The 72,089-nt window shown below is 38.3% G+C and overlaps 2 protein-coding genes and 2 long non-coding RNA genes across 4 annotated transcripts; 2 read left to right on the top strand and 2 right to left on the bottom strand.

The window, feature by feature from the left end:
• Positions 1 to 1,054: 1,054 nt before the first annotated feature.
• PDHX (pyruvate dehydrogenase complex component X) lies at positions 1,055 to 34,267 on the bottom strand. Its single transcript, XM_068193801.1, has 11 exons — positions 34,120 to 34,267; positions 27,831 to 27,914; positions 23,053 to 23,153; positions 18,070 to 18,275; positions 16,734 to 16,832; positions 11,972 to 12,143; positions 10,419 to 10,566; positions 8,496 to 8,554; positions 5,665 to 5,823; positions 3,462 to 3,526; positions 1,055 to 2,234 (listed from the first exon to the last, which is right to left on the bottom strand). Exons 1-11 carry the CDS (start codon positions 34,259 to 34,261, stop codon positions 1,970 to 1,972), a joined length of 1,500 nt encoding a protein of 499 aa, XP_068049902.1. The 5' UTR covers positions 34,262 to 34,267; the 3' UTR covers positions 1,055 to 1,969.
• Positions 34,268 to 34,507: 240 nt separating this feature from the next.
• On the top strand, positions 34,508 to 47,399 carry APIP (APAF1 interacting protein). Its single transcript, XM_068193781.1, has 8 exons — positions 34,508 to 34,667; positions 36,870 to 36,970; positions 39,820 to 39,868; positions 41,200 to 41,317; positions 42,374 to 42,509; positions 45,065 to 45,232; positions 45,760 to 45,882; positions 47,037 to 47,399. The coding sequence occupies exons 1-7, from the start codon at positions 34,563 to 34,565 to the stop codon at positions 45,857 to 45,859; spliced, it is 777 nt and encodes a 258-aa protein (XP_068049882.1). The 5' UTR covers positions 34,508 to 34,562; the 3' UTR covers positions 45,860 to 45,882; positions 47,037 to 47,399.
• Positions 45,074 to 45,862, bottom strand: LOC137475913 (uncharacterized). Its single transcript, XR_011000123.1, has 2 exons — positions 45,733 to 45,862; positions 45,074 to 45,618 (listed from the first exon to the last, which is right to left on the bottom strand). It is a non-coding gene; the product is annotated as an uncharacterized lncRNA (long non-coding RNA).
• Positions 47,400 to 63,872: 16,473 nt separating the features above from the next.
• Positions 63,873 to 69,803, top strand: LOC137476665 (uncharacterized). Its single transcript, XR_011000511.1, has 3 exons — positions 63,873 to 63,964; positions 67,818 to 67,865; positions 68,803 to 69,803. It is a non-coding gene; the product is annotated as an uncharacterized lncRNA (long non-coding RNA).
• Positions 69,804 to 72,089: the final 2,286 nt, after the last annotated feature.

A 72,089-nucleotide genomic window follows, 5' to 3' on the forward strand; every position in this document is an offset into this window, starting at 1 on the left:
GTTCCTATCCCAAACCATCAAGATACTGAACATTTAATCTGTATGGGCAGGTATTTGTTCTCACTTCTGTTGAGGTGCTAGAGGTTGCCAAAGGCTACATTTCCTCTGAATTAAGGAGATCTGACTGCTATCACACATCTGAACTCCACACATTTCCTTCAGAGGCCGACAACTGAAAGATTATATCTGCTTCAAATAACAATGCTGGCAAAGCAGGCAGGTGTCAAGAAACTGCAATTCAACCTTGTGTTAGCCTTGCTCAGTTCCGAAGCTCCAAAGGTTTATTTAACCTGGAGAAGCTGCCTTGCCTGCTGGGACAGCACAAAAGATGTGAGCACCCACACGGGTGAGACGGGACACAGATCCCATCCCATCCTTACATACAACAGCGCCTTCCAGTGGCTCCGAGGGCGCAGGAAAAGCATTGGCTCGCAAGAGGATCGCAGCGCATGCAGAACTGCAGCGACACAGAGCAGCCATGCAGCCCTCACCTGCGGGAGCACCACCTAGGGGTGCCGGGGAACACCACTGCAGCAACTCGTGCACAAGTGAAAAGCAGCAAATCAGATTTATAATTGGCCTGAAAAATCTCCTGGGCAGAGCAGATTCAGCAATGAGATCTTCTTGTACATTAAGGACAATATAGAAATTGGTCTTTTTTTTTTTTTTTTTTGCACAGTAATACAAAGTTAACAAACAGCTTTGGAAAAATTGGAAGTCAATTGTTTCAAATTGCAAATTAATCCTCAGGAACTAATCTTTAACATGATTTATCAGTAAAAAACTCTTGGAAATACAGAATGGCTATGTCCATTCCTGCACAGCAAACTATATCTGGTAATCAAAAATCTCTCCAGTCAAACTAATAGTTTGTTAAATTTATGAGAGAAGAAGCTAAAGAAGCAAACTCATTTAGCAAAAACTCTTACCTCAGTGTTAAGTAAAGGTTATCCTGCAAGTAGCTGTTTACTTGTTAAGCTGCTGCCATAATTAATTCCTACAAATCATTAGGAAAAAGCAGATGCACAAACCAGAATAAAGCAAACTCCCATAATTCTATTGACAATTTATATTCTCATGAGGTCCTGTAAACAGTTATTTCATAACATTTACATGCAATATGTGGTTCCATAATAATATGTAAGAAAGATACCAGTCTAATTCTGTTACAGTTCAGGCCACTGCACTTGAGCCTCTGAGTTATATTTCAATATACACTGAAGATGAAACTCTTTCTACTTACATCTACATTCCATACATGCAAAGAACAGCATCAATTGGCAACTATTCAGTGTGCAAAATTTGACCTTTCATTCTGGGACCTCTATGAGAACACTGCTTGCACAATTAAGTTCTGTTTTTTTCAATACTTAAAGGAGGCTTTTAAGAAAGACTGGAACAAATTTTTAGCAAGGCCTGTTGCAATAGGAGAAGGGGTGGTAGCTTTAAACTGAAAGCAGGTAGATTCAAACTAGATACAAGGAAGTTTTTTACAGGGAGAGTGGTAACAGAACAGGTTGCCCAGAGAGGCAGAAGATCCCCCATCTCTGGAAACATTCAAGGTCAGGGTGGGTGGGGCTCAGAAGACATCCCTGGTCATTGCAGGAGAAGCTGGACTAGATGACCTTTAAAAGTTCCTTTCAACCCAAATTATTCTATTATTTCCTTTTATATTTCATGAAGTTTATTGAGGTTTTTTAACAAATGAGATTGACTTTCCTATGCAAACTTGTGCCATTGGCACTATGTGTTTAAAGAAATGTGGTATGTTAACTTCAAAGTCTTTTAGCTTTACAGTACAAAACCTGGTTATTACAGAAGACTAAAATCATGACTGTTTCACATTAATTCATAAATTAAATATTTTTAACTGTCCGTCTTCAGCTATTTACTCCTCTATACAGAATAACAATCCTAAGTATCTAATCGTTATCTTTGTTGCCAAAACAGGAAGCAATCTTCTCTGAGTTTAATTTAAGGCCAGTCGCATTGGATTCTCTATATTGGCTTTCAAGGTCTCCAGAAACTTTGAAGCCAGTTCATCATCCACCACTCGACCATCACTCGAGAGAGTCACTGTCATGAGTTGATGCTGTTCAAGTTTCTCATTCCCTTCTTCATCTTCCACAATCTTGAGCTCTGGTCTTGCTCGGCCCACAGCAAGGATGCAGGCCTGAGGAGGGTTTATGACTGCTGTGAAATCACTGATGCCAAACATGCCCAGATTGGAGATACTGAATAAAACAGAAAAGAGTTTCTGTAACATCAGAAATTACATATTCCCTCCAAGAAATATTCTATATACAAGAACTGCTATGTTTTAAATTCCCTCCAAGGCAAAACCCATTAAGTTAAAAATAGATCTGAACTGTTTTCAGTTAAGCACATTCAGACTCTCAAGGGCTTGAAATTTTTGCAATTAAAAATTATGCACCTTTTTAAAAGTCCCATTTCTTTACAGCAAGATATTCTTGCACTGCACACAATGAAGCCAGAAAGTAAGTCAGCAAAGCAATGTCTTTAAATATATTTTGCCTGTCCCTGTTCCAAGCCAAATGTCTTTTAGACTGAAACTTACAATGGCTGCTGGTATCCACTAAGGAATAAAATTTGGGCATCTAGGTATCACTCAGGCACATGAAAGCATTTCTGTCCATGTCACCACCTGTGAAGTGGTATATTAGGAAAGGCTTGGATTCTTCTGTGACAAGTTGTCTATGGAGAAAGCTGGCCCACCATCTCCTCCTTTCTGGTTATAGTTACAGCAAAGAGTGGAAAAAGGATTAGACAGTACAGTCCAACCATGGCACCACTGCCATGTTCACCATACACCAAGTCCTTAAGTGTCACATCCACCTGCTTTTTTAACACTTCCAGGGATGGTGACTCAACCACTTCCCTGGACAACCTGTTTCTATGCTTGACAATCCATTTAAATGAAGAATTTTTTCTTAATACCCAATCTTAACTTCTCCTGCTGCAACTTGAGGCCATTTCCTCTCCTCCTGTTACTACCTGGGAGAAGAGACCAACCCACACCTCAATACAACTACGCTCCTTTCAGGAAGAAAGAGTGAAGAGTTATATGGTCCCTCCCAGTTCCCCTAGCTGTTCCTCACAAGACTTGTGCTCCAGACCCTTCACCAGCTCCACTGTCCTTCTCTGGACACACTCCAGGACCTCAATGTCTTTCTTGTGGGGATGGAACCAAAACTGAACACAGGACTCAAGGTGTGGCCTCACCAGTGCCAAGTACAGATGAAATGAACCTGTAGCAGGGCAATTGTTTCCCCCCCGATACAAGACACTCAGTCTAGGTTTGACCCTCAGAATCATCACAAGGAGTTTCATCCTAAACAGAGCAAGATTTTAAAAGTAATGCATTAAAAGACAGTGGAATAGCTGAGGATAAAACAGTTCTGAACCCATGCTGCATGTATTAAATGCTGCTAGAGTTTTACCTAAAAGATCCTCCCTGGTACTCTTCTGGTAACAGTTTTCCATCTCTGGCCTTCTTTGCTAAAGCCTAAAGAAAATTAAAGAAAACAGGCAGAGGAAAAAAAAGAATTTATTGTTTTGTAATAGACTGTTTTTTTTTTCAGTAAGACATTTTAAGTATCATACAGATATTAAGTAACCAAAAGTCACTTGGTTTGGATTTAGTGAAGCACCTCAGCAACACTGTTGGTGTATCTGCAATGATTTGGCAAAGAGACTAGGACACCATCTTCACTTTCCCACCAATACTGGCTGTTCAATAAAAGCTGTTCTCTCACCTTACAAATATTGTTCCAGTTTTTACAATGGAACCACCATTCTCCCTGGAGATTTTAGATTATCTAGCAAAATACTGATGAGATAAATTCAGTATTCCTAACATATTTGTTTAAAGAAACCAACATATACCATTTCAGAACGTTCTACCAGATTGAATGAATATATTTCTCTCAGCTAAACTACCATTTGAAGGTTGCCTTTAAGGCCTCTCCTTCTGTGATCTCCATTTCATTTGTGAGACTTTAAAATTCAACAGAAGAAATTTTCAAATACAGCCCAAGAAGTTCATACTATGTTCCAAGATAAGATCACAGAGCTGTAAAAATTTTTAAAGTTCATAATAAGCTTGTCAAAACTACAAGGATACACTAAGCTTTAGTTTAAGCTTTTTCTCATCTCTGAATAATTAGTGAAGACAATAGCCATGGGAACAGCATTCACACAACAGGATCAATATAAGCGTGATGTGTTTGTGCAATTGCATTATTTGAATGATGAAAATCCAGTGCCAGGAGGCACATGACCTGGAAAGAAATCCAAATTACCATGCAGCAGAAGGGGATATATAAGCAATTACACAAAGAAAGCGCCTGCCAAACTACCGGGAGACTGACAGAGAAGCATCTGCAGTTCCAGTGAGTGCACATCAGGTACGTGTTTATTTCAGTAATTCAGTGAAGAAGTTGAAAAGCAAAACGGTGTTGGTGTGGACACCTATGTCACACACATTCCACTTGAAAGGCAAGGGGAATGCTCACTATCATGGCCCCACTGAATGTAACACAAGATGCATTTCCATCACGGGAACTGCAGGACATTGATTTGTGGTAAGAGGTTTGCAATACCACACACTATTACAGGTATTGGGGATGATAATGAAAGCACAACATTGAACAATGCTTCTCTTCTTGTCATTCCATCACTAACCCCACAACAATCTCAACTGAACTTCCTCCTCAACTGGCTACTAGTGTAAGGAAGAGTTTTCACAACACATTCAGCATAAAGTAAGCAAACTGGAAAAAATCTTAAAAACACCCATTTATGAATGTTTTGTGGTATGACCCATCTTTTTCTGCTACAGCTTTTTGGCTGTTCGCCTCCATCAACACAGACTATTATGATTTCTGTAGTTTTACACAAAAGGCAAGAATTTACAAAGTGCAGTGGTGTCTAGTTTGGGGATATTTTTATGCCCTAGGATCTCCTTCCATTGCATTCCTCAGATGCTGTAAGGCCTTTGACAAGCACTCGTTAAGTGACAAAAAAAGGCCTGTCTTGGGACATTTCATCATTCATTCTATTTTTGCCTGCCAAAAACCACTCTTTTATCTGGCAACAACCACCACATATCACTCTGACTGGCACCTGGTCTATGCAAAATACTGCTCATTAGTCTGAGGAGTTTAATGTTACATCCTTAATTGAACTGCATATTGAAAAAAATGCAGACAGAAATATGTTCCATAATATAACTGCAAAGACAGTAAAAAAAGCAGACATAAGAAATTTCCTGGGAAAGGCAAAAAACACAAAAAAACCCCAAAATCTCAAACCCCAAGACTGGAAATACTAATGAAACTAGCATTAAGCAGCATTCTCTTGAGAACTGAAGAATTACAATTATATTAAATTGCAGAAGTCTGTAAAGCTTTATTTTTCGAGCAGTCTAGCCACCATTCAACTAAATAAGATGATCTTATTGTTGATGAAAAATGAAGAGAGTTGCAAAATTAATAAGAATTTTGAAGTGTAAGTAATGCTGAAACTGCTTTAGTTCCACTGCCTTTGTTATTACTGATGTGTATCTGGGTCATGCTACATTTTCTGCTACAGAAAACCATACAGCTGCTCTATTCCTCAGCCTGCTGCACATTTCAGACCCACCTTTGCAGAGGCAGCAATTTCCTGTATTCCCTTGGCAGCAACATCTTTTATGATTGGCGTAATGAGCCCTCGGTCCGTTGCCACGGCAATGGAGATGTCAATGGACTGCAGCCGCCTGCAGACTTCCCCATCCCACGTTACATTCACATCTGGCATTTGCTAGAACACAGACAGACAATAAAAAAAAGACAGCTGTTAGAAGAATAACACTGCAATCAGTTATTAAGAAAAAGGAAATTCCTTTAAGACATATAGCTACCTACAGGCATCCACCAAGTGAATTAGCTTGCACTGATTTTATCTGTATTTGCTTTATCAAAAAGCAAGAAATGTATGCACCAGAAACTAAAAATGGCAGGACAGACAGAAGTTTGTTTGGTGTTGCTAGGAAAAAACCATCAAATTACTACAAATTTCACTGATACCACCTTATAATGGGTCAGCATGTAAAGCCTCAAAGCAGTGCAACTTCTCCCACAAAATAAATCACAGGATGCTGGATTTTAAAGCATGGAAATGGACATCCTACTATACCCGCATGTTGTTTTTCACTGGTGTCTCAAGCGTGATTCTCAACAAATAAAATATGCTGCAGGTACACTCACTGTTATTCAAATGTTCTCCTAAAATGCATGTTGTTTTTTTTTTTTCTGTGGGTGGACTAAGTTAAAATTGAGATGTACACTGATAATTTCATTTAGTTTTTTGAGTTTAATGAAATGAAGAAGGTATTCCAGAAAAATTATGGGAGGGACGCAATATCCAAAGTGTCTCTACTGTCTATCTAAAGTAACTGCACTCCTAGGAAGAAGTGATATGACAGTACTCTGAGTCCCTATTCTTCAACACCAGAATGTATAGTGAAAAAAAAAATAGAAGGAAAGAGAAAAGAAGAAAAAAGTATGCAGTATTCTTTGCAAGCTAAATAGACTTCTAGAAGTCCCACGGTTTACACAGTTGTAAGATGCCCTCAAGTGGGTGCTCTGTAACTCAAACTCTTTATATAAAGGTATTCAAAAGAGATGGTAGGGACAAAATTTGTCACTTCAACAATTAAAGATTTATTTTTAAAAGACAGCTGCTATAGGTGGCTACAAAGTCCAATCACTTGAGGATATCAGCCTGGAAGTTTTACTTTCTTCCTCCAACCTTCTCCCTCCTTGCTCCAGAAAGAAGAATGGTTCTACTGGGCTGTCACCTGCTGAGTCCACTGGCACATTTGCAAAATCTTGGCTGTCAAATGGCAAGACCAAGCTGAAACACAGATCCCATAACTGGACTTGTGATATCCTAAGTGAAGGACAAATTTAGCATGTTCAAGAACCAATACAAGCAGTATCTTGAGGTGTGCCGTAAAATGTCAAACCAGTTGCAGTCAGCTCATTAAAGCTAGAAGAACATATTTTTCATTGCTCAGAAACAAAATAGTAACAAAATATTCTCTGAAGAGTATCCAGAAAAGAGACAATGAAACTGCCTTGAATTTAAACTTGATATATTCACACTACCCAATTTCAGGGGGGGAGGTACAGGCGGAAGTGGGTTTTCTTTTTTTAAAGCAGTTGCCCACAACTTTTCCTGAAATGCTGACAGAAAGAAGATAAGATGTGAACTTGATCATGAATTTGATATACTGATATACTGAGTTAAATGTGTTGGGGTTTTTTAATGTATTATTTTAATAGTCAAACAAATGCTAGCATAGATTTCTAACAAAGCAATAGAATAGAAGAATTTTATTGATTACTTCCATATCAACACATTATTATCAGCTCAAAAACTAACAGCCCCCTCAGAAGACAAAACACAAAATCTCTTCCTCTGTCTCCTGTTCCTTTTACTTGCTCTCTGGTGCAGAGATAGATTATCCAACACTCACAGCAGTTCATGGTAAACTTGGGGTGTCACTATTTCCTCACAAAAGGTTTCATTAGGCCACTAAAAAAAGCTTCTTGTTATGTATATATCTAACAAAAGCACAGCACACATATTTAGCTCTTCCTTTTGGTTTTGGTATTAACTTGTAGAGTTTTTTCCCAGTCTAAATAAGGCTTCAAATTTCTCTCAGGGAATTTGCTTATGAAATTGCCTAGAATCCTGTCTATTTTCTGTCCAAATTATACATTCAGCTATACCTAAGCCATACCTCTTGAAATTATACATTAATATTTAGTACATGTTCAGCTAGAAATCTGTTAAGTCTTTTCCAGTCCAGTGCTCTCTCAAATCCATACATCCATAGGAATACCTCCCCAACTTAAACAAATTCCTCTTTCGACTTCTAAATAGTTCAAATTATCCTCACAAATGAGAAAACCAGCCCTCACACCCTTTCCAATGTTTTTATATTATTGTGAGGTAATCCAGGCAATGAGAATTCCTAGCAATGAGCAGAGTGGCTGCCAGAAGAATTTTTATTTCAAAGCAGGTATCACTCAATGTGCCATCAGAATACACCTGAGGTAATAACAAGGTTTGTGTAAGACTTAGATAAATGTTTGCTTGTAACTAAAAGAAATAAGATGTAACTAAGATAAAATGAACGATTTTGGCAATGGCTTTAGTCTGCTGACAAAGCAACTACAGTGATTTGCAGATGTTAACTGCAGTAAGTTGGCCTTTACTAAGAAGTTCTCACTTTTATAGTTCATAGCATAGACAGTGAAGAGAATTTTACCTGGAAACCTAAAAAAACCTGACAGTAAGTAATACAGAATCAGCAGCTTTACTGTGATCCCACTCACATCTCCACATAGACTCACAAAATTCTTTTCTTGTCTCCTTGGCAGTTTACTGCTAAAATATATTCTTAAAATCAATTATTTGCTTACCTTCAGAGTAACTGCTGTTGCCTTGATAATAAAATCATTTACAGATACTTTAATGTCATCTGCAAAGGGAAACAGAAAAATTAAAAAAAAAGGGTAACAACCATTGTTCCTAAGATTTGCTTTATCAGCATTTGTGTGATGACAGAATTCTAGTGATTCAGCAGATTTATTTCTTTGAAGCATTAACAGAAAGTCACTTATCTTCAAACTCCAATAATAAAATGAAGAATACTTTTCCCTCCCTTGGGAGAAAAGACATATCCATCAAGAAAAATCTCATGCAAAGACACTCAGGAGAGTTTCAGGGGATTGAAACTGGTAACTAAAATCAGGAGTGGCATAGAAGCAGGGATAATATATACAAGGCCAATTAGGCCATAAAATTACACTGAAATGCATGAAATTTACACAGTATTAAACTCATCATTCTCAAAATTAAAAAAAACCTACATTACCCTTTCACCATCATCACTACTGTCAGCAAAACTGATTAAACAGCACAACTGCCTAATTTTCAAATCTGGTTTATACATACGTAACTTTAGAAATATTTTTGCAAGGGAAAATAATTTATAGATGATTATATCAAGAGAAACATTCTTAAGTCATCACAAATTCAGAGGAGTGAACCAAGTATCCACTTACCACATACTTGGCCTGCAACATTTGCCACGATTAGTAATCTATGTATAAGAGACACAGCATTCCAACAGAACACAATGGAACTTTCAATTACCATGCTGCACTGACAGAATTTCACATCAAACAAACCTGTACCTTGATCATCAAATATACACTGGTTTCTGTTTGCATACTATATTCCTAACCCTTGGCAAAAATGTCAGTGTCCAGTAGAAGAGCAGGAATACAGTTAAATGATCCACATCTGGTAATATTTTACCCTGCATCACTGATGTTTATTATAGTAGAAAACCCCACAATTTCCATCAGAGGAAACATAAAAATCTACCAGGACAAGCTCAGCTATTCAATTTCATGCAAAGACATATGGCTTTTCCACCTCTGCATTTAAAGGAAATATTCATTAAGAATTAACAACAGCAGGAGAGGTGTGAAAAAATTCAAGTGAGTATTCCTAGGATGCTTTTTTGGTTCATTCCTTATGAACTGCTGCTATTTAAAGAAAATATCAGCTTCAGAAAATGTCTTTGGCATTCATTTGTGAATAAGATACCATTAGGAAAAATAACAGGTAGAAAAATGACCTGGGTACTGTTGCATTAAAAATTAGTCACACAAAACTCCAGTGGAAGGACAAGCAGCTCCTGTATCATCATCTAAGAAATCTGAATATACCTGTCAAATTTAATTTTAGACCATACAAACAGATAAACAAGCATGGGCTAGTCGCTAGTACAGAACAGTTGGCCTCAGTTTCTCAATCAGTACAACAATAAAAATGCAAATTAAAATTATTCTGCCGTGTTATTCTGAATGCAGAGCTCACATGGCTTAGGAAAGCTACCATTTGAACTTATAAGCTTTCAAACCATGACAGTAATCATGAAGCTTTAGATCAAAACTTGAAGTGTCTTAGACGTAAAATTATTTTACCCAAGTCACAGACTTAGTACCAGTCTAGGAGGTGCATGTCTCCATCAAACAGAGCATCACTACTTGCTCATGCAGCCTGGTTATTGTGGAAAATAAGACTTCAGAATGATGTGTGAGTTGGCAAAGTAACACCTCTGTCTTTCTGTACTCTGACAAGTTGTCCAATTCAGTAATTGCCAGGAACTACAGCTTGAGTCCAACATACTGAAAAAAACCTTATTTGAAGGCATAATGGTCTACCTGTACAAAATCGACACCTCCTGGGGACGTTTATGTAAACAGAAAAAATTAAATATTAGTATAACCACATTAGTATTACCACATGTTAAAGTAAATCAGACTACTAACCTTTGGCCAATTCTTTTCTTAATTTCAAAACAGCATCAATGGCACAGTCAGCAGCAGCATATGCATGAGGTATGGTGGTTTTAGACTCTGTTAATCTCTTAGCAATAACTCTTCGGATGTTGCTAGCTGGGATTTCTGTGAATGTGCCCTGAAATAAATCACATGCTGTTTATTAAATATCAGGACAGCAAACAGTTCCCCTTTGCTGAAAGTACTCCAGTATTTATGCATTATCATCAGTGACTCCTGCCCACGTCAACTATCCCCTAGGTATCCAAAAGTGATACATTCCAACTACTGAAATTAGTATGACAAAAACCATTGAGTGTTCTAGTCTATTCCCCTGTTAACTGGGATCAACTCAACAGGTTTCACAGAACAATTCCATTTTACAGTATACAATTAACCTTGTTTAAAAAAAATAATCCAAGTATTGAGGCATTTCTTTTCAGCCAGAGTATGTAAGTACTATTCCATCTTCCAGGCTTGGCATATTGCTCAGATTATGCTTTGCTCCATTTAAATTACAAAAAGAACACTTCCTCAGTAAACTACTGCTTTTTCAATTCCCTGTGTAGCTCCTTAAGACAGGCTTTACTGCATCTTTTCTGTTATGTTTCTCTCTCCTTCCAGATAAATCCAATAATGTTTCAATGGCCATCTTCTTCCTAGAAGCAGGGCAACTCACAAGAAATCTCTTAAAATATTAGTGACTACAGAAAGCAAGAAGATAAATGATTCTGTAAGACATTTTGTATACTTAATCCTTAGCACATATCCCTTGAACATATAAGGATTCATAGAATCCTTAGTACATATTCAATAGTACTCAATACACAATAAATTGCAATATGTATGTTCTGGTGCAACCATAGAAGTATTTTGTTCTGTAATGGATCTAAGTCTGAGATTTTGAGTTGTTTGGCTCTTTGTATAGGGAAAAAAAAAAGAGGCAGCATTTCCTGAATATTATTAATTGTAGCTACCTTGTAAACTTCAGATTAAAAAAATACATCAAATTTAGTTCTAGAGCCAGAAAATGTTTTTCATAAAAACTTTTCAATTTCTAGTACTTCAGCAAGGGCTTTTATTCTGTAAAAAAATATTTTCTAGTATTTCTAACATTTCAATTTAACTTAGGTTCTAGAGTTTACACAATTACTCTCCAAGGCAACCACCAAGATGCCTTTTCCTTCCTCAGGTCTTGGCAGCTCATTAATGGACACACACTTCGCAGGACAGCAAACAAATCAAGTACAGTAAAAATAAATCATCATTCTAGTTTCTCCAAGGCCTGCAATATAAATTTTTCCATCACTTCAATTTGCAAGCTACACAAAATAATATGCAGACCCATCATTTCAAGGATTTCACAGTTTCAATTACATTGCCTTAGAATCACTGAAACATACTAAAAACTGCGCATCACTGAGCTTGACATCTGGGTGGCCTTAGTTTCCTTCCTCTCTCTAGATCTAGAAATCTGAGAGCTACTGAAGCAGTTTTTGCACTATACAGCTGTAGCAATGCTGAAATCTTAGCAGAAGTGTTACCAGTGCAGCAGGTTGTCCTGGTGTGGAAACTGGTGGAATTGCTGGCCTTGGATAGGAAGTCACGGCTGTTGCTTGTGAAGGAGAAGGCACTGCAGCAGGAGCTGGAGAAACCACAGGTTTCGATTCACTGGGTTTACCTTTCTGCTTCTCTTGCAGAAGTTTGAGAGCATCCCTGGTGATTAAACACAGTGAAATACTGACTGCAAAGGAAACTATTTAACAATTACCTAAGTATTACTATTCCATTGCTTATTCTATTTCATTAGCCACTTCTGTACATTTAAATTTCTGTTGTCAAACCAAACATTAAGAAGGTGATTATTATTAAATTATATTAATTTTGTATTGCCTTTGTGGTATCTTTTTAGTAACTCCTCATTAACTTCCATGAATAAAAGGGCCTGAATATGCAGTAACAGAAAACATTTGTGTTAGAGGAGCATAACAATCATCATTCCTAACTGTAAGCATGTAAAGTAATTTTTGAATTGCACTAACAATTCTTCTAAATGAAAAGGTACATTTATTCAGGCTTTAAAGGCTAAAGTAAAAGCTGTTTCATCTGTTATATTTGTAATAATCTGAATTGAATGTAATTACTGAATGCTAAGTGAAAACTGGTAAGTACATTTATCACTCATTTCTCTGCACCTTTCTGATATAAATTTGCAGAGCCAGGCACAGATGTTATACAGGCCCAAACTTCCTAACACCACACTGGAGAAACAAAGCCAAAGTGTTCTCCAAGGACTTTTTACTGATACAGCTACCACCACAAAATTTTCCTGTTATGGGCACAGTATGACAGAGAGGAGAGACTCCATCTCTAAGCCATGACACTGTGTCTGCTCCAGAGGCACTGCATCCATAAAGCAACAAGGTAAAGACCAGCACCTACGAGGCTGAACAGAAATAACTGCATTTCCACCACCACTGCCAACTGCAAGGCAAGTCAGTTGTAGATCTCCTCTCTTTATTCTCCAGATCTGCTAACAAAAACCTGTATAATATACCCTAGATAAATCTCTATCACTTCACCAAGAACACAAAAGTTCAATTCCACAAATTGGCAGAGGAAATTAAAATAAATTAAAAATCAGACTCCTTACAACACTTCCAAGGTTTTGAAACACAAGCCATAAATACTAAACAAAGCTGTCTAATTTCAGTAGATTACTGCTTGAGAGACTATTCTTGAGTGACAGCCAAGAGTTTGTTATTAAATCTTTATAGAAAGAAAAAAAATCTCAGAACATTATGCATTCTTAGTTCTTCCTAAAAGGGAGCACTCCAGAAACAAGAACTAAAAATTGAAAACCTCTACATGATACCTTTTACCATTGCTGATTTGCTTCAATTTATTCTTACCTTCAGTACATACTTCAACAAACAATATTGAAAACAAAAGAGCAGATTAGCTCAAGATAAATTTTTTCCTAATTAAAAGTTGTTACTTGTCTTCCCAAATTAACATGCTGGCCAAGATTTGTTTTAAAATTAAATGCTGATTATTCGACACAACTACTGTATCAGGGGAAAAAATTAGATTTCAAAGAATGAAAATCATTCCCTACCATTATAATTTGAGACATATAAAGTAACTGCATGACATAATACAAGCTTTTTGGTTAACATTTAGAAGCTACCAAAAATTTGTTAAGGGCTCTCACTTGGCAATCATAGGAGAGACGATCTGGTTTTGGTGGTTTTTATTGCATTAATTGGAAAATGTATTGGCAAAATTGAGCTTATTTTTAGGTTAAAAGATTCACTCAAGACTTCTGAAACTGACTTGTATTGTACAAAAACACATATAAAAAAATCTAAGTTCACATGTATTTGCTATACACACATATGAATAGAGATCCCCCCATCAATTCCAAATGATTTAACTGGTTAAGAAAAACAGGTACATCAGTGTTACGACTGTCATTGTTGCAACACTGCAAGCCTGAATATAAGCAGAGTTAGAAGAGGCATCAAAGCAAATAAAATTAAACAGGTTTAAGTAAAAGTCAGGTAAATAGATATTTTATTAGAACTGGAAAAAGAAGGGTTGGTCACATCTTTTCAACAACTCTATAAAATTCTATCAACATGGGTCAGTAACAGAGAAAGAGATGTAATAAACATGAAAGAGCAGTCTGCTTTGCAGAAAAGATATGTATCTGTTTAGCAAAGATATGTAAATGTTTAGTAAACATTTATTAAACAAAAATATGCCTTACCAAACTGTTATTATTAGAAATATGCAGATTCTGGCAACTCTGTTACACTTCAGTTTACCACTGCTACAGAAGGGTGTAGTCTTTTCACTTCATGTTAACCAGAACTCAAAGAATGGTGAAAGCAAACTGAGTATTTTGCGTTCAAAATACACTTTTCTTGATACAAGTTAGGTTAAACAGACACCTAAGAATCACTGAGGATCCAAGGGTGCAACAAGAGATGCATGGATTGACACAAGCTTCCTGTGGTGGCAGTTACTGTTACTAAATTGTACCCAACACCTTTCATATGTTTCACATTCTCTTTTCGCATGTTTACACCTGTTTACTCAATTCATAGATTTCCTTCAAGAAGGCAAATGGTTAGCAGAGATGCAGAGCACATCAGAAACTTACAGGTATCAGATTTACTGCACTATCATTATAGAAGGAGCTCATTCCTCCCACACAGCAGCTAACAAATTGCACACAGCAGAGATGCCAGGGTCAGTTCATACTCAATGCATGCACATGATTTTAATCTCCAGAAAAACAGCACTCCATGGGTGTGCTCTGCGTTCTTTGCAAGCTGAAAATGCCTGAGCAGCTCAGAGATCCCAAGACACACTGACTTAACAACAGCTGGGAGCAACAGGGCCTCAGAAAAACACAGTTCTCAATAACCAGCCTTTCATGGCTGCACTTATAAATCCCTAGACCACTATGAAAGGGAATGGGAAAGGGCAGTAGTAGCTGAAACAATCAATTTTAATATAGCCCTCCCAAACAGTCTCTGAGCTGATGAGTAGAAACATGGTACAATCTTTGACAGAATTTGTGAGTTACTTTGTACTGGCACACCAATTTTCTAGGACATTTCTAGGACACTTTTGAAGAAAATTATATTAAGTGATATATGAGGATATTACTTCAAAATGACAAATTAAAAACCCCTGCCACTCCATAAAAAAAAATCACCCACAAAACCAACAACAAAACAGGCAGGAAAAAAACAACAGTAATTAAACATTGAACAGACACATAAGAGAAGCATAAATAAATAGAAGTATACAGATAAATAAAATATTGGCCCACTAAGCAAGAGGGTCATGACAGAGAACACCAGTAGAGTGGAAGTTACAACTGCTGTTGCCATTTTTACAGTGAATTGAATTTAAAGATAGAAAGTTGGGGGAAAGAATCTAAAAATCTGCACATTTAATTTCAAACTGAATATAAGTCTGTAGACATCTGAAAGATTAACCCAATTTCAAAAGAATGGTTAAAAAACCCCAGACATTCTTCATCTTAAACTGACATTTCATAGTCAAATCTTTTGTATGAAAAACACAGTTTTAAAAAGAAATTATTTGCTAGATAATTCTCATAACTACAGAAAAATCTTTGCTATATCTCCATGACAACTAGGAAGTGTTAATTCGTTAGCTCTAAATCCTAGAGGGTTTCCACCTGCCATAGCCTCATTACACACCATAAATTACCATTATACTTACATAATTAAGAAAGAACTCTCTCTGATGATTTGCTGTTACATAGCATATTCTATCTATTCAATTCCTTATTACATCTCAACTCAGCCAAAGGTCATAAAAAAAAAAAAAAAAGCTTTGAAAAACTGCCACTTTTCTGGCTCCAGTTCCAAGTTACACTGACCTGGTCCTGGTTGTCTCTGAATGGAACTAAAATAACAGTAGCCAGCAAAGTCTGTGTAAGTGAATTATGGTACTTGTCAAAAGAAATAATTTTACTGAGAACAAAAATATTTATTTCTGCCAAAATCCTCACTTCCAATAACATACTTGTGTGAAGAGAACTCATCATTTCAAGGCTAAAGGCACTGGATCTACCACATTTTTTTACACCTAAATTTCTCATTCAAAGGCTTGAGTGCCAATCATTACACTGAAATACTCAAAAAGGTACAAAAAACTACTAAATCATAAAAAACCACAGTTTGGTAAACAAACATTTTTTTAAATCATAGAGAGGAGAAAGCAAAATGGGAGAAAAACAGAATTCTAGAATTTATTGTCATTACACTTCATTGCTCTCCCAGCCTAATAAAAATGGGAAAAGATGAAATCCTGACAGATTTCAGAACAGAACTGCAGCAAAAAAAGAAAAATATCTGAACTCCCTGAAGAAAAGGAGTTGAAGAAAACAGGCCACTGGTATTTTATTTTGGCTCTGTATGCATCTTGGGAAGTAAAATTCTTGAGATCCACCGTGGTAGCTAACAGTGGTGCTTAGGAGGCAATAGCCACCATTAGGCTGAGCTGCAGGAAATGTGACAGCTGTACTACACAGCTAAGATGGGACTTAAAAAATACAAATATGTTTTGTTTTTTTTAATTAAGGGCTTCTTCAAATACTTCCTAACCCATTCTCCCTATCTTTTCAACAGATTTTTCAAATTTAACTAAACCCATCCATAGCAAACAATGGAACAAAGAGCTTTTTAAATAAGCAAACTTTAATCTAATGGAGGTTACTCTAATATCAAAAGTTGCAGGTTTACCAAATTATCTACGTACTCTTTAGTGAAGATTCCTCGAGGCCCAGTAGGTGTAACATTGCTTGGATCTAGTCCATGTGTCTCCAGAATGTTACGAGCTGCAGGACTTAAGCGAACCCTGAAGAAATGAGGGGGAAAAATTTAAATTACTTAAATAGTAAGATTAACTTATTTCATTAATGTACATCACTAGAAACTCCATTTCTCTCTGGTCAACTACAAAGTACAGCACACTGGTACAGAGTACCCAGTGCATCTTAATATGATTAGCTTTCTAAAATGAGGAGAAAAGCCAACATCTAGAGAAAATGTTTTAGAATTCTTAGATACAAAGCAACAACACACTCATAAAAGAAAAAATACTTGGTTTCAAGTCTTTCCACAAAAATCTCCTATTCATTATTTCCCAAAGAAGACTATATTTGCACGTCATTGAATTTTAAGAATGGTCCATTAAGCCCTTGCCAAAAACACCCCATGTCATAAATGATCATTTGGTTCCAAACATGCTGATACATCTCTAACGGTTGCAGTGAAACAGCACTTCTGATGTTCTTTGGTACTAAAATGAAACACATAATCCTTTCAAGGATCCTTTCCTGGATCATCCTCCTACTACAGGTAATGCCTGGGCAATGACCTCAGCTGTCGTTCACTTGCATGAGGAAAATCTAAATGCTGGCAGCATTTAGAACACAGCAAACCAGACAGAACAGGCAATGAGGTTTGGGGGGAAAAAAATAAGAACAAATAAGGAGTGATAACTGGAAACAGGATATATCCTGGGATAGAAAGTAATTATGGATTGTTGCTACCTGACTAACATTCTGGAGCTGGCCCCTGCTCCAAGATGTTTGCAGTGCTTAGAATACCAACAGACCCAAAGCAAACTAACAAAGAGCACATAAACTGACTGATTTTTCATACCCCACTGTTATGAAAATATTAAAATATTTCTTTTTTGACTTTGGAGTGGGCCATTTCTTTTTTTTTTTTTCTCCTCAAATAAATAGAAAACAAGTCATAGGTACACCTAGCATCTGATGCATAAGCACTATTGTCCATCCTGCATTAGCACAACTTCTTTCCAACTGTAAGCTTAGAATCCTTCATAATTTAATTTCAGGTCAGAATACAAGTACATTTAATTCTAATAACATTATGTTGTTTGAATTGACTAACTGGGCTTATGAGCAAAGAAATACTCTAGGCCTGCAAGGTTTATCACCTCACTCATACTGAAACATTCTCAAAGCAACAGCCTACTACTAGGTAAAAAGGGACAAAAATATTTCTTGGTTCAGTTCTACTGATTTAATGAAGAGTTCCATTTGATAACAAACATAGAAACTTACTGCAATTTTCCAGGTTGATGTTGCAGTTTAGGAGGGGCTGAAACTGAAGGAGCTGCAGGAGCTGAGGCAGGTGCAGGTGCTGGTGGAGCCACAGAAGATGGACCATCAGCATCAGCTGGTATTTCAACTTGCTTCCAGTCCTGGCCTTCCTCTACCAGCAGACCAATTAGTGAGCCCAAGCGAACATTTTTGCTTCCTTCTTCCACCTAAATTAAGAACATTAAGTTACAGATTACACGGTCTACTCTAATATGACTAAAACCAGTAGATGTTGAAGTTTCAGGCATATTAACGACAATTCATCAGTAAGATATATCCCATTTTATTGCTACTATTAGATATTTCAAGACTGAAATTAATTATAATTGCTACTATAAGGAGAGGAACATTAAATTATGCCCCAAATTCCATACACCTAAAGTTAGCACTCAGAAATCAAAGTAACTTTTTATACACACAGCCTTTGCAGCTCAGAACTAGAATAGGAAAAAGTATTACAATTCTGCTTAACTTTTCATCTCCTGGATTTTTGAGTCACTGCTACATTTTCATTACTCACAATAAAAAACCTCTGCATAAACCTCAACGAACCCTAGAATCTCAGATATAGAAAGAGCTGAAATAAATAGAAGGACTTTAGGGTGCTGGGATGAGAGGCTGGACACAAGACAACAGTGTGGATTTGCAGCCCAGAAAGGCAAATGCAGGAGTGTGGCCAGCAGGGCGAGGCAGATGATTCTGCCCCTCTACTCCACTTCTGTGAGACCCCACCTGGAGTGCATTTTCCAGGTCTGGGGTCCTCAACAAGACATGGACCTGTTCAGAGTGGGTCCAGAGGGAGGCCACAAAGATGACCAGAGGGCTGAAGCACCTCTCCTACAAAGACAGGCTGAGACAGCTGGGGTTGCTGAGCCTGGAGAAGAGAAGGCTTTAGAGAGACATTACAGCAACATTCCAGTGCTTAAAGAGAGTCTTATAAAAGGGAGGGAGAGGGCCTTTTAACACAGGCAGGACAAGGGGCAATGGTTTTACAATCAAAGAGGGTAGGTTTAGATTAGAAAGAAATGCTTTACTCAAAGGTGGTAAAGCACTGGAACAGGTTGCCTGTAGGGGTTGTGGATGCCCTATTCCTGGAAGCGTTCAGGGTCAGGTTGGATGGGGCCCTGTGCAACCTGATATAGTGATTAGCATCCCTGGTACAAGATGATCTTTAAGGGCCCTTACAAACCAAAACATTCAATGATTCTATGCAGCCAAAAAGAGTAAAAAATATCCCAGCTTTGGTAACAAACCAACAAAGCACAGGTGACCATGACAGGGAGAAAAAATTGGAGATAAAGTGAACGGAGAAGTAAAATTCCCTTGGGGGTTTTGCCACTGCAGCATAGTGCTTTAGCCACTAACAAATATATACTGAAGTAAATGTTTATTTCCTCCACTGGGAAGAAAAAGAGAAAGAACTTATGGTGGCTCATTCTGCAGTGGAATTTTTATACAAAGTAGTTTCGATACCAATTCTCATTTAGGTCATGAATGAGAAGATGGTAATGGATGTTAGGGAAGCTTTCCTGTCTGCCTGTCCAGGAGCCACTCTGGCAGTCACAGCCCCACCATGTGAATGGAGACCAAAGCCCCTTTAAAGTAGGAGGCTCCAGTAACCCCATGGATGCCTCACCTGGCTCCCTGCTCACCCTGCCTGACATTCAGATAGGTCTTCTTTACCAGATGACCCTGGGTTTCCCATAGCAGAATCTCAGACATCTGAATCCCTAAAGCAATTTTAATTGTGGCCCAGTAACACAAAACCAGCTTGAGCTGGTGCCTCTGAGGAAGGACCACAAAGAAAGGAATTCCTGTGCTTTCATTCCCTCAGTCTGTGCTGCCAATAGTCTGGAGTCTTCCTGCTGTGTCCCAGTGCCTGGTCACCTGGCCAATGCCACAGGTCGCTGTGCACTCTGCTGTGCAAAGGATCAGCACCAGGTCAAGGCCCCTTTAATGGTGCTCTCACCACATGCTCCACCCAGGGCAAAACTTGCAGCTCCCACTGCAGCTGCACATCCAGTACCTGCTCTAAGTCTATTCCTCAACAATTAATTACAGTTCTTAAACAATCATTCATCATCTGTTTTGTTCCAAATTGAACCATAAAGTATTTTAGGGAAAAAAAAACAGTGTTCATTTAAGAAGCAACTCTACTGAAAGAATAATCATAATTCTGAAATTACCCATCTAATATTTCATTCAGCTATTTAATCTTTTACTGCATTTTAAACTGAATCAGATGTGATCATTAAAAGACCTATTCAGACAGAGAAGAAATATATATGCATGAGTTTCTATCTTACTGTTAGCCTGCTCTTCCTAAACCATACACGGATTATACAGTCAAGAAAAACCAAGAAGGGTTACAGAAGTTGAATTAATTTAACCTAATGAACCTCCTATCTTTAAATGCAAAGCCCAAAGCATTAAGCAGACAGTGCGCTCATTTGACTCAAGTTTTCCATAGTGAACTCTGTCAAGATGGTGCAGAATTGCAGCTGGCATCAAAAGGCACACATTCTTGTCACATTTCTTTTAGGAAGTGAGTGAAATTCAGCCAGATGCTAGCTCAGAGGCACAAAACATTTTTAAATTCCCATCAGCTACATCACATGTGAAACTTCTGAGTGGCCCTTGGAAGGACAATCTTTTCAATAAGTAATCATCACCCCATCCACAAACCTGACACAGCTCATTTTATAAGCCTTACACAAACATCTACTGAACATCTAATACAGAGCAGAAATATCCACCAGACAATGCAGAAAGACAACCAAGGATCACATCTGAGCTAGGGAAAAAAAAAATCAGAAAATTTCTGATCTTATTCTCTTGTTATTTTAGTTTCTGAAACATCAGGGGTTTTCTGCACTTCTTAGGAGACTGGAATAAAAGCCCATTTATTCTGTACTCTAACTCTTAGGCCTACCATTTCTAGATTCCAAGGATTAAAAGAATCCATTAAAAATTGGGTTTGCATAATGATCTGTTCATGTTACTCCAACAAAGCTGCCTCACTTCCCTTATTCTGAAAGATGTTATAGTTATTTTCTACCTCCTGGCATCTCCTTCTCAGGTTCAACTCTTGGCATTGGATTGTTACTGGATGATATGGATATAACTAAGGCTTAATGTCACTGCTCCATGACACTGATATTATGTAGCTGCTGGAAAGCCTGGCTTTCATTTATCAAAAAATGTGCCACAAGAGCAATACACACAGAGAGATTTTGAAATTTGCAATGCATTTGAAATACAAGATAGGAAATTTAAAAACCCACAGCTTCTGAAATACTAATGTTATTTGTAGCCATCATGAATTACTATTAAAGAAACTAAGCAAATTTCTATTTAATCTCTCTAGGATTAATTCTTTAATACTTTTGACAGAGAGAATCCCCGTATCTCCCCCTCACATTATCTAACAAAGCAGTGTCTGCAAATGCAGAATAGGTTGCACAAGATTTTATCAAGGTTATCAGAGGCAAACTGATTTTCAGAAACATTCAAAACTGGAGGAGAGATTTAAAAATAGTGAAAGCATTGCCCAGCAATTATTTAAATAACTACACGGAGACTAAACATGGATTAAAAAATACGCCTGATGTGAGACTTCCTCCTGGCATGGCAGAATAGATCCTCTGAAACCTATTAAATGTGTTGTTCCATAGTTGAACACAAATTTAGCAACACGATCAAAAGAAGGAAAAATATTTTAAAAACTCTTGTCTATGTACACTAGTGCTTAAATGCAAGTTATCCTGTAGAAATGGAAGACTAACGACAGTTTTTGTAAGCCCTGACAGAGTTAATTTACAGCTGAGTTCCATCTTACATCCCCTCTCCTCCCTACCCCAGCCCCCCACCTACCTCGAGTTTTGCACTTTTGCAAAGGATGTTGCCTTTGCTTATACAAAAAAGGAAGATGCCAAACAGAACATTGCTTCTCAAATGCTGCCACACAGGAAACTACTCTCCCTTTTCTGTTTTTGCAAAGAATAACTGCAAATACATGCTGATGTAAGAAAACGCAGCTGTAGCAGAGAGAGGAAGTCTAATATACCAATCCAAAACACTTTTGTAACAGCAGCACAAACACATGTCTCACTGTGCATAGGGTAGGATTTTCTCACAGCTCCAGGAACCAGTTTGTACCTATGCCCATTCTGCTGTTTCCGAAGTAGCTGGATTGCAATTAATACCAGTATGCCTAATTTGTATGATTATGTGATCCACAACTCATGGGTAGATGTTCCCTAGATGAGACCTCCCTAACCAAATAATGTAATATTTACTGAAAGTACACAGCTCTCCAATTTTTATTCATTTTTTCCAAATTCTTGCAATTCACCCTGTTTAATTATTGTGGAGGGAGAGAAGAAACAGCTGCAATATACCACCAGCTGAGACTGCTTCAGAAAATTTCCTACTCATCCCAGTTCTTGTTCTTTCTATTAAGTTTAATCAATCTAATTTTGATAGAGGAAATTATTAACTCCAAGAACTGTTCTTCGGGTCAGCCCATGTTGTATAACATTCTACCTTGAATGACTAGCACAAGACAATCTAGCAGAGAGATGACGCATCCTGGGTAAAGTACCACCCAAAATTCCATATTCCGACTGATTGTTAACTGTTTTCCTGTAACTCAGAGTAAGAGGTGTCATAAACTACAATATTTCATGGACATAATTCACCAGGTGTAAAACATACAAAACAACAGGTGAAGTGAAAATCCATTAAAATATATACAGAATCATGTACCAATAGTCTGGTACACACTCGGCACAAACAGAGCAATTATTTCTCCCCAGGAAAACAAGCAAGTGCATGTTTCTGAATACTGAGCAGAAATTTAGCTATCTAAACTAGTTTTTGAGGCAATATGCTAAACAGCAGTCTGAAGTTATAATACCCTGCTGAGAAATGTAGGATTCCTACCAGTATTTTAGCCAATATGCCATCATCACTTGATTCCATGGTAACCACTGCCTTGTCCGTTTCAATTTCACACAATGCATCTCCAGCACTCACTGTGTCACCTGCAAAATACAACAGAACTTAAGAATACTTACCCTACACTTCCTTTTAGATTTGTTTAACCACGGAAGACAGATATTCACCATATAATACAGTTATTTATAGCTTAATACATGTTATAGCTAGTTGATCCCCCATCATTACTTATCATAATGGATCTTTCCTTTCCAAATAAAATCACCAAGATTCAAGAACCACAAACTGCTGTGGCAGAACACTGACACATTCCCAGTACTGATGTTTTCAGCAGGCTTTCCAAGAGGAACTACACACACAATAAAATTAATTTCCAGAACCCCATACTCAGTAGCATTGCTATGAATAAAATACTGAGCCTTCCATATTCACTGCCAGCCACCAGTCAGAGCAAGCTATCTAAAACTGCTTAGGACAATGGTATCATAGCTCTGTAACTGGCATCTACAGTATTAAAGAAATTCAAATAAAAACCTCAGGAATTTTAATGTCTTTGGGAAAGCACATTTGCAAGTGTGCTTAATCTCCTATATAATTCAGAAAGGTCTTTGTCTTTTCAAGCATTCATTCATATTTACCTTGTGAAATAAAAATATGCACAAGTGCTAGAAATTGCTTTTGCTACATTACACAAATCCAAGATTAATTCTGAAGCATACTCTTCCTCAGCTTTTGAAGAATATCTGTATCTGCTAGCAGATGATAAATATATTATGTGTCTGGATTATTTCAACAAATCAATTCTGACTAGATGTCCAACATTAAAATTGACATTACATTAAAAACCGTTACATAACTGAATGTTTTGGCTTCCAACAAAATACAGCTTTTGTTCCTTATAGAGACAACATATACAAGCCTAAAACATGCCTACAATTTTATAAGAAGTAAAATTCTAGTATTTTCCCATTACCAGAAATGCTGCAACAGCATTACCTGCCTAAGCATTTAGCTTAACTACTGATATCACTCTATTGTGCTTAAGAAGCAGAAGTGAAACCTAGTGCATGTTACCACCTACATTTAGGTAAGAGACAACACTATAAAAAAATGTCATCTCCTGTTTCAGACTACATGAATTAGAAAGGAAAAATGAGGCATTGTACCTCATTTGTGTTGAATAAAAACATCAAAAGCTCAGTTACCTACATAGTTTTATAAGTCATAAACGTTCCTATTACAGAAATTGGTAGAGAAATATACTTCATCTTTTTAATGTAATAATCTAACAGTCACATTCCACTTCGCAATAACTAGAGCATGAACAGTTTATAAGAGGAAGTCAAAACTCTCGGCTCTATACGAGTGTTTTAATTTCACTGGATCATTAATTCAAGTAGGCCATATATCAGATCATTAGGCAAGTACTTCTCAGCTGTTAAGAAATCAAATTGTTGGGCAAATTATGTAATTTTCAGAGCTAAGACTGGCAAGCAGAAAGGAAGTTAACTCTGTATCTTAATCTGCCATTAGACTGTAAGTGTTCTGCACCATTAAAAAGAAATCTCAGTGCTCAGAGACCAACAGCAGTGCCTCCAGCAGGGTAGGCCAGCCAAGCAAATACCTTCATCCATGTGTCTGTCACATGTCACCTCTCAACTTGGGTACCTGAAGCTGTTCATGGAAAACTAACTTCATCTTGTACAGGGAGGGCAACAGGAAAAGTCTTCAGAGAACTGGATAAACCACTTTCCCAATACTTTTTTGTTTTGTTTGTTTGTTTTCCTTTCATCACTGCAGCCATAAAGTTACCACAAATTTGAAATGCAACTGAATAAATGTGGTGAAAGAATTCACTTCATTGCAGCGTTCAAGTCCTGTCCGTGTTTCAGTACCCAAGTGCAATAGAAAGGACCATAGTTACTTTCATTAGAGATTACAGTATTTGTGATAGCTCCTAATCAGTGCTCAGTTTGATGTCAATTACAAATCAGCTTTCCCAATAATTAAGATTGTAAAGAACACTTTTGCAAAGCATATCTTTGCTCTTACACTTTAAACCGAGCAGTATTTGCAACAGTAGTTGCCTGAAACCAGAGCTCTCTGAAATTATATATATAACGCCCTTGAAAAATTTTGGGTGGGGTTCAGGTTTTTTGTTTCTTTGTTTGTTTTTGATTTGGTTTTAATCATTAAATGCCCATAGCTAAGCTGAATGGTTAAGCTCTCTACTGAAGCAGAGTTTCCTTCCAGGAGATCCAATTGGCATCCAATAGCCTCAGTGCTATGTTCAACTGCTGACAGTCAAGTATCCAAATCACAAGATACAAACTGCATTTCTTAATGTTGCAAATAAAATCAGAGTTGACTGAACACAGATACTGAAGTCCCTGGAGCTGATGTCTCAAAAGGTAGCAGAGCTACACTGCGTGTGGATGCTGCCAGCACTGTTGCATCTTCTGTTTTCTGCCCACATTAACAAGAGGATTTTGGTCTCCTGGGCTGTCAGTCTACCAGCTTTCATCAACATTAAATTCATACATAATAAATACAAGTTTTTAGAAACATAGTTTTATCTTTGTGAGAATGACTTTATTACCCACAGGAATCAACATGAAACTGCATTAACAATGAGAAGGAAAAGTAAAAGCTATCAATTAAATTCAGCACTTTCCCTTCTGTAGTAGTGAAATTATCTGTCCATCCTGTGAAACCATAAAATAAAAACATTTGATACTTACACAAAGAACTGAAAGACTATCAACATAGAATTATACTGACCCCTTCTGGTTATACAGTGGGAAGAAACATTTTATATGCAAGTGGCTTGCTTCTGTTAACTGCTTAAAAATATTTATTTTCTTGGACATCAGATTGTCAAACATTCATATTCAGCAATAACACTGCTTTTACATTGCAAACACTCTAGAGAATTAAGTAGTTAAGAGCATCCCTTACAGGGAGGTGTGTAAACATTAAATCATTTCACTATTTTCTTCAAAATTTATCTTAATATTGTCTTTATGTTTGTTGTCCGGACTCTTAGAGGAAACAAAAGTATTGATAGGAACTAATTATTGTCATAGATGTGGCTAATAAGACAAAATACTATATTTGGGCTTGGTCTTCTTTCTAAATAGAAAACAGCAATAAAAATACTAAAATAGTTTTCTTTCAAAGTCTAATATTCAATTAAGAATTGATTTTCATTAAAATAGGTGTGAAACTTTTTTTTTCTTTTGTGTTAGGGTGGAAGGCTAGTGGAAAGACTGAGAAAAACCACTGTATAGCTTTTACATTCCAACACTTTTTTATGAGGAAAGTGGATTCATTCATTTTGAGAGTAAACTGGAATCTACTTCAACTCCTACTATGCTCTCTTTGTTTTCTCTTGCAATTTTGAATGCTATACTGTAAAACAGGCTACTGTTGATATTTAATGTTTTACAACTATTGACAACTAACAAATATAAAAAGGATTTTGGATCATTCTTTCCTCTCTGCATCATCTTGGACTCGATTAACTGAAGCTTCAAGTTTCAAGAACACCAGTGCAATTTTTTTAATTGATATAAACTTCTGAATTGTTGCCAGTAAATTCTGCAGAAATTCTTATTAAAAGTTTCATGAGCAAAAGGCCAAGTCCACTACTGCAGCAAGAAGCTGTCTTCCAGCCACCTCTCAAAATGTATTCAAAATGTAGGAAAGCGAAGCTCTCCAGTAACACAATAATGGAAGTGTATCAACGCTTAAAATGATAAGCTAAAGGAAAAGGCTTATCTAGGCACAATAGTCAAAACATGTTTAGCTATCCAAATAAAGATAAAGATATTAAGCTTTAAGCTATTTTCTTTTCTCCATATGTATTCATCTCTTCCAGAAATCTAAAAATGCCTGTGAACAAGATATCTTCCTACAGCTATCCAAAAGCATCCTGCTATCCTGCAATGCATCCTACCCTAATGAACAATAGCTATCTGGAATCCAAAACTACAGTCAAAATTCAGGTTTAATATTAAATTGAAGAAGGGAAAGGGTAGGAGTAAACAGGACAAAGGTCTCCTGACAGAACAGGAACTGCTGACACTTCTACAGATCATTTTTCATTTACATACAAACCACATGAAGACAAAACTTGACTTTTATCCAGATTTTTTATCCAGTTGCTCCAAAATATTTTAATAGAAGCACATAGTTGTCAGAGCATAGAATTCAGGTTTTTTTTGGATGAGTAGGTTGATTTTCAGTTTGGGCTCTTTTAGGGAAAAATTTCCCCATTTGGTATTAGGGTTAGGAAAGTAAATTTCTCTCAGTTTTAACTGTAGACTATAATTAAGATATTAGAAAAGATATTCAAAAAATACCATATCTTTCATGGTATTCCATAACACAGCAGAAAAATGAGAGATCCTCCCCAAAGTCAATGGCTCTCAGACTTCCAAAGCTAATGAGCAGCATGACAACACTGGGTATTAAAAACAGCACACACACTCACACTGTAGAAGAGCCCAGTGGAAATTTTTCAAAAATATGATCAACACAACCTTTTGGAAGACAATTCAACAAAAAAAGAAAGAAAAAAAAACCTTTTAAAGAATGAAAAACTTCAAAGCAGGTATAGTTCATGATGACAGCATCCATACACCAAACATTTTGCTTCAAAATACTGATCTATAACCAGGAAGAATTATCTTATTTTTACAGAATAGATTTACATAGCTGAAGAATTATGGAAAATCTGACCACGGAAAATGCTATCTTACCTTCCTTTTTCAACCATTTCACAATGTTTCCTTCTTCCATTGTTGGAGAAAGTGCAGGCATAAGAACTTTAATACCAGGTGTACCTGCAAAACAAGCATGTGGTTATCTCAACTGAGTACTTTTTCAGTGTAATTTTTTTCTCAGTTAACTGCTTGACACAAAAGAAACTAAAAGTGCATGAATCTGAAAGATAATTGAACAAAAGATTCACTATGATGCTCCTTTTGTTAAGTTTACATACAAGCATGCCCACCAAAGAGCTCAAAGAAAAAAAAAAGCCCCTTACAAGAGAAATGGAAATTCACAGACTCTGGATTCCTAGACCTGAAGTTTTCTTGATCATCTGAAAATACATCCTCCTTCTCCTGTAATCCTTCTCCTCCTTGATTCAGGCTGTGGAATTTTTTCCAGATTAAAGCTTATCTTTTAAATTAATAAAGCCTTTTTGATCCTAGTATTGCAGATGCTGATGATCCACCTCTTTCACTGAAAGTTTTTTAATGTTTATTTATCCTTTTTACTAGAAAACTATATCAACTTTGTAGAAATTGCTTGATTTCAAGTTCCAGTGATTTTATCTTAGCTCAGTAAACCTATATGCAGAAGCAGCACTGTGTAACAGCACCTGGGAGCCATGTTAGTGGGATTCTCTGAGGGCAGAGCTCAGGAGACAGCACAGAGCTTGGCTTCACTGCAAATGAGACCTCTTGTCATCTGATCCTCTACACCAAAGAGGACATTAATATGAGAGATACTACCTTTCTGAACTTTTAAATATAGTTATGAGGCCAAAAAAAGCATCTTTCTAGATCTATTTTGTAAAAGCAGCTTTCCTGTACCTGACTTTTGAGGCTCTTTCTTGAACTACTATGTCTGAATTTGTGTTCAGGCACAGAACAGAAATAGACACATAGAAGGTACATTGTATACAATGGCAATGCTTATTTCTGCTTCATATTCCCTTTTCTCTAATACCCAGCATTAAGGATTGTTATTATTCTATAGGAAACAACACCACATTTCTCCCAGTTGCTGTATTGCTTGGAGTAATTAGAAACAGCTAAAAAAATAAACTTAGAATTTTTTTTTTCATTTTTCCTTATTATCTGCTTTTTAGATTAAAATTCTTCTAATTTTTTTCCTTGGCCCTTTTTTTTCCAAAAGCTGGGCTAAGGCACATGGAGGACAGGAAGGTGATTCAAGAGAGCCAGAAGAGCTTTACCAAGGGCAAGTCCTGCCTGACCAACCTAGTGGTTTCATAGGATAGAATGACGACACCAGTGAACAAAGAAGGGCTATGGATGTCACCTCTCTGGACTTACATCATCGTTGTCTGTAAATTGATGAAATAAGGATTAGATGGGTGGACTCTTTCATGGCTGAGGAGTGGGCTGGATCCAGAGGGTAGTGGTCATCATCTCAATGTCCCCACGGACACTGGTGACAAGTCTCTTAAAGGTACTGGCAGATGAAAAGCTGTGATGTGGCAGGTTGTGGTTTACAGCCCAGAAGGCAAACATAGCCTGGGACACATAAAAAACAGCGAGGCCAGCAGGTCAAGGGCGGTGATTCTGTCTCTCTACTCTGCTCTGGTGAGATCCCACCTGGAGAAATGCATCCAGCTCCTGAATCCTCAGCACAGGAAAGGCATGGATGTGTTGGAGGGGGTCCAGAGGACAGCCACAAAAATGATGAGGGAGGGAGCTCCTCTAATATGAAGAAACATCAAGAGAGTTGGGGTTGTTCAGTCTGGAGAAGAGAAGGTTCCATGGAGACCTTAGTGCAGTCTTTCAATAGTTACTAAAGGGGGCTTTTCAGAGAGATGGGGACAGAATTCTTAATTGGGCCAACAGCAATGGAACAAGGGGTAGTGGTTTGAATTGAAAGAGGGAGGATTTAGACTGGCTTTAAAGGAAGATTTTTACAATGACAGAGGTAAAACATAGAAACAGGCTGCCCAGAGTGGTGGTGGATGCTCCACCACTGGGAGGTTGGATGGGGTTCTGAGCAACTTGGTCTATTTAAAGATGTCCCTGCTCATTGCAGGGGGGGAAGGACTAGATGACCTTTAAAAGGTCCCTTCCAATCCAAATGACTCCGTAATTTTTTTAAAATGTGACATGGAAACATTGTAGCAAACCTCTAATGACCTAAGCAGCCATCAATGATCCTGACATTTTAAAATGCACAAAGAGCAGAAAGTTAGTTATTCCCTAAAGCCCCCAAGACAGCAACACAATCAGAATCATGCTACCAAAAGCATTTGAGTTTTGTGGAAATGAGCTCGATTGCATGGTTGATGTTCCCAGAAGCCTGCATGAGCAAATGCACATTTTTTTGTCTCAGTCTTTCCATGGTAGTTTCGGTTTAATATTATTCATGACTGTCATGTTTAGAAATGTATCCAGACAATGTTCCTTGTAAGGCTCACAATTCCAATCTGAATTACATCCATGCACTTTCTCTAAAAAGTTTCTTGCAACTTCTCATCTAGGACTAATAAACAGAAAAATGAACTATGTTATGTATGCAAATGCTTATCTGTGTTCATTTCCCAAATAAAGTTTTGTAGTATTTGAGGTATGACTGACGAAGTATGAGTTAAAAAACTGTCTTGTACTATACATATTTACTAAAAAATAATATTTCTCAATAACAGCAAGTAGAAAACATTATACATTATATGATACATTATAGGATGCAAAGAAGTGTTCTCAGTTTCATTAGTCTAACTTGACAAGTCTGACTTTGACAATGAAAACATTATTTTCAAGTTGTATCCCATAAATATCTAGGATTATTGAGAACTAGTGGACAGACCTCATTTTAAAAAGTGAAATTAATCCACATTTTTAATGAAGGAAAAATTAATTTTTAAACACAGTGGTTCACATTTCTCTTCCATGAAGAGCTACTTGATCCACTTCCCAGAATATGCTTTGTACTTTGGCACAACTACAAAACTGAGCAACAAATTTGTGCCACTGTAACATTTTCCTTTCAATGTTATGAGAAAGCACCCCAAAACATAGAATCCATTCTGGTCCTTTCCTCAAACTAGAAGAGGAACTCCAGCAGCAAGCAGCCATGAAATGGACAAATAAAGCTGGATGCAAAGTAGAAGACAGGACCTTGTGCACCCATTTAATGCTTAAATCCAAAGAGGCCCATGCTCAGAGAAGTTCAGTGCTGCTGCAATTAAGAGCCCTGTTCAGCATGAGATACACAGGAACACCAGCCACAACAAGAGTTTCAAAGCTGTTTTAGTTACTTTTTGAGTTACTGACCACACACATACAAAAACCAGGCTTCAAAGTGCCTCCTCAAAGAAAAGCAACTTTACAAGGTAGAATTACCTTCACCAAGTATTATTTGCCCTCATCTAGTTAAGAAGGGGATAGTAAGAGGAATCACTGTATTTACATAAGTTAGTTGCACTGTACAGGCAGTCCTTACAAGCACCTTGGGAAGTTAATATTGTTGCTTTGCAATTGTGGGTCAGCAAAAAGTTCTGGCAATTTGCACAGAATCTCAAAGACTAAGCTCATGGGCAAATGAGAATTTAGAACCATGAGCAATCAAAACTTCTGAACTTCCAGTCATCACCCACTGATTTTTACTTCTATCAACAGTAACTGTGTTATTACACTTCAATTAAGTGAATATACAGGAGGAAGACTTAAAAAGAACCCAAACAAATTTCCCACGAACAAGAGACTGCTATTTTAAATGTTCTCTATGTAGCCAAAAGAATTTGTCCTCGGTGACAAGTTTTAACCATCAAGTTGAGTCTGGCAACATTTCTGCTACCTTCCCTCTCTGTGAAGGGATTCAATGAATATTTAACCTGTCCCACCAGACAGATATTTCATAACTTCCTACACACACTCTGCAGTCAGTAGAGAACAGAAAAATGTGCTGCAACTTAACACCAATGATAAGATTATGAAACATTAAAAACAAAGAAAAATTGACACACCTCTAACATAAAGAGGTTGTTCTATTCTATTCTCTCTTTTTCCTCTTTCTCTGTGACCAACAAACTAGGAATTCCATTCTGAATTAATTGTTTTAATTATGCAAATCAACTTTTCCTCCACCACCACCACAGACAAGGACAGAATCACAGAAACAAAAAATTCATGTGATGTGATAAACTAGAGCCAAATGAACCAATTCTTCATATAGTGGCTTTTTCAGAAACAGAAAAGCAGAGAAATAAGAGTAATGCTAAAATAAAATTTACTTAAATTTACATTGTCAAACTAGGAACCAAGGATGAGCTTTATGCCCAAATGAGCTGTATTTTACCAGAGAAGTTATGACTTCTCATCTTTTATTTTAGAGGCAACAATGAAGTCAAGAAAATACTTTGGTGATACCATTTTTCTTAATGGTATACATGCCACCTTGAAAAGCTCTAAGTACACTAGAAGGATTGAATGAGGAAAGCCTGGATGACTTAAAGATGTGATCTATCCACTCTAACACTTTAAAGCTTACTGTAAGGAATTAAAATATTTTCGTCATTTGCATATCCAAATTTAGAAATTTAACTCCAGATATATATTAAGTACTCTGAACATAAAAACCACAATAGATTGTCTGGGAGGACTGAAGACAGGAGTTATTTAAGGATAAGATAAAAAGATAGTAATAAGACCAATTTAGGAGTAGTTCATCGTGCATTATACTATATTTGCATACTATTATATGTAGAAAAAACCCAAGCTTTTTCTAATAGAATCTGGAAACAAATAACATTTATTTCAAGAAAGGGATAGACTTTCCTGTATCTCACACAGCAGGCTTTACAAAGGAAAATATTTTCATACTGCAAAGCAGCCAGTGCTGGAAAGAAGGGAATGTCGAGGTCTAAGCCACAATAATTAAACTGTCTCTGAACTGCTACTGAGTTTTATTACACGAGGTTAATGAAAGCTCACTTTTTTGTAAGTGCACTTAAACCTCAAAGAGTTCAGGTATATCATGCTCAGCATCACACAGGGACCTCATGACAATGCATCTGATCATTGTTTAAATGTTTTTTACAAGTTGTAACTTACAGAGCAAGTAGGGAAAGATCACATTTCATTTCAGGATCCGTAACTCTTCCCACATCTCTTAGAGACAGAGGAAAACATGGGAGGGTAAATGATCTGCCTGATAATTGTGCAACAGCCAACTCTTGAAAAATACATCTTGAAAGGGTGTTGTCGTAACCTCACACCTTGAATTCTATGTAGGAAAGGATGCTAGACATGCAAGTAATAAATTTTATTTTTCCATTAAAGATCAAATAGAATAACATAAAAGATACATCACACACATCAAGTAACTTCTGCAGTTACTTGAAACATTACCAGGAGAGTAAGATGACAGAAATGTGGTGGAATTGACAAACAAGGACCAAAATACCCAAATAAAAAACTTTCAGTGCTTAGCTATACTTCCACTTCGAAAACACACTCCTGTTTTCAATGGTGAGAACTTTTTCCTTATCAACATCAAAATATTTTCATATTTGAAGGCTTAATTTATTTTCCTCTGTAGGTTTCGCTTTTTTCCTTTCTAGACCTTTAATAATGATCACGTCTCTCCGCGTTTTCTCCTGTCAGCACACAGGCACCCCGATGTGCTTTCAGCACCTCCCGAGAGCAAAGCAAACACGTCCCGGTGCGGGGCCGCAGCTCAGGGTGCGCCCAGCACACCGCGGGCCCCGCTCGCCTCGGAACCAGGGGCACAGCCTTTGCTGCCCGGCCAGCCCACGGAGAACTGCAGCCCGTGGGAAGCATTCCCGCTGGAGCAGCTCCTGGAGGGCTGTGTCCCGGGAGGGAGCCGGGCAAGGACCGCGGCTCCTCTCCCCGAGCGGCGGCATGAACAGCACGGCATGAACCGACCCGAACCCTCATTCCCGTCTCCCGGCGCAGCTGGGAGGGAGGCGGTAGAGCAGGGTGAAGGAAAGCGATTTTCGGGTGTTCCCCCTCCTCCTTCGCATTATCCTGCTCCGATTTTGACTGGCAATAAACTCAATTAATATCCCCACGTCGAGTCTGCTCTGCCCACGACAGTAATGGAGCAGTGGTCTCTCCCTGTCCTTATCTCAGTAGGTGAACTTTCTGCTGTTTTCTCTCCCCTGCCCACTTGCGGAAGGGAGCTATAGATGAGCCTCGCTGAGTGCCTGACATGCAGCCAGGGTCAGCCCACCGCAACCACCGGCTCTCAACCTTCTCTCCGCTGCACGTCCTCGCAGACTCATTTAGAGCAGGGCACCAGCCCGCCACTCACCCAGCAGCTCCCAGGTGCCGTGCAGGTGCCTCCATCCCGCCCGGGCGGGCGGGGAGAGCCCCGCGCCCAGCGCCGAGCGCCCGGCCCGCAGCAGCCGCAGCAGCCGCTCCCCGCCGCCGCTCAGCCACAGGGACGCCGCCATCTTCCCCCCGCCCCCCGACCGCGCCGGGGCTGCCCGCTGCCTGCCTGAGCACAAATAACCGGGGGCCGGCTTCAGCGAGCCCCCGTGCCCCGCCTGCCCCTCCCGCGGCACCCGCCGCGGGATTGGCCGCCTCGATCGTCCCAGCCGTGGGCAAATGCAATCGCACCCGCGCCCAGCCTGGCTGCTCGTCCCCGGGGCGCACCCGCGTCTCCTCTAGTCCCTGCCGGCTCGCGGCCCGGGGGGGAGCAGCGGCCTCTCCATCCCGCCCGCCGGGGCTCGGGTCGGTGCCCACGGCCGGGGGATGCCCAGCGCTCCGCAGGCGCCCGCGCGGCCGCCCCAAGAAGCCGCCGAGCAAGGACCCCGCGCTGGCCGCGCCATGGCGGCCGCCGGCGGGGACGCGGCGCAGGTAACGGGGAGCGGGGGGCGGCGGGGCCCCGCCACCGCTCCGAGAGACCCCCGCCACCGCGGGGACTGAGGCTGCTCTTGAACCTTGCTAACTGGCCTGCAGCTTCGCAGCTGCTAATTAGGAGGGAGGCCCCGGGAGTACTGGTGGATGGCAAGTGGATTACGAGCTGGCAGCGTGCCCTGTCGGAAACTCAGGCAGCAAGATGCAGGCGGAGTCAGCGCCCGGCATTCCAGGAGCAATGCTCGTCAGCTGGAGCACGAGTTCCACCTCAACGCGGGGATGAACTCTTTACGCTGAGGCTGGCAGAGCACTGCACTAGGCTGCCCGAGGGAGTCGTGGAGCCTCCCTCTCTGGAAGCATTCAGAACCCAGCTGGAGGCGCTCCTGTGCCGCCCGCTCCGGGTGACCCTGCCTTGGCAGGGGGGTTGCACTGAATCGCCTCCACAGGACTCTTCCAGTCCTAGCTATTCTGTGCGCCTGTACAAACGTGAAAAACTTAGTACAGTTTCCAGAATGCTGTCAGCTGTTAGTCTGGCTGCACTTACAGGACTCATGGCTCTTTTTATGTTAACTGGGGTGGTTTAGGTTTGAGATTTGGTTTTCCTTTGGGTTGGTTTTTTTTTTTTTTTAAATTGGTCTTTGGTTGGGGCTTTATCTGTCATCACAACCAGAACATGAGCTGGCAGTGCTGTGCTTCAGCAAACATTGAGCATATGGAGGCATTGCCTGGACAGAACACCTCTCTAGTTTGTATGTGACACTGGTGGAGAGACCAGCCAAAGCTTCAAAACCAGCAAGAACTGACAGCAGGGAGATGAGACGTACCAGCAGCCTAGATGATGTGGCCTGCCAGGAAAGTGGGAAAGAATCTAATTCATCATAAGCAAAGCAAAAAAAGAGCAGCAGATTGAGTGGTCATAATACATAAAACATTGTCACAGAGGTGAGAGGGAAGACCATCTCCTGCATGCCCATGATCTTTGGTAAGAGAGAACAAATCTCCCTGTCCCTGGAGGCTGTAAAGATGAGGTTAGAGTAGGAGATTCCAAACGTTGCAAACGTGCCCCAGGCTGCCATCTCCTGTAATTCACCTTCCCGGTCTCCTCTGCCTCGTGCTCCTGTTCCATGCTGCCTCCCCACCCTTAGTTCTGCAAGTCCAACACCACCTGGAAGCACTTCTTCCTAAACATTTCAGCAAAGGTATTGGCACCGAGTCACCACCTGCCTACCGTTTCTGCTTTGTGCTGCTTTTGCTTTGGGTCTCTCTGTTCTGTTGGTGTTGTCAAAATGCTCCCTCCCAATGTGGATTCTTGCTGTTAAATAAAATATTTTTCTTGGAAATGTTATTTGATGGGCATTAATGACTGAGGTGAGCAGTAGAGCAGCTAATCATTTGTCATTTTAGAAAAACTTTTAAATCTGCAATAAACAAAAAAATCCTACATAAAATCACACCATAAAAGTAGCTGTATTACTGTGGTAATGTAGGTAGAAACCTTACCTCCAACACCAGAGATACCTTTGGTTAATAGATATGGATATTAATGTAATAAAAAATGGAATATGGAAAAAATAAAAGATTTTTTTTTCCTTCTAAGGAAATATTAAAATAATGCAATTTGCTTTCTGACTAAACTGCATGTAAAGTAACTTTGTGTAGTAAAAATGTAGGAATGTAAAGTTCATAAAATGATTTATATATATTTTCCGTGGTATTTTTGAGTGCTCTTTAGAAATGTATATTGACTAATAAAGTCTGTTCTGAAATTTGTAAATCAAGTAAAATAAACCTACAGAAAATCTGATTTAATAGGAAAACTATTAGTCAAGCTTTTAAAAATTGATAATGTTAGATGCATTTATTGTCCCTTTTTTTGTGCAATAGTCCATAACATAATCCTGCTGGTGTAATATCTATGGGCCACTGCACTCAAATAAATTTTAGATGAGACTTTTCCTGTGAAGGATAGTCAGACATGCACCTTATTTGGGGGTTTTGTTTGTTTCAGGGTGTGATGTCCCTGGCAGAGCATAAAGAGCATTGTGTAAACATGCAGTTATTTTGTAATTGAAGTTCATTACCATAAATTAGACAATTTTGCTGCAGCATGAGAGTACTAATCCCTTAAACTCAGTTTGAGAACTTGAATTCTTAGGTTTGAGGTTTTCCTGATGGTTTTTCATTGATTTATTTTCTTTTTAGGATGGGTTACATCCAAGGAATCTTATCCCAGAGCTTTGTAGACTGTTTTATGGTTTAGGCTGGGTAACGGGAACTGGTGGAGGAATCAGCTTGAAACATGGGTAAGTAATGATGAAAGAGAAATAATGTGGTGGTGAGGGAGAGGCTGGCTGTGTTTAGTGGTTGGTGAGGACATTTCAGTTCCAAGAGAAATGTTTGCAAGTCAAGAGTGAGCAAGAAGTTAGAGGGGGAAATGAGCAGTATGCCAAAATTAACCATATAGGAGGAGGGTGAATAGTCTGAATTAATCATTGCAGACCCTTCAATGGGGAGAGACAACTTCAGAGAGTGACCTTATCCTGTCCTTTTCCTACCTTTGTGTGAGGTAGATGAATTGCCTTTAAAGAACAATGTGTTCCCCCTTTTTCATTTCACTGACTATGGAATTTATAGTGGGTTACATCAGGCTTTCAAATGCCTGTGGTTAAATAAGATCAGTCTCACCCTGGGTGTATTTTACAGGCCAGATATTTCCTCCAGGAAGGAAATTCCTGTTCCACTGAGGTAATTTCTAAGGAGAAAAATACTTTACATATAATTAAATCATGACAGGTAACAACAATTTTTGGTCTGTATCTCCTACGAAGATGCACCACTTGGTGTTTTAATTTGCCTGTCTCCTGCCTTTTCATAATCCCCAATCCTTTTAGTGGGAACAGAGCTCCTCTTAGTGGCCACTGAAAAAAACATAAGTCCTCATTCTGCAAAAATCCTTGCACAGAGCCTGCAATTCTGTACCCAGTCACAAGGTTTGACATGATCTTGAAAGTATCTGACCTCTCATTTTTCTGGTATACACTTGCATGCATGCACAAACAGCCATTGTATTCAAAGATTTATTTTATATATATATAATAAATAAAAAAACCCTAAACGCTCATACTTGTGCTGTTTGGACTTTGTGCAGGTCATTTCACCTCCCTGCTTGATTTTGCAAGCAAAGCCACAACAGTAATAATAATGAGATGAATGAAAATAGGATAAATTCTGTGGGAAGATCTTTCTAGTTCTAATTTGTACCTAAATGTAGCCTCTTTTCTTTGTCATTCCAGTACAACTCCTGTTGGTTTTGGCAAGACAAATGGCATTATCAGAGAATACACTAATATAGTAATATAGTTTTCCTTAGTAGTTCTATAGCTTGTTTACTTGGCATTGTTAGAAAGGAAAATGTAAAAGAACAGTTAAAATTGGATTCAAATATACCAACTGTTTTTACCAGGTAATCTTAATCAGCCTTACTCACTGAGCAGTTCATATCAAGCATCAAGGAAAAAAATGCCAATTTGGATTTGGCATAGCATGTTAAAAATGGATGTGGAATTCTTTGTGAGGTATCTTGTATTTGAAGACTTTATTTTGTCATCATATTTTCTCGTTCTGGTTAAGTTCTGAAAAAGAAAAAATCTAGTTTAAGAAAAATTGTGTGTCTGTCATAAGTAACTGAGTTTACCACTTGATTTCTTACCTTGCTTGTGCAAATGAATCAAGATTAAATTAATGCAATGCTGGCAGTGTTAATTCATGAATATCAAAAATTACAAATATGAAAGAGCCATATTTTTCTGTGCTTCACAGACATTTTACCACTATGAATAGTACATCATCTTAAGAGTTTTATTTTTTGAAGAATTAAAATCACAGAATAGTTCAGGTTGGTAAAAATCCTTAATATCATCGAGTGTCCAACCATAAACCTACAACTGCCAAGTTCTTCACTAAACCAAATTCCTAAGCACCATGTCTAAAACTTTCTTCTAAAAACTTTCAGAGATGGTGAGCCAAGTGCTTTTCTGGGCAGCCTATTCCAATGCTTGGTAACCTTTTCAGTGAAGAAATTTTTCCTAATATCCAGTTTAAACCTCTCCTGATGTAAATTGAGGTCATTTCTTCTTGTCTTGTCACTGGTTACCTGGCAGAAGAGACCAACCTCATCTGGCTACAGCCTCCTTTCAGGCAGTTGTTGAGAACAATGAGGTCTTCCCTGAGCCTCCTTTTCTCCAGGCTAAACACCCCCAGGTCCCTCAGCTGCTCCTCATATGACTTGTGCTCCAGACCCTTCACCAGCTCCAATACTCTTGTCTAGAACTACGAATATCCCATGGTCCATAGGAAATGTGTCTGTAACTTGACTAATTATTCACTAGATGTCTCTGTACTCCTGAATTTAGTACATGGCTGCTGAAGCCAAATAGTGATTGCAGTTCAGAGAGAGAATATAGTTAGGGGTTTTGTGCTAATAATGAAAATAATGCAGTACCATCTTGAAATCATTTTAGTTTCAATCAGTTCTTACAGGTTTTTTTTCATTTAGTCTTTGCAAGAAGTAATGCACTTCTACTTAAATTTAATTGCACTGAATTAGTGAATTAGTGCTATCAACTCAGCTAAACATGGAACTGCACTAGAAACCTAACCTGCACAGTTAAAAAAAAGTGTTTACAGTGTTGAATGTTGCAGATAGTCATTACTGTTTATAGATAGTTTATGGATTTTTATGTAATGGTTTTGTCACGTGCCTTGTCACAGATCAGTATCTGTTTGCAATTTCTCATTTAATTTTTATTCTGAATTCTAGGAATTTGAGTTGGAGTTACTGCATGGAGAGGCTGTTTTTCTTTGTGGAAAAATAAGGCTGCACTTCTTACATGTGTTTTGGTTATCTGTCAAGTTGAAAGCAGGGTTTTGTACCCCTGCAAGTTAAAGATTTTATTTGCTGTCATAAAATTTACTTCTATTTTGAAAACTATCCACCTGTCAATGTATTGGAAGAACAAGAAAGTTTTTAAATTGTGAGGGTCTAGATTTGCTATTTCATTTTCAGTGGCTCAAGAGCTCGAATGCCTGTACAGTGGAAACAGTCATTGCTTAACTGTGTTTACTGATTTCTCTCATCTGCAACTTTTCCTAGAGATGAAATCTACATCGCTCCTTCAGGAGTCCAAAAGGAAAGAATACAGGTATGTTAAACTGTACTTTTACCTCAGAGCTCATCTTGAGATGGATGAAAGTGCCTTTGTTTAGAGTTTCATTTTTCCTTATGTGAAGTTACAGACTTGTTATGGTGTTGACTACATTACTGAAACAACCGCTGGTTTCTCCCAGTACTCCACTATCATAGCAAGCCAGTATGTGTTTCAGTGGCCAGTGTAGATTAGTCTTGATGTTCTCCTTGCTTTAAATTAATACAAAGCAGCATGAGAGTGGAGCATTACTCCAGTCCAGCTTTATTCTTTGTCAGGCTTGGTTGGCTAGACCTGTGTGGCTACAGTTTCAAGTTACCCACGTAAATAGACATTAACACTTCTGTCAAATAAACATTTGCTGTTTATTTTCATTTGAGGGATTGCAAATATTTGCCTTGATATTCTCAGTAAAAAACTGGGCTCTCCCCATGAAAAGGTGACCTTGTCTCTGCTTGCTTTTCCAAAAAAAATGAAAATGTAAGAGGAGAGGGGAATAGTAAACAATACCTATTTTATGACAGCAGGAACTCCCCCAGGATAGAGTAATACATGGAAAGGATTTGTCATCTCATAAATCTGAGGATAAATACAGTGAGGACTGAAAGGAATTTCTTCACTGATAGAAACTTGGGGTCTTTGAGCAGTGTTTGCTGGGGATGTGGAGAAGTAAGGCAGGCAAAGGTATGTAAGATCACCACGATGCTCTGGTCTGTGCTCACAGTAACAGAGGATTAAGCACAGTCAGTGAGGAAATGTCCTGCAATTGTATTTTCTGCTGACTTTTAAAATAACATTAAAATTTTTTTGCGATACTGAACAATTGCTTGTACTATTATGAATCACAAAGGTAATTGATGCAAAGGTAACATTCATGTAAAGCTACTAAAAGCAAAGTTTAAAAATAAATAGTTAGTTCTGCAAGTTTACATGTATTATTTTTAACGTGTGTCATTTGTTGGTTCTTTTAAGTAGGGAAGGAAAAGTACATCAGCATTTCTTATTTTTAATCAGCTACTACTTTTCCTTTTGATCTGTTGTTATTACTCAGCTCCACTATCTCCTTTCTGAGAAAATTGTAGTTTTACAAATATCTGCATGGCATCAGTCTGAGGAAAAAGAGTACTTAATACTAATTTCCATTACAGTGTTGGTTAGAAGCTGGAATAAATGTGGAGCATTACAGCACTTTTACAAAGTTCAAATCACATTCTGAATTAAATACATGGTTTGTATATATTTGTTTCCCTAGAGGGAAAACAAAACTATTTGAGGTTAAATATCAAACAAAACTATCACAGATCAAAATAATTTGTTCTTTCTTGCAGCCAGAAGATATGTTTGTTTGTGACATGAATGAGCAGGACATCAGTGGTCCTCCACTGCACAAGAAATTAAAGAAAAGCCAGTGCACACCTCTTTTTATGAATGCCTACACTATGAGAGGTATGTAGCAATGTTTGCAGTTCAGCAGTGACTGAAACACTGTATATGTACATCCACAAAATTGCTATTCAGTACCATATTCTTCATCCATAGAAGTTACAGCGAAATAAACATGAAACTATAAAATAAATTGATTTGCAAAGGTATATATACAGATTAATATAATCCATACTAACATCCTGTCAGTATCACTTGCAATTTAATCTTCTCATGTAGCTATGCCTATGACCATGTTTTCAGGACTGAGTTTTAGTGCAGAATATTGGTAGGTTGCAGGGGAAGTCCAGGGTTACAGCATTTTTATATCAGTGGTTTTGACAATTCAGCTATTACAGTTTAAATCCTTTTACATCCATTGGCTGAGATTAACAGTTATAAATTAGGAATAGGTGAAAACAGTATGAAACTTTTCTTTTGCAGGTAGATAGTAATAGAGAGCTTTTGATGTTGTGCAAAATTTACATCTGTTATTTTAGAAAGGATTTAGGGAATCTCATCTGGTCTTCCTGCACAAGCAGCTTATATATGTCCTCAAGGAATAACAACATTGTATCTTTATAAGTAGATTATAAATATTGTCTACCTATCTTTCCATCATGACACAATAAGATGATGAATTTTTTTCAGAGAATCAGCAGATAATTGAGGAAAACATAAAAAGAAAGTAAAAGGCTTTAAACTTTCATTTAACAAATAAATTTGGGAATTCTTTATAACCTCAGAACTCTGATAAAATTAAAGAGTGTCTCAGTCATTGTAGTATGTAAAGAAATGTACAAGTAGTGTTTCTGCTTAAATTTGTACAAGCAGCATCTCTCCTGGAATTTGTCATTAACTGAAAGTTAACACAAGTGTCATAAGACAATCCGTAATTATCCTTTATAGGAGTATTTACCTCATATCTTCATTTAGGTTGCTGTATATTTTCTCTTCTCATACAGCAGATCACCATTTTGTAAGATGCCTAATCAAAGGAAATTAATCAAGTATCTGAATAAAATTTTCTTAATAGACTCATTTTAAAATTAATTCTAAATTTTCTTTTTCTGTTTTTAGGGGCAGGCGCAGTGATCCATACACATTCCAAGGCTGCTGTTATGGCTACCCTTCTTTACCCAGGGAGTGAGTTCTCTATTACCCATCAGGAGATGATAAAAGGAATTCAGAAGTGTACTTCAGGAGGCTATTACAGGTACTTCTCTATATTTAGGAAAAGAGGTGTGATGTTTGATCATTTGTTTTCAGCAATATCAATACAAGTCATTTGAGTTACATACTTGAAAGTGTAGAAGAAGAATAAGAAGTAAAAAGACCTCTAGCTTTTTTGTCACCACTGGCTTTCCGTAAGATCTGAAGCCTGTGTAAGAGATCTGAGATAAAATCTTGTAATGCCAAGGCTGCTGTGGTCTCTTGAGCTACAGGAAGAAGCCAAATAAAGAGCTGCATCCTGAGATGTTGCCACATCTGCACAACATTCAGCTGAAACTGGAGCCAGCCAACACCAGGTTGGATTGATAGCATGTACAAACTACACTTGGGTGGACTTCACATATCACTGCCTGTGCTAGTTTAGGGCATGTTAAGAGAGTAGAGGATTTCAGATTTACTTGACAGAGTTTGAAAGAAAATTCAGAATAAACAGCTCATTAAAGATAATGTTATTACTTTTCAAGGATGAGCTCTGAGGTAAGTGCTGAGTTATTCCAAATTATGTGTGATGGCTTGTTTTGAGATCTCCACCCACAGAGCGTTGAATTGGGATCTGCAAACAACATTTATATAACATGTGACAAGGAGATGAGAAATTGAAATGCTAAATTCTTTCCACTTTTTGATGTTAATTTTTGTATCTAACTATTGCCCTTTGGCAAGGGAGCAAGCCATATGTGATTTTACGCCCAGGCATACTTTATTCCATTTTGGTTGGCTTCCCAACTTTACTTTCTTGTCACCATTAGCATATGCATATTTGATGTGGTAAAATACAAGCCCTTGTACTCAATTGTCTAACAGCACTGATTTTTAAAAATCCACAATAATTTTTTTACATGCATTTTGAAACCTCAAGCACTCCTAAACATTAGTCAGGAAACATTGTATTTATTGGGTTCCATACCTACAAGTTTTCTGTGTTGTTCTATTAATTTACCAGAAAAACTCAAGAAATCAAAGGTCCAGGTTTTATGGCTCATAAGCACGTGTTCATTCACACTAGACTGATTCCACTGGCTTGCCTCACACAAGTTTCCCCATTGAATTCAAAAGAAAAATGGGACCTTGAATTCAAAATACAAAATGGCACTTTTCAAAAATGGGATTGCATGTTGTTTCTAGTTACTTAAATCTTTTCTGGAAGCTGTCCAGGAAAATGCTACAGGTAGAATAATCAGAACTATATGTTGGCCTAAATATGACTCCAGTGATCCCACACTAGTTTTACCCTTTGATTTCCATAGAAGGAGAATTAGATCAGTAGTAAATAACTTTGAAAGTCAGACTGTCACAAGGTACTTTACATCCATGTTTGACTAAACATAGGGTGCTTGTATTTCAATTTAAAAAAAGAGATCCCAAGTATTTAGCTCATTCAGAGTCTTCTTGATGTTTTTAAGTATTAGTTCTTGACAGAAAGCTTATGGTCCTGATTAGGAATCAGTTACAATACTTAGAGCAGCTTCCAAGCTCAAGCAGAAAGCAGAACTGAGGAAGCCAATCCATTAACTCATTTGGCCTCGTAAGTAACAATCACTCCAAGTGTAATTTTAGTCATCCAAATTTATAAGAGTCAAAGTAGAGCTTCAAATGCAACCTCACTTTCTTCATTCACTATTTCTATAGCCTTCTGTGAGAAAGCGTCAGCATTGAGAACCATAAGACATGAGACTTTATCTTCTGAATATTTGATTTAAAATACAGGCTGTTGGTGTTGGGTTTTTTTTACCATTGCTTTCTTTCTGTGTTTTACTAAAGAAAGTACTACTAGCATCCACTCATGAAATATCTATGTGATCTCAATGATAAATCTGAACCTGAACTGGGGACTTATTAAAACTATTTAAACAAGTTTCTGCTAGTGTTAATTAAGGTTCAAACAATGCCAAATATCCTAGTCCTCCTTCAGAAGAAACTCTTAGGCAAGTTCCACTGAGTAACGTGCATCATCTTGTCTTTGGAGCTGGGGTTCTCAGGCTCTCTTAAGATCACATGTAGCCCACCAATGACTCCATCTCAGAGAATTTATTTTTCATGTGTTGATTCTACCTTCTATTTATATGCCTTAGCAGGACAATCTTCCAGGGGCTTTTTGGACTACCTAAATTATTTTTTTTCTGCTCTCCAGCAAATAGCTTCATTTCCTTCTATATCATATGATTCTTTTAAATAATTTAATCTGAGGTAAAACTTGTAGATGATGCCAGTACAGGATGGAAAGTTTGAAAAAGTTGTAAAGGGACCCAACTACAAAGTGATATGGGAATAAACAGCTACACCTAATAGATTAAAGTGTTGTTTTCTTTTTGTGCCTCAAGTGTAGCTCAGGTATTGCCAGCATAATATGTGTTTGGGAGTGAGAGATGTTCCTGAGAATTCCTATGCTACAGCATGACTCACAAGAGAAGAGCATAAAATCTAGTGCTGAGAATTTAACATTTTACACAGTCAGAGGATAATTTCTTTCTTAGGGAACAGTTTATACATCCAAGCACAGAGGTTTTTTAAATACATGAAGATGTCTTTGTTTTATAGATATGATGATACATTAGTGGTTCCTATTATTGAGAATACACCAGAAGAGAAGGATCTCAAGGAGAGAATGGCACGTGCAATGGAAAAATACCCAGACTCTTGTGCTGTCCTGGTCAGACGTCACGGTGTTTATGTATGGGGAGAGACATGGGAAAAAGCCAAAACGATGTGAGTACAGTTCAGGAATATGCTATCTCTTGCCTCAAGATCTTAATGAACTTAATGCTATGTATATTTCCAGCCTGTGGACAATGATTCAGAATATTAAAGCCTCACTGCATGTATAGGGAGCTTTTGAGAATGGATTCACCCATGATTCCATTGCTTAGTTTTCCTTTCATATCAATGCTGGCTGATAGGGTTGGCAACATTCTCCTTTCAGACAAGTCAACAAGTCCCTCCTCATATGAAACATGAAATCTCTGCTTTAATATGACACCTGCCACACTGTTTGTGTATCCCTCCCTGGTGCCATTTTTGGAATTTACCTCTTGCTGATGGAAATGCAGCAAATCAATATTATGTAGGAAAATGGCACTTTCCATTCCACAGCACTGGAAATAAACAATAATAGAGCTGTCCAGTCAGACTATCACATGGGTGATAAAATCTTAAGGAAGGAAAATACTAATTTTCATAAAACATGATAAGACTTGAGCTTTACTTACACTGCATTTTTTCCCTATTTATTTTAGGTGTGAATGTTATGACTACTTGTTTGATATCGCAGTGCAGATGAAGCAGCATGGGCTAGATCCTTCAAAACATCCAGCAGGAGAAAATGGGATCTTGTAAATGTCAACAACATTTATACTCAGGTGTGAATTTATCTGTAAGGATGATCTGTTTGGAGGGAGAGACTACAGATGACACCATCACTTCAGTCTGCTTTCCCCCTCAGGAAACTTCAGTATTTCTCATCTTCCCCCAGTCTGCTCCATTACCACTAGTTGTATCTATGCCTGAAATAGTGCTCATTTTCCACACAATGCAGCAAAAAATCGATGTATTAACAGCTAGATATGTCCATTGGGTATTTAGTACCAATGTACAGCATGGAGCGTGATTTCTTTTTAAAACAAAATAATATCAAGCATTTTCAGAAAAGCCAATGGACTAAAAAGGCCAGAGCCTAGTGAGCTGATGTGCACAGAGGTGTCTGAACACCCACATTTGCTCTTCTTCTTGCAGGACCAGGTTTGATTTCAGACCATCTCAGTGATATTACTTATGTGGGGGGTTACTTGGAGGTTCTAGGGGGTTTGGTTTTTTCCTTCAGTGTGGCTGGTTTCAGTTTCACTGATTAGTGTTACCTGTTTACCTCATGCAGGAAATCACATTGGCTTTTTGTTTTCTACTATAGCAATGATCAGTTTTGAAAGTTTTCATAAGAAATTTTTGAAGTTAAAGCCCATAGATACCATGGTCAGGGTGTACTTTACATGAAGGCTACCTGAAAAAATTCTCACATATGGCAAAATAGTATGGCAAAAAAAAAAAAATATGCAGTGGTAGCATAACATTTCAGAGTTGGAAAATACAAGTTTAAAGGTACCAGTACTGAGATTATAAAGGAATTTCTTGACCAAAGCAGTTGTGTTGTTAAACAGAGTAGGCTAATGACAAATGCTTCCTCAGGCAACACGAGCCCAGAACAGACAGGGACTTGGCTCCTCAGGGTGGGCCATTATGCCCACCCTAGAGGAGGAGACAGTGGGGCAGGAGGTGTCCTGTCAGTGAGCCTCTGCCTTCGCAGGTTTTTAGGGTGCTGCTGCTGCCTGTAGTGGTGAAGACACATTGGCTGCCACAGCTGCACAGAGCTACCTCATGGCCCACAAGAGCCATCCTAACATTAGTCCTCAGCCCCTGCAATTGATAAGTTGGGCTACTGTAGTGGCATTGATATTCATTTGCCTATTTATTATGACAAGTTTTAGATTATTTTTGCTTTTACTTTGTTTCTCCTGTACAGGTTTCTTACATGATGATGGGAGCTCCAGCTTTCACCCCACACTATTGAAGCCAGAAGGGGGTGCTGATCCTCAGCTGATTGACAAACGTCAATAGGAACTTTTAACTGTTAAACATACCCAAGAATTAAAGGAGAATTAAAAAAAACCCAACTACTGAACAATCATTGCAATTTACAAGTCCTGTCAAATGCCACAGTAGGAGGAGTGAAAATTCAGATGCAAAAGTACTTCATAAAAACTTTGGAGAACTTACATCACATTTTGGTTTTGTGCCTTAAAAATTCATATTTCAACAACCTGCACTTGTTCATCCTGCTCTAATGCTACATCATTTAACTTAAAATAAGTCTGCATTTCTGAAAGTTATTAGCTTTTATTCTTCCAGAAAAAAGTGAGGACAGCCCCTTAATTAGAAGTTAATAAAGTTTAAAGCATTGTTTAAACTGTTGATTCCTTCATACCATGTTCATGTTTATTTTTTGTGTTTTTTTTCTTTTTTTTTAAATTAAGCATGTAGCATATGTATTTTTAAATTCTCCTAATTGTCATTATAATAAGAGGAAAATTTTATAGCATGTGTTTTGTAGTTGTTTCTGAGGGACTGCTCTGGGTCTTACCTTTTTTAATTCCTTCACTTTGAATAACAGATTTTTATGACCTCTGCTTAGCTCCCCTCCAAGGCAGATTTAATCAAACTGCTCATTATCTCACATAATTATGACAAAATCTTCTGGAATGCCCCCCTGGTGACATCAGTGTAAGCCTCGATTGACCAACTTTCTAATTGAGTATTGAGACCTCAGTCCCAAGGGTGAGCTGAGACAGGCTAAGTGCCAGCTGACCCTGGTTTCTACTAGGTGCTATGCATTCCCACCATTCCCTTTCCATCATCTCTGATACTTTTTTGGAGCTTCCATGAGGTGAATTAACTCTTCAACCTAAAATAAAACTGCTGTGGGAGTGGGGGAAAAAATGTTTCAATTATTTCCTACTAAGCAACTGATAAAAACACTGAATCAAGTCAAAGATGGGTCCAAAGAGAACCTAGAACCAGGGCAAGAGGAGATGGCAGACGCCAGAGATGGCAGACACCACTTCCCCCTTTTCCTGGGGATGACAATTAGGGTTAGTGTTTTGTGTACCTTAGATATGTTTGCCCTTCCCTCTTGTACCTCTGTACCTGCAGGGTGCAACCTTTAACCCTTAGGGGGACCTTGGTTATTGTGAAATAATGATTATCACTAAGTAACTAAAGGTTGTTTGCTATGTTTATTGATATGTTTTTTCATTATTAGACACTTGTTTGTCAGTGGCAAATAGTTAGCAGTGATTCCACATCTTCTGAGTGTATGTGGATTGCAGTAAGGACTTGTGTGAAAATGCTGTTTTTTAGACCAGAGGGTGACTTTGGACAGGCTGCTTCACTTCAGCATAAAATATCTCTGAAGTGTGTTGAAGACTTAAGAGGTGCAACTGACCTTAAGGGAAAGCAGTCTGTCTTTCTTTTAGCTTTTCTTCCCTGTGGATGTACTAATAAAAATACTTCTTCATGTGACAATCCAATTAGTCTTGAAATGTAGTTCCCATCTATTCATTGTGGCCTTTAATTCTTTATTTAAACTGCCTTATTTTTGCAAAAAAGAACTTTGTGTGGTATTCTGATGATGGTTTCAGAACAGGTGATAATTGTATCATTTCATGATACTGATGTTTTGTAAGGATGAAAAACATTTTACATTTGATGCTTTTTTGTTTTACGTATGTAAAGACAAAACATTAAATATGACTCACAAGGAAAAGGTATTTTTTGCCAAATATATTCCTCTGGGGTTGTGTTAGTTACAATATTCACTTTCTTATGCAGCTACAATTTGCTTTGTAGCCTTTCTAAAATCTGTAAATCATCACATTTCTACAGTGGTGGTTAAGGTCTTCTATACAGGATTCCTAGATGCTCAGAGTCCTATTCAGTGATTTGGAAATGAGTGAAATGCACCCTTCTCATGTTTTCTCATATGAATCCTCATCAAAGAAATTAATACCTTCACCACTCGGGTGGCTTCATAACCCTGTGAAATGATTACTGTTTCCTGAAGTGCTCAGAAAGCTCTGGCAGTTCAGCTCCAATTATGTAGAACAAAAATAGGAAAATATCTCAAACGATTCAAAGCTTCTTGACTCACATAATTTTTAAGTCTATCTCTTTTCCTGATGTGAATAGTAGGCTTATAAGCCAGCTAGGTATTTTTCTGTGTTTGCAGCAGACTTCATCTCCACCAAAGCTGATTATCTAGGCTTAGTATCACCAGATAGACTCATGGCAAAATGACATAATTCCCATTCAAATGGCTCATCCAAAAAGCTAAATAAGTTCCAACGTTTCTCAATAAAAGTAACTTCCTAGCAAACATCCTGCTTGCTTTCCAAGAAGGAAATAAAACTGCAGAACACAGGATCTTGAAATGTTAAAGAGATAGAACTCTTAACTTACCGTAAGCAGTTATGATGCCAATATATGTTCTGTTGTAAATGCTGTCATGCCTGAACAATTGGCATCCTCTTCAACTCTGAAATTTTAATTAAAAAATTAACATTAAAAAAGCCCACTGACTAGTGGAACATTACAAATAAAATAGTAGCCTTTCTCTAAATTGTTTTTTTTTTTTTGCCGCACATTTTGGCAAACAGGTTTATAACAGTTTTTTGCTGTTTTACAGAAGATGGCAAACAGGAAAAAAGATCTCTGGAACACTCTAATTGGATTACTCTTATACTGAGGAGTAGAAAAAAATATATAGTTTGATATTAATCCTTCCTGATTTCAAAATAGTTAAAAAACCTCTGAAAATGCTCCGTTTTTCAAGCCACTTCATATTTGTATTTAAGTTTTGTTCTAAGGGGAGGTGAATCCTTGCGGGCTTTGGTTTTGTTTTGTTTTCCTACCTGTTAGGTGAAATAGAAGTTGTGCCTTACAGAGCCAGGTTGTGTGCAAGGACAGCCCTCTGAGGTGAGACAGACTTTTGTGACAGAGTGTAGAGGAGCCTGTGATTGCGCTTTGCCGCCAACTAATCTAGGCCTTCGTGGATCTGGACATTTGCTTAAATTTCAAGTCAGCTTAATGTTAAAGGCTTAATGTTACACCAGAAGAATGCTACCTGACCCGATTTTTAAGAGTGAATTTCTAAATTCCCAAGTCTGAAAAAGAGCTCTCAGGCATTTACTCTGGTACTACTCAAGGTTTTGCTGCATATAGTGGATGGTAAATAAAATCTGGCTTTTGGTTGACTTGATTAGCACAGGGTTGTATTTCTGCTGAATATGAGTGCAGGGGTTTCAGCATATACTGAGTGAACCATTGCAAAATTTGGAGGTGATACCTCTAGTGGAACCACATACGTTGCCTATTTCTTAGGATTTTAATCTATTGAAATCAAAAGCAATTCCAAATATTAAATTTTTAAATTTTTCTATAGTCTTCACACTTAATCTAGCATCTGCTAATTTTTGCTAGAGCAGTCAAAGATGCTCAGTACAAAAAATGGATTGAGCATGTTTGTCTGGATGGGAAATTGTAGAAATTCATATACTCTGAGTAGCATTGACAAACACTCTCTGTACTTATATATATGTGTGTTGGGTTTTTTAACTCTAAGAGACTGTGCTGTTGGACTAGCAAGTTTCTCCCATCTGTGACAGATGAAATTACAGGTTAATCTCTAGAAACCAGATCAACAGGAATTTATTTAAGTAGTTAAGCATAAATTCTCTCTCCTTAATGAGCCTCAGATTAGCTTCAATTTCTCTAATGGTAATTTCTGGTTATTACAAACAGAATACACTGGATATAGAAGAAAGAATAGGTTTTATATTTAAAACAAAAAGCTGGATGTCTAGATTTTGTGGCTGATTGAACTGTTACCTTAAGGTCATGCCTTGAACAGTTCACTTTGATGGGAGTTTCAAAAGACCTTGAATGAATCAGATACTACCCTAAATCCCATTGGAAAGTTATGGGATTAATTTTGTTAGGCTCCCCTCAACTCCAAGGATGTAGCTGTCTTCATTTCAATCAGGAGTAAAAAAGGAAAAAAACAGAGGAGGTCACCTGGGGTACAATCTGCCAATTTATCACTGCTGTATCCCAGTTTGATATCAAATACCTAACTGGTATTTTTTCCCCATACTAGAAACGTGTAGTTAAGAAAAAGTTTACACAACTTGATTTCACCTAGAAGGAATTTACAAACCCGAGAAATCAGGAACTGAGCTGACTTGCTCACTGGAATGTGCATTAAGACTACCAAAAGTAACACAGCACAATTTTTGTGACTCCAATTTGTCCCTTCCCAAAGGATACCAGCTCTCTGTCTTTCCAGATGAAACCTCTGTTTTACAATGTCGCTTTTTAGTTCCTGTTCTCCAGACAAAGCAGGTTACCCTGACAGTCCCCATTTCAGGGCAGTTCCTGTGTGAATGATGACTGCACATTACCTGGACTCAGCAGGTTGCTGGGCACTTAACACAAATTATTTCTTTTGTCTTTATGCTTTGTCTCATTTCCGTGTTTTATTCCGTTTTAATCCTGCTTTTCTGTAAGATTTTCTTCCTTCTGGTGTTTTCCTTATAATCATTGAAACCAAATGTAAACTTAGTACCATTTGCATTCTGGTTGAACTTTCAAACCCAGGAATATTTTTGTGTTAGCAAACATCTTTTTCCTGATTCATCTGCTACATCCCTGACATATCTGGGCATGTCCTGTTATTGTCTGTTTGCAAAATTTTGGTACTTAAAACAGTTAATGTGTCTTTTGTATCTCAGACACACTAGGATTTTGCAAGCAAGTGTCTGTTGATTGCAAGAGCATATGAGCAAGTATGAGACTAATTTCCTGTTAAGGAGTCACTACATTAAAAGGATATTTGCATAATCATAGACCAAGATAATGTAGGGAAAACCCCTGAGATCATTCTGCTGCCAGGATTAAGCCAAGCCCAACATGTAATTTATTTGAATGCATGAAAGCTGCTTCTTATCGTTTGCTTCTATCTCAAGTCTCCAAGCACTTTAGTTGGCAGCAGCAGGCTCTAACTCCTTCTGGGTAATTCATTATCCTCAACAACTTTTAAAAGGGTTATTTTAAGTTTAACTTAACAGTCCCTGCAACTTAATTAATACAATAAAAAACTATTCATTTTATGAATTTCTGTCACGTGTTCAAAATCAAGCTGCAGCATCTTCTTGGGTCATCATTTTGTTTGATGCCTTCCGCTTCAGGTTATGATAACTTCAAAAATATTGCATGCACCACAAAAACAAGGGTTCTGGACTACATCTATGAAAAACATAGGCAAAACCAATGAGATTTCTTAATGCAGGTACTTTTTTCAACTTGTATATAAATAAAGAAGTGTCCACATAGGAGATCAGCAGAAGGACCTCAAGAGAAAGTATATGAGCAATGAAAAATCAAGGCACTTACCAGTGCTGTTTCTGAACAGAATAATACTTAGGGCTGGAGGTTCCTGATTTTCATTTTAAATTCAGGTGCATGTTTGAAGTTTTATTTGAAGAATCTCATTGTCAAAGTAAAGAATTTGTCACACTTGCCACCTGGTACTTCCTGTAGGTAAACATGCTTAGAGGCTTATGTCTAGAGTGCTGTAGTGGTACCTGAAAAAAAATTTTTGGTGTTTTGTTGTTGTTGTTGTTGTTTTGTTTTGTTTTTTTACTCTGCTTGGATAAGTAAGTTATTTGAACCCAGAAATCCAATTGCCCAGAAAAAAAAAAAAGGCAAAAAAATCCCAAGACTGCTATCATGCTTGCTTGCCATGGTTAAAACAAATGGGGATACAAAGAGATGTGTAGATGTAGCAAGAAGAAAAGAAAAAGCAGCCGAGGGAGAAGAACCCATTCAGTAGCAATTCAAGGACGGCTCAGGCTATCAAGCCTCCAGCCATAGCACAAGAAGAAAGAGCAAACATTATGATAACAGATTATTTAATTGTAGGAAAGGCAAGAAGAGAGAATATAATTAAGGTCTCAGGCACCTAAATAAAAAAGCATCTAGTAGCAGTGGTAGCAACATTAGCAGATAAGCACGGTTAAACAAATAGCATGATGATCACTGTCCATTTCAGTTTAAACACTAATAAAACACTTCCACTCCACTAGAAAATTGTACCATGATTTACTATAACTATGATTAAAACAGCAGAGCTCTAGTAGCCTGAATACTCCAATATTATTAATAAAAGAGTTGTATACTAACCTACATTAAGATGTATTGTCCTGTTTGAAACTTCTAGTCCTCAGTAAGGAAGACTACTATATATGAAAAAGAAGGTCTAGACATTTTAAGTAGTTCACACAACATACAGTTCCTACTGATTCCTACCAAATTTTTGAAAAGGTAAAAGCAAAACTATCCAATACTAAAAATTAGGAACTAATTCCATTCAAACCAGAAGAGGACAAAGGCTGATTGAGTAGACAATAAGTGTAACCTGAGTGTAACCCTTGGTGTAACTGGAAACTCACATTGCACAAAATGAATTACCAAAGACAATGAAATGACAATACAGTGCAACCCGTTCCCATAGGGAGACAACAGACTGAAGACAGTCATCCCAGCTATATTTAATTTCTCTGCATAAAATAGAGCCTATGTTTAACTCTACAAGCTGAAACACTGAGACCAAAGCTGTGGCATTATGCCATATAGAAGCATTATGCAAGACATGAGCTTTCCCTTATCATCTTTCTGTGCATTTAGAAATCTGTGCAGAAATTGATGTGAAGAAATTTATCAGAAGGCTTAATCTCTAGGGGAAAAAAAAAATCCCAAAACTGCTGTGCTTATTTCCTTTGTTATTAATGATAAGCCATTCACAGCTTCACTTCCAGAAATCCTCCAAAGCTCTGCAGGGTTCCTATCTGCTTTACCCATCTTTACCAGTCTCTAATTTTTTTTCCCTCCTACCATACCCAGAATTGATCCTAACAGCACGGGATAGTTTTACAAAGACTTCTTCATAGAAGAAGAGCCCACACATGAGAATTGCTTCAGTATGAAAGAAGGAATACAGAATATTCTTGCATGGTAAAAAAGTTCCACCATGAGCACAAGATTCCTGAACAGAGGACTAGGGTACAGATGAACAGGAAGGGTCATGCTAAAAGCCATAATAATTAGTGTTAAAACCCCAGAAAATCCAAGTAATACAGCAGGGATCACTAAAATGCTATTATCCAGGAGATGTTAAAGTCAGGATAGTTTCATAAGTTGTATTTTTATACCTTGTCACCTCTCTACTGAAAATGTACTTTTGGAAATAACTAATTAATTAGATGGACTAATTCCATCTATAGAGAAAATGAACACCATTTTCTATGACTTTTATATTGACTAGAAAGACTAAAACATTAAAAAGGCTCAGATCAGGCCAGAGAGAATTTCACCAGGATGAAAAATAATGTAAGCAAATGAAGGCTTCCTTGCAGAACTCTTGCACACCTGCCTTGAGGAGCTGAGCACAGACAGTGATTTCAGGAGCAGGAGATACAACACTTCCTCAGGATTTGCAGATGTCCTTGGGAATTAGCTTCCATAACCCAAACAGGTTCTTTGGATTACCTAAAATATTTTGTCAATTCAGCTTCAGGAGCACAAGAGCAGCATAAAATCACAACATCCTTCTCCAAACTACAACTTCAATGCTTGACTTCTTAGAGGAACTTGAAGTTCCTGTTGTGGTTTAATCCCAGACTAAGCCCACAGAGCCACTTGCTTACTGTTCCCTGGTGAGCTGGGTAAGAGAATCGGGAGGGGAAAAAAAAGACAATTCAAGCATTCAGATAAAGACAGTCCAATAGGTAAAGCAAAAGTCACATGCACAAGCAAAGCAAACCTAGGAATTTTCACCACTTCCCATGGGCAGTGTTGAGTTATCCCCTGGAAAGCAGGACTCCATCATACAGAACGATGACTTGAGAAGAAAAACGTCATCCCTGTGAACATATCCCTCTTCCTCTTTCTTTCCCCAATTTATATGCTGAACACGACACCATATGGTGTGGGACATGTCTTCAGTCATCTGGGGTCAGCTGTCCAGGCTGTGTCCTCTCCCTTGCACACCTCCAGCCTCCTCACTGGTGGGGTCGGGCAAGGAGGCCTCATTTCTATGTAACAGTGCTGAGCAATAACAAAAAACATCCCTCTCTTATCAACAGTATTTCCAGCACAAATCCAAAACACAGGCCCATACCAAGGACCATGAAGAAAATTATCTTTTATCCCAGCCAAAACCAGCACAACGGTGTGATTTCCAAGTCGGGTACAAACCAATTTCTGTTCAGAGAAGCAATATCAGGTGTTTGACTCTTCTGTGATTTACTAACCTCTGTAACTCTTTTGTTCTTCCTTACTCATCTATCAAGCACTTATTGCTTAAAGTCTATCCAAAAAAAGGAGGTAGGTCTCTGATACCTGTAATGAACTGCCTTGTAAAAATTTTGTATTCAACAATAGAAGAACATTTACATTTTTAAAATGCAAGCTGTATGTGAAGTAAAATAAGGAACCAGCGGCACACAATAGGAGCAGCAGTAGGTCTTTAATCTTGAGCCATATCTGGGTGTTAGGCTGAACAGAGCGGAATAGCAGCCTTCTCCTATTTGAGAAATCTCAACCTAGAGTCCCTTCCTAAAGGTGGATGACTAAGCACTGTCTTTGAATAAAATGTAACCAGGGATTTTTTTTTCCTGAGGAGACGGAAGTACCGGTTCCATCAAGTTGTATCCAAGGCAGTTATTCAGAATTATGAAAACCTGGTACCCTTTTGTAATGAGGAGGTACAATTAAGTTTCTCCCATCTCAAGACGAGAGCTAAAACTTTAGTTATTCTAAATTTGGTGGGAGTACTCTCATTCCTTTTGGCTGAAAATACTGTGAAATTATTCACTGGCTCAGAACAAGATAGCAGTGGGTACCTGTGGAACCTCAAGCAAGCAATAGGTCATTTACATGAGAGGGGGGAGTCTTGAATTTTATTCTGTGTTTATTTTATAGATAGATGCTTGAATCTCTGTCCTACTTGTTGGGTTTTTTTTTTTAGCTTGAGCTAGAGGAAGATGCATAAGCAGAAGGAAGCTAAAGTACTGTCACTCAGCAAAGCTTTTGTCATGGGAGATGCAGAAATGAAGACCCTCCAGCAGCAGAAGGAATCACACTACTCTGTACTGGAGATTTTTGAGTGAGTGTCATTTATATAAAAAGAAATTGTAAAAGCTTCTTTTCTGTGTCAGTTACAAAAAACATTTCATTCAGAGCCTGACCCAAATGTGCTCACACCCTCCAAAGACATCAAGATTTTGGTTCCTGAAAGGGTTTAGGTTTGATGCATGTGCTTGGTTGTTCAAGGCTTTTGATTATTGTACACAATTCCAGAAGAAATTTAGATGACAAGGAAAAGAACCTATGGATTAGATATCTCTAATACTAATACTTAAGAAGCTTGAGAAAAGTCCTTGATCTTGAAATGGAGGTTTGAATAAGCACTTTGGAATAAATCTAAAGAAATGAGCAATTACAGATTCCAGGCCACCCTTTTAACAAAAACCTCTTTTGCTTTCCATGTTTCTTATAATCTTCCTTTGGTCCAATCATTCATCTCAGCAAATTTTTCATTTTTCAAATTAGTAACCTTTAATAAACACACCCCTGTAATTTGCATTGATAATCCTTTTCCCTAGAAGAGTGGGTGTTGCTGCAGGAACATGTCCAGAAGTTGCTCTCCAACCAGTTACTACTCAAAAAAAACACCATGCCAGTAGCTATTATGACTCAATAACAGATTGAAATCTCTTGTTATGTGTTAATATGGGATAACAACTCCCTTAGAATTTCCATTAATAATGATGCATCTTAACAAAATACAGACAGAAAAACAGCAGCTGTGAACTTCTAATAGATACTATTCCTGCAAGATCTCTGTATTACATTAGCACTCAAGACACTGAATCCCAATCTTCCAGACACCCAGAAAAAAAGATACCAGGCCCAATTCAACTGCTGACGTATAAAAATGAGTAAATGCACTTTCAAGATCATGCTGTAACACAGATACACAGTGCCGTTGTGAATGTAGTAATGTTACAGTGTTAAATGCTGCATTGTTTTGACTTGAAAGGGGTTAAGTTCACCTGAAATAAAAGCAGAAAAAGCCCCTTTGCCTGGTATGAAAGGAAGGGAGTTTGTTGTACTCGTGTAACAGGATCATTGTAACTGGTGGAGTCTTCTATTCTAAAATAAAGCAGTTTAATACAGATAAGTTTTTTTCTCAGAATACAGATATACATTGTGGATTTGAATAAACAACCTCTTATACATACCCTACTTTATTTTAATGGTAGACTGAACATGGCTCTTTCTGTTAACATGCAACCATAAATGCTAAAATCCACTGAGAAAACCTATTCATTCAAAACTTCTTTTGAGAGAATTGAAAAGAGATTGTTCTTTCTTTAATTTTTTTTAGAGATCCTAAAGATCAAATTTTCTCTCGTATCAGCCAAATATTCATTTTCACATTAGAAACTTCAAATATAAATATTAGATCTATTTCATATTTCATTTCCACTCCCATTAAATGAAACTGATTCTATCTTGCTCTCAGAACTAGAAGTTGAGGTCTGGAGAGTTAATGTCACCCAGAGTAAAAGGACATAGTCCTTTTGCTTTGTAAATGAGATAGAGCTTTAATTTCACCATGTAACTCAAAAAACCTGTCCTCAACCAAATCATTTGCCACACAAGAGGACAACAAAACCAAAAAGACTGTTTGATCTTCATTTATACATATCAATCAAGTACCTCTTCTCTTCCTCCTTTTCCCCCAGTAATGCACCTTTCCCCATTGCCCTACAGCAGTACAAGGGTAAAATTAAGGGTACTCACTCTATTTTTTCCATTTATTTTTTAATAAGTTATGATAAGAGTTGTCAGTAATGTTTAGAGAGGTAGAGGGAGTAACATTTTCTTGCTGTGTTAGCTTGGAATTTTTTGTGCAAGCATTCTTCCAAAATGTCATTTTAAAATGTTTAAATACCAGTCAGTTACATGACTACTGGAAAATAGCAAGCACTGAACATGTTATCTTAAGTTAAACATGCAAGTTGTTGCCATTGCTGATAGAGTCACAGAATAGTTACCACCAAATAATTAATTTTAGTGGAGTTTTTTTTTTCCACAGCAGCTATGCAATTAACTTGTGTGTGTAGTGTTATTTCAAGACGGGTGTACTGTTCAACTTGCTTGAGTTATGCAATACAGGTGTTCTGTATTTGATGAAACATCCTGTAACCTGAGCTCATTGCTACTGAATGGGTGGAAACGTATCCACTCAGCAAAGTGGCCAGGGGTGAGTACTGCTCGCTCTGGAAAATTACAAAAGAGAAAAGAAAGTGTACATAGAGGGTGTGGCTAAAAAAAAAAATAGACTGACAGCCTTGTATCAGTAGGGCTCATGAACAATCTGAAAGCCACGGTGTTGTAGTGAAGAGGGCTTCATCTGCCTGGCAACAATTCACCAGCAGCATTCCTCAGGGTTCAGCTCTAGGATCAGTCTTGCTCCATATTTGTATCAATGGTCTCAGTGCAGGAGTTGAATGCAACGTTAGCAGGCTTGCTGACACCACCAAACTGGGAGATTCTGTTGACTGGCTTGAAGGACAAGAGCCTTGCAGAGGGATCTGGATAGATTGAAGCATTAGACTACTGTTAATGGGATGAGATTTATCAAGTACAAATGCTGGATTCTGCACCTGGGATCGAGGAATGCTGAGCACAAGTATAAACTGGGAGAGGAGTGGCTGGAGAGCAGCAGGGATCTGGGGGTGCTGGTTGGCAGCAGCTCAGCAGAAGTCAGCAGTGTGCCCTGACAGCCCAGAGGTCAAATTCCATCCTGGGGTGCATCAAAAAGCATCCCCAGTTGGTCAAAAGACGTGATCAATCCACTGTATCCAGCTTTGGTGCAACCTCACTTTGCTCACTGTGGGCAGTTCTGGGCCCCACAATTTAAGAAGGATGTGAAAGTACCTGAATGTATCCAGAGAAGGGCAAAAAGGCTGATGAAAAGGCTGGAAGGAATGTCCTATAGTAAGGAGGCTAAATCTTTGGCTTTGTCTAGTGGGAGGAAAGGAAGCTGAGCTGTGGCCTCCTTGGTCTTCACAGCTTCTTAAGAAGGGGAAGTGAGAGGCAGGTGCTGATCTGTTCTCTTGGGTATTGAGTGATAGGACAGATGGGATAGGTTCAAAGCTGTGTCAGGGGAGATAAACTCTTACTTGACATTGCAAAGCATTTCTTTACTGAGAGGGTGGTGAAATACTGGAACAGACTTTCTAAACAGTTGGTCAGTGCCCCAAACCTGTCAGTATTTCTGAGGCATTTGGGACTTTCCCTAATAATACAGGCACTTTCCCTAACATTACAGGCACTTTCCCTAATAACAGGTTTTAACTTCTGGTCAGCCCTCAAAGTAGTCAAGCAGCTAGACTAGATGATCACTGTAGGTCCATTCCAACTGAAATATAATATTCTATTCGATTCTATCCTATCCTAAAAATCTCAACCCCAAAAAGCATCTGGTTTCCTTTCATGGGTTAGGTCAAGACACTCACTGGCCAGAGCCACGTTTTCTTATCTGTGAAAAGAGGATAAAATTCCTTTCTGCTATGCTCTGTAGATTGTGACCAGTATAATATGCCCTCATGGTAGAAGGTCAGTTGTGGTCAACTGAGGCTGCTTAAGTGCAGTTAATAAATAAATACAATACTGGGGGAAAGGGAGAGGAATATGGAAGAGAGAGTAAAGGAAAAAAATAAAGAAGGAAAAAGGAAGCCTATTGAAAAAGTCAAACAGGACAAAGACTTAAGATGCCAAAGGTACATTAAGAAATACACACATGAAGAAAGCACTAGGAAAAATATAGGGTGAAGAACATAGAGTATCTAAAGGGCAGAGAAATAGTAGAGCTTAGAAAAACATTTACTTTATAAAAGCATTTGATAACAGAAAAAACAGTGGCTCTGTGATGAAACAATGAGCACTCTGTGGCACATCATCCATTTTCCCCATGCTGGAAAAACAAGTTTCCTTCCTCTGTAATTGGTTGCATTCCTCTGTGATATAGCCATGCATCTGGGACCCTTCTGAGATGAGAGCTCCACAGTGCAGAGACTCCCAGAAAGCTGAGTAGGTGAACCCAAAATACTTGCAGAGAAGGGCTACTAAAAGAAGTTGCCCTGAGGGCTAGTAACTTTACCACTAATTAAAGTGTCTGTTAGCAGCTTTGTGGTTCCAGTCTTCCACAGGATGTCCAGAGATGACTTTTCACAGTTTATTTCTGTGTGTGTAGTGCAGCTAACACATCACTCCTGATCCCCTGGAGCAAAGGCAATTATTTTTCTTCCTTTTCCCTCTCCATGGAAACTTCTAAAGTTGAATGGAGTCTATGCTTTTGTAAGTGCCCTCTAACTCACCTGTACCAGCCCAGGTACTACTGACAAACATCAGCCAGCCATGACTGAAGTGACTGGGTTTGACTTTCACTCTTAACCTTTGTCTTGATGTTGACTCAGCTCATTCACCCTTCCTCGTGCATGGCAGGCTTCATGCCATGCTAAAAACAAGCACAGGGAGATGCTACCAGCTTGACACCAGTTCCCAAGGCAGGGAATGGCCAAGGGCTTTGAGCTCAAAATATGGCTCTGAGCTGTAGGAAGAGCGCTCAAAGATGGGAGAAAAGGCAGGAGTTTTGAGGAGCAATGTGCTGGAACAAGTCTTCCATGCCTGGCTGAGAATTATTTACAAGTTTGGCTTTGAATTATCTCAGTCTCAACAGGATCCTATTGATTTTGATAGAAACCTGATCGCTGCCCAGGGAAGTCAGGTTCAGGAGTTTTTAGAGGGTTGTCTTTTGGTTTTTATTTTGGGGGGGTGGGGGAGGGAGGGAGGTGAAACTTGTTATTTGGAGGGTGGAAGAGCTGGGGAGGGGGCAAGAGGACGATTAAATAAAAAGAAGAATCCTGCTTTGCAGAAGAAACCCTAGAGTGTTTGCTAGTATTCCCCCTTTCTCATGATGCTGCATTATTTTCAGAAAATTACATTTATGTTTTCCAACATGACTTCTGATTTTATTTGCTTACGTCTCATTCCGCATGTCCTATACCTCTGTTAATTCACAAGAATTTCTTGGTGCAACAACTACACATGTGGGACACATACAAGAGCTTCACACATGTTTTTGGTCAGAAAAGTGATCCAGTGAGACCTGTCTGTAACAGGTTTCTTAAGGCAGAAGGCCAGCTTCAGCCCACTGAGTATAAGGTTCAGCAAAAATTACTTTGTTTTATCCCTGGGGATGGCTAATCAGTGGCCTGGGAGCAAAGTCTGGGCCCTGACTTTTTACCAGGTCCTACAAGACTGTGACATGGAGTGATCAGGCCAGCTAATTCAGAAATACTGATACAAGTAGTGGGGAAGGAGGAAGACTGGGTGTTGAAGGGTTCACCCAGTTTCTGCTGCACTGTGCAAACACATCAATATCTCTCTCCCTTCTACCAGTCTAAGAAGAAAAGTGACACCCAAGCATTAGGAAAGTCTGTCCTCAAATTACTAGAAGCAGTCCCATAAACTGGAATACTCATGTACAGCATGCATGTATTTTTCATGCAGGGCATAAATATAAAGAAATTATTCCTTACTTGACCTAGGGAAACACCACTCCCACTCTGCACACAATTACACCTTTTATGTTCTGCATGAAAGAATATACTGCAAATGAATCTTAGTACAAAGTTTAAATAAAGAATTGCCAAGTAATAATTAACTCAGTCTGTCATTTATTATGCTTAGGCACTAAGGTAAGGTCAGTTTCCTTTAATGCTTTTCAAAGAATGTACTCATTTTAGAACAGGTATGACCAGTTCCACAGACTTCTCAAAAGACATAGTGTTCTCCTCCTGGCTTAGTGATGCCCTGGGTATTCATTTTCATTGCCAGTTTTGACTTAATTATCAGTATCACAGCCATGTTGACATGCTAAAAGCCCCCCCACACAGAAATGACCCAGCACTTTCACCTGTAACCTCTCCTGTAAGGTTTAACTTCTGGGATGAAACACTTTTCACAGCAGGACAAGATATGCTATTATGGTCCCAGTGTGAGCAATCTCAGGTTACACTTAATTCCTAAGCTCCATTAATGTGGGAGGCTCTTTGGGCACAGGTGGTCAACCAGAAAACCAATAAAACAGACCTAAGTATGTAGAGAATATTTTGCTGTGTACTACAAAATATCTTACAATGGAAATACTTTTTGTTCTAACTTCCTAGTCTGGATGGTGTTTTGAGAACAAGCTGTACAGACTTACACATGCACAGTTCCACAAATCTATTAACATTCCTCCATGTTAGTGGGCAGGATTTGTCTGGTGCTGAGATTCTGTTGTGGCACCCCAGTGCACTGCACATCACCTACTAATGAGGTCTTATTTTGAGATTTTTGGGTTAGAGATAATGATAATCTCACAAAGTTACTATTTACTGTTTATATTATAGTTGCACCTAGAAACCCCAAATGAAAGGATTCCATTTAATTAGGTATTTTGCAAACAATAATAAGAAAGAGTTCCTGCATCACAGATCTAACAGGGTTCTTATCAGACAGGATAAAAGCAATGGATGAAAGACATGAACAAGGTGGGAGTGGATTGGAAAGTCTGCTTTACAGTTGTAAAGCAAACAGACTTCATTACAGCTCACTACTTGCCTAACTGATGGGAGTGGTTCGTGAGCATCACAGCAGAAAAACGTTTTGAGGAGGGATTTAGAGGAGGATAAGGCATAAGGCTTTATGAATTTTGGCGAGGACTGGTTTCTGCTGCTAGGTACTGCAGCAAGGAAAAGATTTAATACTTTTGCTTATCACTGGAAAAAGCACAACTGCTTAAGAAGTTGCACTAGGTGACCATCCCTCACTTTAAAATTAATTAACGGCTATAACATATGGTGAAAGATAATTTTTTAATTGACTCAAGTCCATTTGACATCTATAAAATGGAAAACAGTTTTAATTTTCATCTCCTGTAAGTATATATAATTATATCCTCTCTTTGTTGTTTATCCTGAGGTTGATCATGTTCCAGTAAGGCTCAAGTCCAGAGAGCATAACTGTATGTTGAAATGCAAATTGCATAATAACCATTGTCATAGATACTTAAATGGAATATTATGAGATTTGTTATAATCTTGTATGGCTTTAGAGGATATTAAAAAAAAAAAAAAAAAAACCCAAAGAAAAAACCCAAAAAAAAACCAACCCACCAGAAAAACATTTTGTGGAATAGAAAATATGACCACATTTCACAAAAATCTCAAGCCTTTTCCACTGTGGGTTGAACAAGATTGTTTCTTTGCCTTTTACTTCTATGCTTTCAGTGGAGAAAATCAGTGTTAAATACAGTTATTTGGGAGTAAGTAACAACATTGTATTCCCAATGTTATCTGACTTATGTTGCCTTAAAACATATATCTAAATTTAAATCAAGTGAAACCCTTAGGAATATAATAATTAAGATCTCCTCAAACTGACGTGTGTGCTATTGTCAGCTGCAAATCCTTTCCTGCCCTCTGTGTCCCACTCACACTGGCTGTCCAGGGCCCCCGGACGCTGCTCTAGTTTTGCCTGTGCGCTCATTAGCTCCTCAATCCTGGCAGGAGCCTCTCTCTGCTGCCAGTCAGGAACTTTCACTCAGCCAGTGGCCCTTAACCACACACTTAAATCCAGACCAGATTTGTTGCTTTGGTTGCCTGTACAGGTGTAGTTCAGTCAATAATGAAGCATGATGCCGGTCAAGCTTTCAAGCAGGTGAGTCAAAAAATTTGTATGCAAATCTCTTCTCTCTTGCTCTTTAATTGCATCTAATCTGTTTGTTTTGATTTCCCCCTGTACTCCCTGCTGTTTAGCTCCTATCATCAATCTGTAAGGCATTTTTCAATTGATTAATGACTTACCCATACAAAATGTACCTATGCTAACTCCACTCATTTTCTGCACCGTGGGCTCGTGCCCTAAGTTTGGCCACTTCCTAGCTTTCACGTGCTTACTGAGGCAAATACAGACCCTTTGGTGGACTAAAATAACCTGTTAAATCTTCTCTAAATCACCCCTTGCTACCCAGTCAGCCTCTCAAGCATGCCATTACTTTTGCTGCACAGTTCCAATAATTAAGTCTCCTATTTTTTTCCAGGCCTCAATCTCATTGTTTTCACTGACACCTCTAAAGTCTTATTTCAGGAAACAGGAAAATTAACCACAATCTCTATTTATTTACATCCACATAAAATAAATCCTAGCTAGAATTGTTAAAGCACCTGGCGCAGATTTAGAAACGTAATTACAATATCATAGAATCAGTCAAAACACCAGCTGCTCTTTCTCTCCTGTATCTCTTCCATCAGCTACATATCATTCATTATTTAGGGAGAAGATTCAGTACAGATTAAAACTCATCCTAAACCGTATCTATTATGCAATCATATCTTTACCTTGCTGCTATAGTTAAGCATCTCTTGGATAATCTTTGAAAAGAGGCTATGGGGAATAAGCAAACAACTTCTAAAAACAAAGCATTAATGTTGTCTTCTATCATGTAGCTTGGATCACTGCACCCATAGCACAATCCTGCCACTTCTATTGCTCAGAAACTACTTTAATGTAATTTTGAGAAATGCATTGAAGAAGTCTATCCTTCTCACCATGTTGAAAAGCAGAGAATTAATCATCCACATAAGATCTAATATAATTCCTACTATATACTATTATCTGATAGATAGCAAAAAGTATTTTCAAAGGTCAATAGAGAGGTGGAATGCAGAATTAAATACTGATTAGTCAGGATAGCACTGGTAATTGAAACAAGAGCAAGTTAACCACCTAGTCCTGTAAATTATTACTACTCAAGTAAATTTAACATCTGTGAGTACAGCAAGAGAGGCATATGTTCAAAAAGTGACCCATTTCAATATACATGGATGAAAAAGAATTCAGCAGTGTTCTTCCAGACAGTCTGGCAGGAACCAGCCTCTGCTCATGTAACAGTTGGGAGTGTAATACAGCCGGTACCTCACAGTTTCACCCAGGACACTTCCAGGCCGGCCAAGATATCCCTGCTGATCCAATCTGAATTTGCACCAGACTACATTTTGTCTAATATATGTTCAGAAATGCAGGGAAGCCGCAGGATTTTAATTGCCAGTTAAATACATGGGAATGTGTATTCTGTACATTCAGTTTAGATGCTCTTCAGAGGGTGGAAGGCTGGAAAAGAGTGCCCAGGTTAACATTTGTGCTGTCAGGATGGAAAATAGGCCTGATGCGTTGTGTCAAAATGTAAACCTGAAAAACATGAATGTAATCCAGAAACCTTAACAAATGCCTGCTACACTAAATTAGATTAATACAGCCACTGTAGGTGACAAAATCAGCTTTTTGGGAAATATCAGATACATCCCACTATACATGCTCTTATTGTTTCTTTTATCAGAAAAAAGCTTATTCTGTGGTGGGATTAGTTTTGGTACTTACCTGCAAAATACTTCCCAAACTGTCTAACCACTCTCTGCATAAGCACAAAATTTTGCTCTATTTTCTTACCCTTTGCTGGTGGAAAAGGCTATGCAAACATTTCTCAGTAACAATAATAAAACCTTGAAAGCTCAATGCAACTAAAGATTAGAGTGCGAGAAAGTCTCTCCAGGCCTCATTTGGACTGTACACTCGGGGTCATCCCAAGAGACTGAGAAATTTCATTGATTGCTTGGCCGGCTGTTTTATTTTCCCTCTGTAGTTTAGTCACATCTCTACAAAATCCAGAATTCCCCTCCTCCCTTAGTTTTTTACAGCTAAAAACTAATAAATATCTGTCAGCAAGCAGTTCATCAAATAGCAATGAGAAGCTGTGGTATATCAAAGGGCAAGAGATCATAGAACAGACATTTGTCTAAAATGTAGCCAGATTTTCCAAAGAGCTCAAGGATAATTTTTTCAAGTGCTCAGGATCCACCTCCATAGGCAAATTTTCAGAAGTGCTCAAAGCCATGTGTGCCACAAGTCTTTAAGAATATGGTGAGTTGATTTGGTTCTTAAGACAAAGCCAAGTTTTTGAAAATCCTGTCCCCTTTGAAATATTTTTGCTAAAGGCTATTCCAGTATCCCTAAGTTATTATTTTGGATTCTATGCGTATCTGTACATCTCCACAAAAGAATCTTATTGTCAACCTGATATTTTGTTAAATGAAAAATAAACACATATTCTTTAGAACATAACTCTTTCATTCTGTTATTTTTGAAACAGTTTCCCAGGCAGCCTTTGTATGAAATACGTCATCCTTGAGCTTTGGAAACCTTTTATCATAAAGACATATAATTTCTCCCTTGCAATAATTTATATAGCAGGCATTCTATTTTGTGCCCTTTACAGATATATCTGTTCCTAAACTAATGCCTATTTTCCCCACTACAAATACTGTGGCTTTTATATTTTAGTCAAATTGTTCTGTTGGTGTATGGGGCACTACAACTATATTTTACAAAATCCTTAACTCAGAATAAAATATGGAGAAGAGCCTCAGAAAACAGTGGTGACTGTTGTCATTATCAATAAGAAAATTCAAGAAACTGGAAGAAAGGCAGATTAGAACTTGAAAATGGGTCAGGTGGAAGATGTTACACTTAGGCAGATGTGTTCAACTCAACAAAGAGAACGAGCAATGACCGTTCAAAAATAATTTTGAGTACATGGAGGCAGGGAATCTACTAAAGCCCAGGCTGCACTTGAGTAAAGATTATGAAGCCACAACCAAAAAATGAGAGACTGACATCACCTTTGGATGTGTGAAGCAGAGCACATCCTGACAGACACATGAAATACCTGTTCTCAGTGTTTGCAAGACTTTAGCTGAAATACTGAGCCTATGGAACATATAACCCCGCTTCAATAAATATGGCATCTGGATGTGACAGAGCAGAGGAAGAAGAGGCAGGGGTTTCCAAAAGACTGCAAGAACTAGAGGTTGTTAGCAAAAAAAAAAAATTTCAAATAAATTAATAAATGAAATAAATGTGCACTACACTTGCTGTTGCAAAACAGATAGGTATTATCCCTTTATCAGTGACACATCCATCTGGGAGGAGCACAATTCCCAGGTGATAATCAAGTCTGCCAGAACTCTGAGATACAGTGATATATTTCAAGGAAGGGAAATAGTAGGTGACTTAATTATCCAGTGCCAATGGAGATTAAAAAGAGGAGATCTGCACTGGTGAGAGGGAGCAGGAAAAGGCTGAGTTCCTGTTCAGCAGTAGGAATATAGAGAAAGCAGAGGAGCACTGAGCAGGGATGGCAGTTTGGTCACGAAGTCTCTGTTGTATGCCAGGCTCTGAAAGCAAATCCCTTTAAGAGATGTCACTAAGGGCATCTGGTGTCGATATCATGACAGGAAAGAAAAGTACTCCCTGCAGAAAATTCCACTCTCCATACAAATACTGTATAAAGACTGCAGTGTGACAACTGTGGTCATGTAACGTGAAGTATTTTATTAGAAACTTATCAACATTTTATGAAATTACCCTCATAAGACTAAAGTCAAAGTGTTTAAACATCAGCATTTTAAGTATGCCTTGTTAAGATGTTATTGCAAAGATTTTTCTATTTTTCCAGGTTGAACATTTAAACAAATTGTCAGTGGACTGGAAAGAAAGAGGGGAGGTAACTTGAAAGCATCCTGCTGACCCAAAACTGGAGAAGTCTGTTCTACCTTTCAAAGCTCACAATACAGTTTTTGACTGCTGCTTCTGCTAAAACATAAAATGGATCCTAGGAGACTACCAAGCACGAGATTAGTTTCTGGCTGTGTGCAAAGGAAAAAATATTTCAATGACAAAATGGAGTGTCCACACAGGTCACTGAGAAAGGCTGGAGAACGTGTGGTTTTGAGGGCTTTTGAGACCCATCTGGGCAAATCTTCTACAACATGGTCTGCTTTCAGAGTTTGCCATTCTCTGTGATGGAGGTCAGGCAAGAGACCTCCTGGGATCCCTCCCCACCTTTATGACTGTATGCTGATCCTATGAATTCACCGTTCCTTGAGGTTACCAAGCTTGGAGGCAACTTTTCTTCTAACTGGAAAAGAAATCCATTTGTAAGGGAATGCTTGATGGGTCAGTGGGTACCACGAGGGCCCTGTGTGGGGTAAGCATTTCAGGAATAGCCATCTCTGCACACAGGTGTGTCCAGGCACTGACACTCGTGGGGACAAAGGGCAGTGACTCCAAGATTGGAGGCTCTCCAAGGCTGCAGTGTCCACCATGTAGCTAGACTTCAGTGGAAGATTAAAAGAAATACTTGTGTATTGCTTGGCTCAGAACACCCAGGAAGGAGAGGAGCTATCCTGAATTGCCTCTGGGAATTTATGACTAGGAGCAATGGGGGTAAAGTCAGGTAAAGAAAAACAGTTTGAACATCAGTAAAATTTCCTAACTGTGAGTGTTATTAGACTGGAATAATCTCCCCTAAGGGAAGCAATAAAACCAACATCATTTACATCTTTGCAAACTAGACCAGACAAAGCACTGGGAAATATACTGTGGGGAATAATCCTGTAAAATGATTGCACTAATTTTTCTCATCTATTCTTTCTTCATAGGATTGCTTCATACATGCAATATGCCATACTCTTTTTCCTGTTACTTTATTCCTTTTCCTGTGGGTTGAGTAAAAAAACCCTGAAGGAAATTATACCATTCTAACAAAAAAAGTAACACATTATGACAATTTGCATTTTTATTTAAAAAATACATATTTTATCTTTAAAATACAACCAGTGATAGACACAAGAGCATAATCTCTAGGATAATGACACACTTCAGTACACTAGGCAATTAGGTTTGCCTTTAATTATTTATAGTTTGACATGCTGCTCATACAAATACTCTGTGTAACAGGAGGAAGTCAGTTTGACCTTAATTATTGCCTGTAAATAATTCCTGAATTGTAACTAAGTAGTGCCTTTTAAAATGTAATTATTATAATGCCAGAGTTACAGAGCTCATTGATTTATAATTACTTAATTGTTTCTACCCATTAAACCACAGCTGTGATAGGTTCATCTTGCCTACATGCGCTAGCCTGGAAACTGAGGGGTTATGGCCAAGGACTTGGACTAATGTTATCTCCCACAGTTAAATGGCTGAACAATCATTCCAGCCTGGTCAAGGTTAGTAGGGGTCATCAGATGGCTGAGAGATCGTGGGCAATGAGCTGGGCATTTCAGTACACATCCTTCAGAATAACAGTGAGGGGAGAAGGAAATATAAAATATCCATACCTCCAGGGTCCTGAGCTCCCTCCAGGTCTCACCAATTAGACAAAAACCTACTTCTTTGTGACTGATTTTACACTTTTGGGGTCATAATGTATAGTGAGCTATTGGGCATACTGCTAACTGTGCTGCTGGGAAACAGAAAACCCAAAAACTATGTATTTTTTTCTACATGTATCAACACAGGGTATCTAGTTATTTTCACATTTGTATGTCAGGTAGAGACTGTAATTTTCCTTCTTGTGACTTGCACTTTAACAGTGTAAGAGCACTTCACAGAGAGAGTTCGACCCACAGTGTTGTGATTCAACCCCAGCCAGCCACTAAACCCCACACAGCTGAGTCCCTGTGTTATCAACAGTGTTTCCAGCATAAACCCAAACGTAGCCCCATGCTGGCTACTCGGAAGAAAATTATCTCTATCCCAGCCAAACCCAGTACACTCACACGATCCTCCTGTCTTTGATATATTTGGTTCTTTGTGTACCACTGCCTGCTAATCACCATCCAAACCACTCTGTTGTATTACATGTGTTTCTCTGAGAGGGAAAAAAAAGAGATATTAATAATGAAACATTTTAAAGTAGTCAGCATGACACACTTTCACTTAAACTGCAAAGCTCATCTGCCAGAAGAGCAGAAATGCCAAGATGTTTCTAAGATGTCAATTCTGAGAAAGTAAAGATCCACTTTCTACTGAAAAGATATACTATATTTTGCTCAAAATGAAGTGGTATTTAGAAATAATTTGTGTAGATTTTAAAAGCATTAAAATTTTGATTCAGTTCAAGTAAGCCTTGGTTCAAACCTTTTGCTGTCTTACAGCACAGTCAAAACCAGCAGCTAAGAAGTGTATGAATTCTGTGTGATATAGAAATATACCCTAGAAGGAGTGTTAGGACTGTGATCTGACCACTCAAATAACCATTCACAAAGCGGGTCTCAGGAATAGGAGATTATGTGTATGTTCTCAGTATTAAGACATTTTTAATGAATTTCTTAGAAATGCAATGTATATTGAAAGCCTGAAAAATCCTGTGTTAAAAATCTTCTGTGACACAGAAGAACACAGAAGTTAAGAACCATTAAAAAAGTTGCTTCTATGAATTTCTCTGGAGAATGCCCAAGACCCTGAAGCTGAGAATGAAGATTTTTGTGCAAGCTGTAGATATACTTTAGGGGTTAAGGCAATTAACCCTTTAAGGATGCATTCCAATCTCAGGCTTTTCTAGTCTGTACAATGTGGAGGGAAAAAAAACCAGCATGGTACATCTCAATTTCTGCATGCCTAAAAACAGGAATATTAATTATGTAGGTTCACCAGTCAGGTTACATCTAAATTCCCCATGGTAAATGAGACTAAAGAAATGCAAACTATTCTACTGCTGTACAATTCAGATGTAGTGATAATGCACTCTTGTTATTACCAACATTCCACAGCAATTAGGGAATTGTGGAAGAATCCTAAATCTATAGGAAGAAAATCAGATTGCCTCAAAGTGTGGTCCTGTCCCATCATGTGACTGAAAGTGTAGGATTAAAAGAATCACTATCTCAATGTTTCTTGTGCACTTTTTAGCTCATAATTGAAAGCGGTCTTTTTTCAATGTCAGTTATGCAATTACTACACAGGTTCTTGCCCTCCTTTGTACCCTTCCCAGTCATCCAGGCTTTGCAGCCAAACCTTGCTCTCAGCTCTACCTGCAGAGACCTATTCCTGTCACTCTGTCTGTGATATGCCAACAACAGGCAAAGAACAACTTACTTAAATGTAAGAGCTGTCCATTCCCAAGTGTTGATTCCCTTGAAAATGTGATGTTTCTCTTATCTATTCTGCTTTTTCAGATATAGCATGAAGAAAAAGCATAAATTTGGAAGCCCTGTGGTTTGAGTACATGCACAGAGGTACTTTAAAAACCACGGTTTCAGAGATTACTACTTGATACTAAAAACACAACAAAAAACCCAATAGATAAACACACAGGGACTGTAAGCACTCAGAAATAATTTTTCCAGGTCCATGGTAAACCCTTATACTGGGATAAAGATAATGCGTAAAGCCTCCCCCAACAATTCCTAATAGAAGTAATTTACTAATTCATTCTATGATTTTTTTCCCCCTGGTAAGCTAAAGGGACATAGCAGTGAGGCATTCTCCAGTTCTGTTATCAAACCCTGCTCCAATATTTAATGTATATCTAGGAAAGTCTTTTTGCTTCTCCATCGCCCTGTCTGACAAGGAGAAAACCTATCTTCTTCCTCACCTCATGTATGCACACAGGTGTAACATCCTGCACCTGCATCATCTGTACTAATTGTTAATGTGAAAAAACAACAAATGTATTGAAACTGTCCTCTGATGATGATCAGGCACATCCTTAAAGAGCACTCTTCCATAGGAGGGAATCAGACAGAGTGATAGCTGAAGGGATGCCCACAAGTGCAGACAGAATAGCCAGTAAAGACCATGTCATACAGTTCTAAGCTTGCACATCACATGTCCTAAAGAGACCTGCTCTTTCAAACTCACCGGCATAGGCTTGCTTTCTTTTCCTCCAGTACTGCATGAACTCATTCAAGTTTTCAAAAACATTACCTATATATAAAAACAA

This window comes from Anomalospiza imberbis, chromosome 6, assembly GCF_031753505.1.
Source record: "Anomalospiza imberbis isolate Cuckoo-Finch-1a 21T00152 chromosome 6, ASM3175350v1, whole genome shotgun sequence".
Lineage (NCBI taxonomy): Eukaryota > Metazoa > Chordata > Aves > Passeriformes > Viduidae > Anomalospiza > Anomalospiza imberbis.

What these genes read in the sequence shown, in the direction of transcription:
- PDHX (XM_068193801.1), bottom strand. Translation starts at nt 34,261, where the DNA reads ATGGCGGCGTCCCTGTGGCTGAGCGGCGGCGGGGAGCGGCTGCTGCGG. An exon ending in CGAGGAATCTTCACTAAAGA is followed by an intron (nt 12,144 to 16,733) that starts GTACGTAGATAA and finishes TTTAATCACCAG; the next exon opens with GGATGCTCTCAAACTTCTGC. An exon ending in AAATTGCTGCCTCTGCAAAG is followed by an intron (nt 3,527 to 5,664) that starts GTGGGTCTGAAA and finishes AATTTTCTTTAG; the next exon opens with GCTTTAGCAAAGAAGGCCAG.
- APIP (XM_068193781.1), top strand. Translation starts at nt 34,563, where the DNA reads ATGCCCAGCGCTCCGCAGGCGCCCGCGCGGCCGCCCCAAGAAGCCGCC. An exon ending in GGAATCAGCTTGAAACATGG is followed by an intron (nt 36,971 to 39,819) that starts GTAAGTAATGAT and finishes AACTTTTCCTAG; the next exon opens with AGATGAAATCTACATCGCTC. An exon ending in GAATGCCTACACTATGAGAG is followed by an intron (nt 41,318 to 42,373) that starts GTATGTAGCAAT and finishes TTCTGTTTTTAG; the next exon opens with GGGCAGGCGCAGTGATCCAT.